A 60,616-nucleotide genomic window follows, 5' to 3' on the forward strand; every position below is an offset into this window, starting at 1 on the left:
CATTCTCCTTCACAGCATGGCAGCCATTCTGCTGGGAACAGAGGGTGAAGAGAGAGAGAGAGAGAGAGAGAGAGAGAGAGAGAGAGAGAGAGAGAGAGAGAGAGAGAGAGAGAGAGAGAGAGGAAAACATGCTGAGTATGTTCTTTTAGGAACAAGGATCTGTTAGTAGCCAATAAACAGACTGTTATCCTAACAATCCTTGACATAGATAGAATGGTAGGAAGATATAATGATAGATAAATAGATAGATGGATAGATAGATAGATTGTAATCCATTAGATCAGTACATTACATACATAGTAGGTGGCCCTATTTCTTCATACTCTTTTGTGTAATGTGATATCTTAAGCTTGTGTGTAATGTTGTATGAAAGTCAAGTATTCAAAGCATGCACAACACAAATACACACTGACTAGATCAATCCCTAATTAGTACAGTATGATCTGGCAGGCAAGAGAACTGCTATGGCATATTAAGTTACTAATGATAATTATGCACATGTAGCATTTCGTAGCTTGTGTAACGGTGATGTCATTGTTTTGTTTTGTGTTTTTCATTGATTGGTGAAGCATTTATTATAATTCAATCCTTTCGATTGTCTTCCAGACTGAGGGAGGCCCCCGGCAGAGTTGAGAACTGCCCCCCCCCCCCCCCCAGTAACAGGCAGGCTCCATAGCCCCACCCTGTCATTAAGGTGGAGCCTGTCCCGGGAGCTGTCAATCCTGACAAAGCACAGGAGCTGAGATACGACAATACTAACTGCCTGCAGGGCTGCCTCACAGCTGAACAAATACTAATGCAATTATTGTATATTTTTTGTTTCTTTTATATATCTGCGAGATTAATACATCCCCAGGTCAGCACTTATTTTGGGGATAAGGTTTCTGCTATTTAAAGTGACAGCAGGGTTTCGAGAGGGGGGTTACAGGAGCGTTAGAGTCAGACACACGACCCAGTAATGTAAACCCTTGTCAGCAGCCCTGCTCAATTACACGCGGCCACATGCTGCCTCTCTTCTATAAAACCATTCTCTATTCTTCTTCTGCTCTCTTTTTTACTTTTCTCATCCCATATTCTCCTGCCCGTGTTACTTGCCTCTGCTCATGTCAGCCGCAGTGCTGGGCAGTGGGAGCCGCCGTAGTCAGGGGGTGGGAGGAGCTTCAGAAACTCCCACTAGTGGCAGCTGCTCGGTCCCATGAGCTGCTGTGCAGGGCTGACTCAAACCGTCCTCCACTCTTTGTCTCCTTCAGCCTCCCTGGCAGAGACTGCGCTGGAGCCAGCCTGCCCTCCACACTGCAGCAGCTCGGAGAATGCACTGTGACCAGACCCCCCATCCTCTATTTCCAAATGCCACATGAAACTTCACTTTAAACAACTTTATTAAAACAAAAGCCCCCAATAGTGTCTTTGCAACACAAATCCTAAATTGCAGGCACTTGCTCCAGCTCACTGTTTCAGCATTACTCAGTGTCACACAATCATGACAACAGGACATAGATTGAGATATAAAGATAGATAAAGTAAAATAATAAAATAGACGTCCATTCCTAAAACTAGAACTTCAAATGTCTGGGTATAAAAGCAAATTAACTTGTTTCTAAATATTCAGTACCAAGAGACATAAAGAGGCAGGAAATGTTAAATTACATTTTCTTAATGTTAGCAAAAAGTACTTTAACAGGGTGATTTTGTAACATTTATTCGTGGAAATCTGTTGCCACCTTGTGTAGAACTTGGATTAAACATCCATGATTCTCTAGTAGATAAAAGGGGAGGGTTTTCATAAGGGCATCTAGTGGACAGATTCAGCAGTTATATATTTTAAAGAGCAGACTGCATCAAATGTGTCATGTGTGCACACTTCAATGCCTATTGATGATTAGATTTATAAGCAAACATTTACAGTAACCGTGACTCCTTTCCCCCACTGTTTCGTCCTAATGAAAATCCGCAGTTTCTATATGCAACTTCCTCTCAATGCTCTTTTCATCAGTGAGCATGAACAGACTGCGGAGGATCTGCCCAGAACAGCTCAACCTGGGGAAGGCACACCCTCTGCCTGCCGAGACAGGCAGCACAGGGCAGGAGAGGGTGTAAGCACTGCCAGGAACAGCTCAGGGGGACTTATTTGTACGCATATCCACGGAACCCCCCTTTCTCAGCACGGCCTGGAGGCAGGGGATCCAGTTGTGTGAATCAGAAAGAAGCAACAGGTGGAGGAAGGATGTGCAATTACGTGAAAGACATTTTCAAGAATGGTCTTCCTAAATAAGAGCTACAAGCGTGCTGCCTGTTCCTATAAGGCTTCAGCTCCAAAAGCCCAGAGAACCATCTGCCCCCTACAGAGAGAGGCTCCTCTGAGGGGCGGTGCAGTGACTGTGGGTGCAGAGCAGCCAGACTCCTGCACAGCAGTCAGTCACAGACAGGCCAGGCACCAGAGCAACCAGGGTCATACAGTCGGGCAATTAGATAGTTGATTGATCAAGATAACAGTTTGCAAATGAGAGAAACGGCAGACTTGATCTCCAGGAGTATTGCATAATTGTCTGCACAGTTTTAAAAAAATCCCCATGGAGATGACAGATCGAGATCAGTTCTATTTGTGTATTTATTAATTTTGTTGTGTTTAGCTACACAGGCTCAAGAGGCTCAATGAAGCCAAGAACACTTTTAAGCACTAGGGGGAGCGCTATGCTGAGGACTGCTCTCTCTCATCACCAGATGGCAGTATAAAGTAGCTCTGTGGACAAGAGTTCCGCAAAATTGCAACAGCTGTGAAGGTTTCTCTCCAAAAGATTGTGGCTTTGGCTGGAAGAGCAGCCATCAGCGCAAACCTCACCGTAATCAACACATACTCAATCACGGCTCACTGTCAGTTTGCAGCCATTGATTTTTCCAGCTGATGCTGTGATCCAAGAATCATGATCTCTTTCTGGTGAGAATTTCCATTTCTACTTCTTGATGTAAAGATGGGAATGCACATACAGTTGTTTCTTCACCAGTCATACTGTATTGGCTGCTGCAGACTCAAAAACTGGTTCTGTCTCCAATTTACTGGAAGATCAAACACCATTCATTTACCTTCAGGTGAAGGAAATTGTTCTGAGATTTAATTTGTATCATTTCCTTTTTTACAGGTATATCTGTTCTTCCACTTTCAATTCCTGAAAAATTGCTCAGTGTTTGTTGTCACACTTGTTTGCGAGAGCTTATCGGTTCTGTTAAACTCCTTGCACTCTTTCCATGAGGGCTTGCTGACTGGCCCTCAACAGCTGCACGGACACACCCAGGTCCTGACCTGAATACGCTGATCAGCAAGACAGGTAACCAGGTCACCTTCCACTGGGGAGACACAAAGCCTTGAGCAAACAGTATCACTGTGTCTGGAGCTGAGCATGGTGATCTGGACAAACCCTTCATAGACATCTGCGTCTCACTCATCTGGCTGAGTATCTAGTTCTGATCAGAGCTCTTGTTCAAGTATTTTCTTAGAAGAACGTAAATCAGGAATTCTGCCAACCCCACACTGTCCTCACATCTCCGCCAGGGGTTCTTATCTACCTCATTCACCTGTATATTGGTATAATCTGACCAGTTTAACAACCTAAACCACAACATATTGTACACTGCTGTCAGAGAATCACCGTTTTCAGTCTCAAACCTCAAACATCTGACCTTGATGAGATGAATGCTCTCAAAGCTGCAGCTTGACCACTGAAAATGCAAGGCAAAGGGACTAGCACACAGGAGCAGTGGAGCCTGGGAGGTGTCGTTTATCAGGGGACTTTATCTATGTTTCTTACTGAAATAAGGGTCCTAACATTACTCAAAAAAACAACATTGTACTTACATTAAAGAGTAATATGAATCAGTAATATCAGAAATATGATAAATATAAACCTAAATGATGTGGAAATGGTGTGAGAAATGTATCAGTTTCAGAATGAGTTCATCACTTACTGTATAGATGATTTATTTTTCCCCCAAAAAATAAAGCCTGTCTTGACTTGTTTCACCCTGTACATCTGCTCTGGCAAGTCAGGGCAGCTTCAACTGTGTTTTGAAATGAAAGGAGGCCTGTGAGATGTGTAGGAGGATGGGGGTTTGTTGTCACTTTGGATTAGAGACGGTGGGCCGCTGTGGAGGGCTGGCGACAGACCAGCAGAGATGTGCTGCTGGAGGCAGGGCACCCCGGCTAATGCAGGTTATTGTTCCATCGCATTCGTATTGATCTGCACAATTAACTCACTCTCTCATGTGGGACAAAACAACTGTTCGACATATAAGATTACAAAAGTCCCGTCCCCCAGCACAGGAACAGCGTGTTCAAGCAGAGGACTCACATCCTGGTGAGGGAAGGAGGGAGGGAGGGGGAAACGGGGCTTAGGAGGCACAGCACTCCGACTCACAGCCCGCAGCGCCTGAGCTCAGTACCTGCATTCTCCCTCACACTGGCCTGATCTGGAGAAAACACATGTGTTTAGCAACAGTGTGACCTCAGACCTCAGAAAGCATATAATCTGCTGGCTTGGCAATTTTGTAAACAGTCACAGATAAAATTGTCCAGGAGGCAAATCAACCCCGGCTTGAGGAGAGAGCTGCCTCAGCCAGGCCAAGGCAGGGAGGCACACAGATTCCGTGAGCTCAGAAGCTCACAGGACAAGGCTTGCCTCCGAGTGGAAATAAAATATCACATGGAATAGATGCTCATACACATACAGGGAAGATGGTCACACACTCACGCAGATACTCTCAGTGTTGTGAGGGTGCCTCAGTGATGCTGTGGAAAAAGAGGAAAGACTCCATACAATTGTTCCTACGCAGTTACTGACATCAGGGCTATAAGCTCTAGTTCTGCTTTCTGGGGACTTCCACAGTGTCAGCGGTATGTAACTCTGCTGCTCTTGGAACAGGCTTCACTGTGTGGCATAGGGCAGTGTTGTGCAATGTAGTGTAGTAGAGTGCATTGGGTCTGCAGTCTGTGGATGACTCAAGCTGACTAGGGCAGGGATTAAATCAAAACTTTAGAAATAGAAAACTACAGAACTCAGTTGTGGCCACATTTTTAGTAAGATACTACATTCTTCTAATCAGAAATGTAACCACTATGATGTACAGGTTTGCAGTTGTCTATTAGCTGGTGGGTCAAAGTTTTAATTTAATCTGGCCCTAGGCTTGTTGTTAACAAACAAATCATTTTGTTATATAAATTTATTTATTAATGTATTTATTTGTTTGTGCAATTAATTCAATGTTTGTGCCAACTGACCCTTTGTATTTGTGAAAATTGAAAGTATCTTTGTTTAATGATTTGATTTTTAAATCATATTGTTGCATGTATTTTCAAATGTTTGTGTTTATTTCACTTAAAATGTCAATATAATAGGCCTTTCAATTTCAATTGCTGTATGAGTGAATGTGAAATCACCTTGGGTTGGGTTGTAGTTTTGTCTCTTCCCCTCCAAAGCTGCCCTGGTGCCCCTGAAGTTTCTTCCCCACTGGAGGCAATATTGTCCTGCCCTTCATGAGCTGAAACACTGTCCGTGATCTGATTTTATTTGTTAATGTAACTACTCAGTTACAGATGTCAGTCAAACTAATAATAATAACTAGAGTTTAAATTATCAGAATATACTTTGTCTGCATGTGATGGTATTATTTGCTTAAATAAGGCAGAATTATTGTACAAAATGTAATCTGCCTAGCACACAAGCTGTGTGAGGAGTAAGTGATGGTCATAACATATTATTAGTAGTAGTAGTATAATAGAACAAGAGCCCGCTTCACTCTACACCTGAAGCAGTGTCTGTTTCCCTGTCCCTCTGGAGTTATTGCCGAGTTGCTGAACTTTTCCACCCAGATTAAGTGTTCTTATTGTACTTATTTGATTATCTGCTGGTTTTGTTTCAGGGTGGCTCTGCAGCACTTATTGTGCAAAGCCAACGAGGCAGAGATCAGGAGATAAGCAGTGTTAATTTCACTCATCACCTTGGTTAAAATAGAAATGGAAATGTGAATGAAAAAGGCAGGTGTCATTTCTAAAGCAAGGGGAAAACATTGCATGGTAGTGCATTTGTTTAACAGTAATATCTGTGAGGGCCACAGCTGATAAAAATAGGGTATTTTCCCCTGTGCTTAAAGGGGAATGCACCTCTCCTAACCTTGTTAATGCATATTGATTATTATAGTCATTGGTCATAGAAATAATAAATCATAAAACTTCCCGTTGAGTGAGTCGCTTCCCTTATCAAAGCTACATTTTAAAACTAACTTCAAGATATAAATCTGTCAGCCAGGCCAAGCTGGTTAAGCCCCTCCACAGACCTTTCACTGTGAGACAGAATCGACAGATGACTAATGAAAGATCCCTCTATTAAGAAGTGTGAAGTACAGTTTATGTGAAACATTCCCGAGTGTATATTGTGCTCTAACTGTGATTGTGTATGTTGTGTCTGTGCCCTAGGTGACCCTAAAAGGAGTTTTCAATGGACAGCACTATTGGTCACAGCTTTCATAACAAGATTACGGAGTAAAATCAGCTGTGTTGTTCTTTCATCATCGCCAGAGCACCGCAATTTACACTAGAACAATTAACCAACTGAATTCCTGTGAATCAATCAATATGTTTTTACTTAGTATGGCACCCATCGCAAGGTAACCACAGATAGCTTTACAAATTGAATATAAGCAAATAAACAAATACACCATTAGGATCGTCAGGAAATGGACTTGATTAAATGAATGATGAAAAGAAAAACAATCAAAAGTTATCATCTGTTGAAGAGCGCTCAGGAAGAGTCCTGAGTGGCTTAATAGATATCGAACTGAACTTTGGTGTGCAGACCGGTGTTGACACAGGGTCCTGCAGTGAGTGCTCAACAGAGCCTAGTGTGTCTGTGTCTCTGTGCCTGGAGCTCTGGGACGGTCCTCAGCGCCCCCCAACACCTTGCTCAGAGTCGTCACGCCTGGCAGCAGCAGCAACCAGCTGTGAGATGCTGAGCACTTTGATCTTCAGGCTGCAGTGCGATTAGAAAGGTGTTAATTAGCTCCTACTTGACAGACTCACATCAAGACGTGAAGTCAGAAATGGAGCTTTGAAATGAAGTTACAATGATAAGTTAGATTGGTAAGTGAGGGTGGGGGAGAGAGAGATAGGGAGAGGGAGAGGGGAGAGAGCAAGAGACAGGAAGAGAGGGGGAGGAAAATAGATAAAGAGAAGGAAATCTAAAAACCTGGAATTATTCTGATTTCTCCCCTTCCCAGTCTCATTCATTTCACAACTATCCCTCACTAAATGCTTGTTTACAGTAAAGTGATTGGTCACAGCTTTGCATATGTACATTCCCCTTTTATAACAGTGCTGGTAACCATGGTGAGGTGACGTTGTTAGTGTGTTCTGTCCTGAATGGCTGTGTGTTTCCAGCACCTGAGTTAGAAACCCCCGTCCGGTGCTCTACCTAACACCAACGCTGTATCTCTGACTGGCAGGTTACTTGATCAGGCAATTACATATTTCCAGCCTGTACTCTTACCTGGAGAAGGTGAGTGCACTGCTGCCCTGTGCAAGAAGGAGCTTGCCTCTCTCTGGGCATGTGCTTAATTAATTCAGCCTATTATTAAATTAGCTGCTTCCAGCTGGCGTGACATCCCTGTTTAGAGACTAACACGGCATCTCTGTCAGCCGATCACTGCTGCTCCACTGATACTGTTTTGGCGTGGAGCTCTCACAAGTCAGCCTGTCAGTGTGCATCTCGCTATCCGCAGACACACTGCCTGGCTGACGTTAATGCTTTCGTGTCTGAGTGTTCTGGGCGTTGCTCTGACTTGGCGTGCGTGACGGTCTGTCTGGGCCATTGGCGAGGTCTGCCTGTGGACGCAAAGCTCACGCTGGGCAACAGGAGGGTAAACAGTCAGAGACACCTGTAGTCCTGCTGTATTATTATAAATGGAACAGGTGTAACAACACATCAATCAATCAAATGGTTTATAATTTGCTATAGCTTCCTTCACAACTAACCGCCTGAGAGGGAGTTCACAGATGAAAGACAAACAAGGAAGCTTACAATACAGTCCCTAAAAATCAATATAACCCTCAGGCACAGAGGAGAGAAACACAACATCTCTTTTTCACAATGGAGCAGGATCAAGCCCCTGCTGCCCCTTCTTCCAGCAGTCCACACTCCTTCACATCAACAACAGCCACCTGCCACGATAACCCGTGGTTAAATAATAGATGACAGGCCCGCCGAAGGTGCAGCCCCCGTGTAGAGCCACAGCCGGGGGGATTTTCTCATCCTGACGCTCGCTCACCACATCAGAAAGACCACTGCCCACAGATCCCAGTGACTAACCGCTTGATTCAGCTGAAATCCCACAGAACATCACAGGCTCTTCCTGGAGAAGAGGTGGGGGACAGGCTTTCACTCTATACTATGTTGGTTGTATTTTTAACTGATGATATTACTACACTTCGTATAGATAGATAAATAGAAAGATAAAAGCAATGCCAATAAACCTGTAATCAATACAACTGCTGATCAGGACAGAAAATTATATCTCACAGGACAATATAATACAATACATCTAATAATTATAGTAATTCTACTACTGCTACTAATAATAGTAATAATCAACAGTATTGAACCCTGGAGAAGCCGGCTGGGAATGAGGAGCGAATGAGTCACATCAGAGGTGCCGCTCTCACAGGAAGCTGACGTCATACAAACTTTCCAGAAAGTGAGAAATGCCGCGGTTACAAAGCCAGCCTCGTCCTTCCCTCCAGACATCAAGAAACGAAAGGAAATTGAAAAAAACGGACTATTATACGTGCACTAATAGTAAGGTGTGTAGCTATTTATAGCTATTTCACTACCATTTCAAAACAGAAGTAAAACATCATCAAAGTGACACAAACTGGGAAAACACAGAGCTGTTTCGCTAGTCACTGCGGTTTCCTTCTACAAGCCACCAGGAAAACACAATCATAATATTATGAATAGTATGTGAATAAAATAACACAAAGACAGAACTTTGACTAACATAACCAGACGCAAATGATGATTGATTAGTCGTAATATGTATTGTTTAATAATCTACTAAACCACTTCATTCAATTGCTTTAGTAAAAACTTTGTGTGGCGGGTGGGGAGGCCAGTAGTAGTAACATGACTCCAGTTTTAACTTCTCTATCGACAGCCAGAGCAGCGGGGAGACATGCTGTTTAAAAGGAATGATGTTCTCGCTTCGGTTTCTAGAAAACATCCAGTCTGGGAAGTTCCTTCAAAAACCCGTCATTCATTAGCCAGGCACCTATGTAAACAGAAAATAACTTTAAAGGTACTGTATTGATGCGAATATAGGGGAACTAACATTTGACTTCTCGGCCTGAACGTGCGTTACATTAACCGTTTTGTGTAACTTTCCTTTAACTTTGATCAACTCAACACAGGGTGTGTGAAGACAGGGGTGGACGATGGGGGGTCCATTTGCACCCCCCGGTAAAGTCTCTACTGCGCCTGTAATAGAGGCTGCACGGTAAGATGGTAATTGGCTGTTGCGGGCTGGGCGGGGTGTAGACGCGCTTTAAGATGCGGGACGGGGCTGCAGTCGTCAAATTTCAATTCCGCGGTGGAGTACAAGTGTTAACGGTAACCGTTCATAACAATACTGTCGTGAAGTACTAGCAGACGGCGAAACCCATAACGGCGAACAGAAAGCGGCCTGTCGGGGATACCTGCCCATCTTTGAGTCTTTATTGTCTGCTGTGAAGAAGAGCGAGATGCAGACGCCGTGCCTGTTCGTGCTGTTGCTGGTGGTCTGCGCACACGCCGAGTCGGTGAGTACAGGGCAGTGCGGTCGTGTATGGGAGGGTCGTGGAGCAGGTCCGCGTAAAGTCCTCCACTGCAGGTCAATGATTAACTTCACTTCAGCCGAATTGGCGTTTTCGGTTTACACATCCGAAGCTCCGTGGTCGCGTTACTGTGGCGCAGATGCCCGCAGTTCTGCGCAGATCTGCACAATCCCGGCGATCCCATTGGCGGAGCAGCGCAGAACTGCGGACATCTGCGCTACAGGAACGTTGCCATTTACTGCTCACTATCCGCACTTAGGTCTGTGTGTCCAGAGCGGCTTCCCTGCTTATTCAAGTTGTGTAGTCAATGACTTGTCTTTTGAAGTGTTAACCTAAGAAGAAAACGATGGTTGTTTTAACGATCTGGCGAGTTCTGAAATTCCAATTCGTTATAAAATGTGGATATGAACCTGCCGGGGACAAGCAAAAGACCACAAAAACGCAAAACGTCCCATCTTGCTTGGGGAAATCGGTGGCTGTGTGTCTTTCTCTGAATTGATGTAATGTGTGGTTTTATCCCAGCCTGCTGTTTTTGAAGTACTGTACCAGATTTTCAATTGTAATCTCTATACTTCAAGCCTGTGGCCGGCCGTGGTCACTGAAGCGCAGCGCGTTGCTCCTGCTGGCCTGTGGCCGCTGTGCGAGTGACGCGGCATGACTTGTTATGAGCTTTGGGGTCACAACCGGGAAATCGGTCTTCACTTCCTGCGGGGGGAGTCCCTACTGTTTGCACTTCTCGGCCTCGGCCAGCAGCATTGCTCTGGGACGACAGTGACGTCTGTTCAAGGGAGTTCACCATATTTGGACATCCTGGATTCCGTGATGTGCGTTTGACGTACATTCGTTCCAATGCGTCGTTCGAATGAGTAGAACTTCCATAAGTGTTCTACTAGTTCTTAGACACGCGTATCTATACTGTACACCAAAACGGTTATGACATTTGTCATTTGGTTTATAAAATAATTGGAGAATTTGTTTCATGTTTATGGTATTGATTACAGCTAGGCTTGAGTCCCAGATTGAAACTCCTAGCATATCCATAGTCTCTAGCGCTGTATACAGTATGGAGTGTCTTTGTTTGGAATGTTGGTCCCACTCTTTAATCCTGGACCCTGGGCTAAAGCCTCTGAATTTAATTTCATACCAGCACTATCCCAGGCACAAACCTTCCGTGCCATTTTTCAGACATTTGAGACCTAAATGAGTTTAACACACCCACACACACACACACACACACACACACACCCACACACACACTGCTTTGGTGTGTGTGTGTGTTGCTCAAGGCAAATCTATTTAAATGATGGCTGTTTGTTGTAAAGCAACCTGCCAGGCTGGAGCTCTGTAGCACCTGAGTGGGGCTTCTCCAGACTGCTCTGGCAGGCTAAGTGGAAAGAATCTGCCGGGGGAGACGGCCGAGTTGCTGCTGCTGTGTGTAAAGGAATGTGGCGAGAGAAGAGGAGAAGGCTAAGCCAGGCAGTGCAACTAGGACAGCCTGCCCAAGGACGAGTGTGGGGGAATTGCACTGTGACATTTATATACCCACCCTTGGATAGGTGTAGTCTGCAGATGGGGTCCAGATCCTAATCTGCTACTGAATGTGAAGAGCTTATCTAGGGGGTGACCTTGCTTTCAGCACTGGATTTAGCTCTCTCCACTTCTGACTGCTAGCAAACCTATGGCTAAATGAAATCCCAGATGGAGCAGCGCACAGCTCCATGGTGCACTAGAGCGCTGTGCTCTCAGGCACTGAGGACAGCAAATGTCCTGCAGACACAATGTAATGTGTAATGGCTTAATTTTAGACGGCATGCCAGAGTTTGGTTTATATTTATGTATTTAATGGACACCCACGAGAGCCTACCGTTTTAAAAGACTGAGGCAGTGCGTATAAGCAGCCTCGTTGTCGCTCTACTGAAGGGGGTTGTTTTTGTGCACATCAAAAGCCCAGCTGAGGTTTGGATTCACTCAACTATCAAGCCGCACCAGAGCCAAGAATAGACTGTTACATTCCTCAGAGCCATGCAGAAGAAACTGCTCCTTCTCTTCCCTTCCCAATTCCCCCCCCCCCCCCCCCCCCCCCCCCCCCAAATTTCTTTTTACGTGTTCCTGTGGAATTTGACCCTTGCTGACCTTGACCGGACCTCTTTTGGGATTTCACACACTTGGGCGGATTTAAATGGTCAGAGCGCTTTCATTAGCCTCCGTCTCAGCCAGGGGCTAGAGCCTGGCACAGATGCAAGATTTTATTCTCTTGGTTTAAAAAATTTGAAACAATCAGACCTGCTTTATTTTTTCCTTCCCTGACAGTGTTTGCTGCCCTTGCATAAAGTTCCCTGATCTGGATTACTTGGTTATTTAGCATTCCCTCCCCTGCCTCTTGCTGTAACTGCTTTATTCCCAGCCCTCCCCTACCCCCCACGTTGCAAAGAGGATAAAAGGCAAAAGAGAGGGAGATCTGGACGTGTACTTTGGGGGCAAAATTTACAACTAGTGTTTATTTATTCCAGTTTGTACCCGTCTCCTCCTGTTTTGAGTGTCATGTGAACTCCTTTGAGAGTCCTGTTCCTGCACATTAATAGTTCCAATGGAGTTTTATTTGTTGCTGTTTGGGCTATCCAGTCGCTCCAGGATGCCTCCAGTCTCTCCTACGTCTTTGACTTTAAAGATGTGGCCTGTTGCTATCGGTGGGCTCCTGTCTATTCGCCAGGCTCTGTTGGAATGTGCTTCCTTTGGAATAAAGTGCAGATCATTTGCACTAGAATGAGGCTGTCTTTTTGCTTGCTGGGCTGAATTCAATGCCAGTGAAAGGCTGTGGAGAGAACATGATAAATACTTTCACCAGGATGTAATAATGGTTAGAGCATTGCTGTCCACTGGGCTATAAAATCCCTTTGGAAGCTGGAATGCTGGCAGTGGGAGAGAGGGTTTTGTTCAGAGGGTGGGCTAATAGAGTTAAGAATTTATGGATTTCTGCTTTGCTGGTTCAAAATTCAGGGGTGCCATTCTTGTGGCATGAAGGCAGCAGATTTTATCCCCCTCTTGTCTTGTGTGTAGTTGCTATTCACCCAAAGTTATTTCAGATCTGTGAGCTCTCCTACTTGCAGATAAAACTAGAACTTGGAGACTTGTGTGGGGTCTTGCACATTTCTTCCCACTATTTTACTCCATTATTTAATTGTAAGCCTAGTCACGGGGGATTTGAGCATTTTAGTTTTTCCTGTGGGTGCTTAACCAGTATAGCTACTGCACCTGATATCTTTGTTTCGCTGTAAGTGGAATGGTATGTCTCCTGTTTACGAACGTAAGCTTGTGGTTATCCAGATGTGTCCCAGTTCCTAACCTCAGTGTTGGGGGATTTTGGGGGATTTTTTTGCCCTGCCATTGATATCCTCTGGCTTATCAGTCCCGCAGGTGTGTAATGTACTCTGACTGAATGAAAGTCCAAAAGGGAAGTGTTCTAATATGAGTTGGTTGCGCTAAGCGATTTTTCTTTATAAGACGAAACCAGTGTGATCCTGCTCGACTAATTCCCAGGGTGAATCCTCCAGTGTCCCAGAGAGGAGTGTGAGGTCCCTCTATTTTACTGCCTGAATCTTCCATATGGACCTCCATCAGCCTGCTGCCACTGCTTCCACAGAGCTCTGAGCAGGAACAAAGCCTGGGGGGGGGGGATTAAGCAGGATTTTTAATTGAGTCAACAGATTTCAACAGGATGGGGGGGGGGGATGATGATGACGACGACTCTAATTGTCCCCAGAGGAAAAGTGCAATTTATCAATGGATTTGTAAAAGTGTGTGGTTTATTTAACTTTTTGAAGATGTAATCTTTCTAGTTTTGAATGTGGTTGCCTCCCCCAAGCTAACCATGTGTTTAGGGTTAGTGGGTTTTCTAAATCCGTTGTGTACTTGTACCATTAGAATCCAGAGGAAGCAACTTCTTACGTTGGCAAAAACAAAGCACTTTGGATAAAGCTGCTTCCCCCCCCCCCTCTTCTCTCAAGTCCAAGCAGGAGTGCGAATACTCCCAGACTGCCAACAGTGGTTTCTGTGGTGTTAATGTAACCAATCTCTGCAGTAGCTTTGTGAGAGCAGGGGCCTTGTAAACTTTACGGCGCAAGGTAGAATGCTAAGCCGGTTCTAAGTTTGAGATTTTCACATTTCTGCCTCGGTCCTGCTGTATAGAGCCCAGGCAGTGCAGTGTGGACAGATCAGGGAAGGCCAAGCTCTTTCATTCCTACTGATTTTTCTTTGCAAGGAGAGCTTCTTCCTTCTATTAAGATTTTATTAAGTGAGGAATGTGAATCGGGGAGTAAGACTTTAATGTTCAGAGAAGTAGTAGGGACCCACTGTTGTGAGTTGGGCATTTTCTGTCTTCACTTAACTTCCTGGCTGTTCAGACTGGAAGAATCAATTTCCTTTCTAATCTGCTTGCCTGAGCACACTAATTACTGACTCACTTTTACGGCAGGGGGGGGTCTCGGCTGTCTTCAGCTCTGGGAAGGACAATTTCCCCCTCCCCTCACTGCCTCATGTAATTCCTCTTGCTCATTTCAGTTTAGTTTAAAGTAGGAGAGAAACGGCTAAATATGTCAGGAAGTCATAATTTGATTCGATCTGTCCTGTGTGGACACCAAGACCCTTCTTAGCAGCAGTCTGTCCGATCGGTACATGGGCATGTCCATTGTGCTGTACAGGGGCTTCTGAGATGTTTTCTTTCCTCTCTTTTTCTACAAGAACCTGCTTTGTTTAGAGGACCGTGCATGGTACTTAAGCACTGTGTGTTGTGCCAGGAGGGCAATGATTTGTGTAGGTCTGCTTTGGTTTGCTTTCCAACAAGCACTGCTTCAAATTGGTGCTGCTATTGGACAAGACCTTCCACTTTTGAACTCCTGTGAACAGTGGCAGTAGAGAGACAAAAGGACCAATCACGTTGAGAGTGACTGAAACTAAAACTGGGCATTAGTTGTAGTTCAGTGCAGGGTGAGGTGAGGTGCGATGAGGAGGCGAGTGATGGAAGAGTACATGCTGACGGGACCCAATACGCATGATGAATCTGATTGGTTCTAGTGACGACAGGGGATAGTTGCTGCCATAACTCGGGGTGGAGTACATTCAAAATCTTCCCAATCCATCAATCAGTCACTCTGCAAATTGTTTGTATGTAATGCATGCATGTAAACATGGAGTAGAATTGCCCTGATATGTACAGTTCAGTGTCTGTTTTTGGTGATTTTGTGTTGGCGGGGCATGAATGTTGAATGGGTGGAGGGCTGACCCTGTGTCAGAGATGCACACTGAAAAGGGGCAGAGATGGGAGTAAAGGGTCATTATCCCAGGAGAACAGATGCTGAGGATTTTGCCAGCAGATGGGAAGGATTTTGTCCCTGTGGTGCTAAACCCTGGCAGGGCTGGACTCTCTGCTAATTCGTGCTATAAAGATGGCTGGTATTGCGGTGTAGTGCTTTCCCAGAGGGACCATACCAAGGTGCAGGGATCAAGCCTTCCCAGTTGATTATGGTGTTCCATTCACTTTAGACCCTAAGCAAATGTAAGCAGCTAGTTCCTATTTGGTCCTCGCCCCAGGGCAGCTTGGGTAAAGGTCCAAAATGGGATTCAAATTGTTCACTAAAGAAGAACAGTTAGCAAAGGCTTTTTTTTTGGTTGTAATCTACATGCATTTAACCAGATGCAGATTACATGTCCATGCTGTTCTGTTTCTGTTACTCAGTGTCTTGAGGACAGTCATTTGTTACGCCTCTGTTCTCCGTATGGTCTCTGCTGTGTGGTACTTTTTGTTTTCGAAACAATGCATTTCACATGACCGGCTACTGTATTTACATCACAAGCGGCCTTCAGCGGTGGCACAATGAGGCGGGGGGAGGGTCGCTGAGCAACAGCATCTGCTCTGCAGGAAAAGGGTGACTTCTTAGCCCTTGCTTCAAAAACTTGTGCTGACTTTTAGGCTCGGGGATTAATTGGCTCTGTGGAAAATTACATTTAAAGACCTTCATTTATTCTGAACAACCAAAGGTTAGCGCACCCTTAATAAAGTTTCATTTGCTTGGAAATGATACAACTTTGTCGTCCTCGCACTGGGGGAAATGGACACGTGATTTCTGTGTAATGTTTCTCTGCAATTCTGCACTAGATATTTGAAATTGTGCATGTGTTGCCATGCAGGGAAACTCCAGTAGCTTGCTGCCTTTCATCAACTTATTCTAAACCTATGTATTGTAAATGCTGTTGAGTGCAGATAAAGGCACCCGGGGGATTTGCTGCAGGGTTTCGCTGCAGTGATGACTTGTAGAAAGCCATCGCTTCAGGAAAGCGCAGGCGAGGGGAATCCCGCAGAGGTGGAGGCTGTGAAGTGCTGAGTGGCATTGTAGGACTTTCCCTGCTTGCAAAGAACTGTAGAGAAGGCCCACAGATAAACATGACCTGAAAGGTTTCAGTCTTGCAGTCAGACTGTTGCTGTGTCTAAAATCTAAAAGCTATGGTGTTTTATCATGAGCTTCCCCCCCACCAACTTGACTGTGACATCCTTATGGAGTTTCCAGTGTGCGGTGTTTCCCGTCCTTTGCACAGTCCTGAACTTGTAGTATTGTGTGTGTTCATGAGCAGCACCATCCGTTATACTTCTGAAAAGGAGAACAGTCACTGAGCAAGGAAGCAAGCGGCCTACTTCTGCTCATAAAATGGCTGATGTGGAATAATGCAGGCATGTGTGAGGGTGCGCGATTATGATTGTGCACAGCCATTCATGACAGGAATGCGGTCTTTCCAGATCCACCTACTAGCCGTGGGACGTACGTCGGGGAGCTGGCCCTGCTCTGCCAGGCTGCCGTCTTGGTAGCAATGCTTCGTTTGTTAGGCTGATTCAGAGTTGTTTTCGGAAGAGAAAATTCTGGAGAGTTATAAAGGGTCTCTTCATGCAGGCTGTTTGGGGAATCAACACACCAAGTGAGAATTGGTTCAAGGATGCATATTGAGAATTTGATTTTCAGTGAAGCATAAACCAGCCTTTTAAAATTTGTCCATTCCTGCTGCACTGCAGGAAAAATTTTACAGGAAAGAAAATGAAACTGTGGGTCTGTCAAATATAGGCCTTTTATCTCAAGATCTGTAGGGGTAGGTGAACTGGAGATCTGTGAGTTTGGTTCCAGTCTCCAGTGTGATCATGCTTTCTTGGCATTAATGGCAAGAGCAATGTGTGTACAGATCTGATTTTGTTTTCTGGTGGCACCTAACCATGCGATAAGGCTGTGTGGCCCAGTTTGAAGGGATCTCTCCAGGGAATCTCGCCCCAGACCACAGGCGAGGAATCCTGTTGTGACAAGCTGTGTACCTGTGCCATCGGTGCCTTTTGACATCCTATACATTTAGATGGAGTGCCTGCTGACGTGATATTAATGAGCCTCGGGTTGGCCCTGGCCTGCAAGCAAGATGAGCAAGATGTTTTTAAAGTGACGGCAGGAGAATGGGAGCAGGGAGAGGGCTGCAGAGGTGCACTCGGTCCCTCCTGCGCTGAGGAGCCGTAGTGTCACGAATGCTAAACCAGGACTACATGGGTGTGTGCATCAGCAGTAGATCAGCTACAAGCATCATCATCACGGACTGCCCAGGAAATGATGTTCATGGCTCTGTCCTGATCGAGAGAAGCCTGGATTTCACATTGTTTGTGCAGCACAGAAACCTGCTGGCTGGCTCCGGTTCCCCGCCAGCCCCTGAGCACCCATCCAGAACTGATAAAACTCGCGCCCTGCCGGAGCAGAACAATGAATAATGCATGCCTGCTTCTTTAATCAGAGATGGAGCACATATTTGCACAGCCAGCCCAGGTGCTGTTTAACCAGGGCCTGTTCCTTGCCTTGTACAGCAATTGCTGCTCAACAAATAGCTGATGATATCTGCCTGCTGTGTGTGCCGGGCAGCAGCCTAACCCAAACACGTTCTGGTTAACTGTACCTTTGGAATCCCCCCCCACACCCCCTCCTCTGTCGCTGGTGCTCCTTTGTGGGTTTAAACTGCTTTGAACAATGCAGCTTTGTTTTCTTTTTAAATCTCGTATACGGTGTTTTCAGATAATGCCGTCCTGCTAACTGCAAGCATGTAAAGCATTTTAATGTGATTAGTAAGGCTCTAATCACTGCTGATAACTGGGTTTAGGGTGGTTAAGTAGAGACTTTTTGGAAGGGATGTTGGTGGGGGTGAAAGGGGGGGGGGGGAGAAGAAAATGTGAAGGTTTCAAACAACTGTGTGTCTTCAGTCTAGGAGCTACACAATGAAATATTGCATAACAGCCCCAGATGTGACGGCTGGCATTTTAGTCTCGCCCCACCCCCACCCTGTCCCAAGTACAACCCAGTGTAGTTTTGGGGTCTGTCCACCTGTTCTGATCACAAAGCGACAAGTGAGGAAGTGAGCCCCCAAGTGCAAGCAGGAGACGCACCCTGGGCTCTTCAATCAGTTCTGCTTCAGCCTGCTGGCACCTCCAGCTCATTCATTATGCAAGAAAAATAATTGCCAATTAATCAAGCAAGGCTGGCTGGGCTGTTTTCATACAGTGCAATGGGCGGGATGGGTGTGTGTAGCCACAGTGCTGAATGTCCATCCTCCTTTGTGAAGCAGCCCAGGCCCTGTGGCCAGTCTGATCAAGGAAAGGATTTAGTAAATGCACTTTTCCCTGGCCAGGCTCTGTCGTTTAGTGATGCATGTTACCTACAGGAAGGACCTGAGCACCCCCCCCACGGCCTCCATGAGCCTGGCCACATTCCACTGCTCCCCATAGAGCTGCTTCCTGTCTCACTGGGACCAGATGTTCCAGTTTAAAAGGTCACCTTGATAACTTCCTGTTCCTGATTGACCCTACCTGACCTCAGGCTCCCCCCCCCCCCCCCCCCCATTGGATTAGAGGGCAAGACTCCAACAAGCCAGAGTGTTGGGGGGGCAGAGTGGAGTGCAACTTAGCTGCTGCTGGGAGATCCTGTCTCTAACCTGACACTGGCCCTGATGAGGCTACACAAATGCGTTATTGGCATGATTGTGACCTCTGTTGTTTTACTGGGTCTGCTTTCTACTGACCTTGTTTGCGCCTAACTGCCCCCTAACTCCCCCCCGTATCTGTGTTGTGCTCAGCAGGTGAGGGAAACGGAGACCTGGGTGCCCTCAGATCAGCAGGACGAGCAGCTGGAGGGCATGTCTTCCGGAGCCTCTCCCAACAGTTCTGACTTTGGCTTCCAGGGCGAGGAGGACATGGACACCTTTGATGCCGAAGACGACGATGATGATGATGACGATGACTACTATGAATACTCTGGCTCTGGAGGTAAAAACCCTTTTGTCCGTGAGTTTTATAGTTCAATGTAGTGCATTTTGTACAGGAATTGTTTTTACAGAACGGCCTCTCACTTCTTTTTTTCTCCAGATTCACCTGCCACCACAGAAGACATCCTCCTAACCACGGTAAGATTCTGGTTTCACACTTCCTGTTGCCCGTGTTCAGGCTGAACCCTGCGGTGTCAAACAATGGCTAAACTGTAAAGCCAGTAACTGTTGGATTTTTTTTTTTTTTTTTTCCCCTTTTAATGATCAACTCCTAAACAATGATCAGACTTGTATCTTATCTTGTGGCTGCTGTAGAAGTCTCTTACTCGGTGACTAATCCCTCCTTCCTGTCCTCCTCCCTGTACAGCAGGACATTGACAACCGTATCCCCGACCAGGACCCCACCCAGAGGTCCAAGAAGCCCCTGGACGAGAACGAGATTGTGCAGAAGAACGAGGTCGGGGTGCTGCGGAATGAACAGGAGGAGGTCGAGACCAATGTGCTGATGGCCCACGCGAGCGAGGAGAGCATCTTCAACAAGACCGAGGTCCTTGCAGGTGAGGAGCAGACGGTCTGTAGACCACCAGGCAATGCCAGGGTTGCTTGAGCTTTGAGTGCTGGAGCAACAGACCCAGTGATCTTCTGTTTTCAAGCTGAAATTAATGAACTTTAGTGTCATGTGGCTTGCTATGATCAGATGTATATTCTTAAACTTTCTCTCTCTCTCAGCTCTGATCGCCGGAGGAGCGGTGGGTCTGCTGTTTGCCATCCTGCTCATCCTGCTGCTCATCTATCGCATGAAGAAGAAGGACGAAGGCAGCTATGACCTGGGCAAGAAGCCCATCTACAAGAAGGCGCCTACCACAGAGATCTACGCATAGGGCCCCGCAGACTTTCAATGGTGCCTCTGAAACCAAAAACTCTGCTACTTCCATGCCTAAGCAACATTTGTCAGTCAGCCTGCATTTCACATCCAGGAAAAAGAGACTGGAACAAAACACTTTGGAGTTTTTATTTTTTATTTTTTTGTGAAACTAAAGTGACCTAAAAGTTTGTTCATGCGACGACCTCCACTGGACTGATTGAGTTGCCAAATCCAGGGTGGTTGTTCCCGCTGTGCATCGCCGGAGGGTGTGGAGCATTGCCACTGTGCCCCCCCCCTTGCTGTGTCCCCTACGCTAACTCGCTCTCGACACTACATGATGCAATCCAATCTTGCTGGAGGAGAAATACGGTACTGATTCGTAGACCAAACGCTGGCACTCACTCCCCCACGCAGTGCAGTACAAATGTGATTGCAGGCTTCAGTCTTGGTGCTACCGAAGGCCTAGCATTGCCACCCCTGTTCAATGGTACATGCCTTCAGGTGTAGGTGAACGCTCCCTTTAAATCAACCCCATTCCAGTTACTCTAAAGCGCTCCCCTCGCTCACTCTTACCAAATATTTAAATGCCAAAATTATGCTTTTAACATTGGTTTGTTTCAGTTTTCAAACTGAATTCCTCTAAAACTCTGTACATGAAGGGAGATCCCCTTCATTGTATTTTACTACAAATGCTAGTTGCCAGTAAAAAGTTTCTTATTGTTTTGTTTAACTGGGTTTGTAGAAATTTCCAGATTTTTGTTTTTAATTATTATTAATTTAACTCAAATATTTTATTGCCTTTTTTTCAGGTTGGGACTTTTTCCCTTTCTAAACTGTTGTATATGTGTTAAATTTTATATCCTGTAGTTTGAGATTTTTAATTTTCATAAAACAAATTAGTTTTATAACAGGTTTTATATTGTAAGAGTTTCTATATTTCTGTTAGACATTGTAAGCAGTATATATTTATATTTTGTAGAAGGAATAAAACTATTAAACTTCGGGGCTACTTCTGAAATCAGCCGTGTGACTCACACAGGCAACAGTCTGCTGCTCTTTGCCACGAGGAAAAGGTGTCTAATCACTTTCCTGCTATGGTGAAGTTAGAGAATCCTCAATTTCAATATTCAGGATTTGGTTACTTTGGGGAGAAAAAAAAAAAAAAAAACTATTTTTGTGTTTAAAAAAAAAAAAATAAAATCTGTTCAATCTGGTTAACCCTTTCCGTACAGAAGCTGCTGTTTTCGATTTTGTGAAGCTCTTGCAGCACAAGCTCAGCGTTGCGTTTTGATCTTGTGATTTATATTTATTCAGTTTTGTTTTCCCTTAATGAAATTGCAGTTGATAAGCTATAGAATTTAAGGTCTGTCTTCCTTACCAGCGGCGTTCTTCACGGCGGTGGCTGCGACCGCACTCTGATCAAATCCTGAACGGTACACTGCAGCCACTGTCGCGAGACGCAATGTCGGTGCCAAGCAAAACGGCTTACTGTTTATCCCAACTTTCCTATTTGGTGTGGGGAGGATAACATTTTCCAATTGCTTTGACCTAAAAAGGTTAAATTTACTGAACCTAATATACAAAAGAATCTTAACCATCCTCCTGTCCCCTCCCATCTTCCCTCGCCAAATTTGTTTTTAGGATGCATAAGATTCTATATCAAATTCACCTGTAACAATCCTTGCCATCAAACCAAACCTGGTGATTTAAAAACCTTTACTGATTTGGGAAGCAGAGTGTCCCTTGGGAACCTGCCCTACATTCCTCTACAGTGGTACTGAACACTTCCTCTGTATTCAACACCCACATCCTGTCACTACAGTGCTATGTTCAGGAAGCTGCTAACTATGCGTGGCCCTGAACTCTTAATGGCACTGGATATGGAGATTATGGCAAGAGGGGTTTAAGGATTGTGCTGCCCTTTTAACGAAGGGTGCATCTCGCACTGCCAGCTTCGCAAACTTGCTGCTGTCCGGGGTTCCCATTGGTGTAGCTGAAGACTGCAGGCAGGTGCTGAAAATATCAGCTTTTTTTGTGTGGAGCTACAAGCTGGGCCATATCTGCACAGCTGGCCCGTCCATTTCAACAGTCCTAATCCAGAGACGTTTTGGTGATATGGGGATTATCTTTCCTCTCGTACAACAGACAAGTCTTCACAGTCTTTAAATTATCTAAAGAGGGGCTCTATAAACCACACTAAGTCAGTGAGTGGCAAGGTTATTTTGTTTATTCTGTCCTTTTATGTTTAGTTTGAAAATGTCAATACAGCTGTGCGTTTTGCTCCAACAGAACGTGCGGTTTAACTCTTAAACCCCCTGTTGTTGTAAATACTTCTGTTCTGCAGTCCTGAGACATGAGGAGGATTATTATTTTTTTATGCTGATTTGCTGAGTGGTTTGGCTTTTCTGACCATTGACAGTTCTGTACATACTGAATTTATATTGTCCTGTTACTGAATTAATTAAAAAAGGTAAAAAAAACTATACTCGAAAGGTGTCTTAACTCTGAATTGATATTGCACACCCTTTCCTTTTGACATCAAAACAAAAAACAGAAGTGTGAGGCAATTCCCACCTCACCTGTGAGTCTCAGCCTCTGAAAGGCTCCTGTTGAAAAGGTTGCAAATTAGGGGAGTGTATGAACTGAAGAAATCAGCCTGGGGGGCACAGTTTAGCATTTCACCTTCTGCCTACACTAGAGTTAATGAAGTATTAAGCCAGCTGCAAGCAAAAGTTTCAGCCTTAAAGCTTCACTGATGTGTGTGTTTGTGTGAACTGCAGAGCCCACCAGTTCAGACCAGTTAGAGGGAATTTGGTATTGACATTATGCTATTGTTCCTATCTAAATAAGCATGCTGATTCAAGTCTTGGCTGCGTTGAAAGTGTCTTTAAAAGCAGAAAAGGTGATAAAAGCTGACGAGGAAATGAAAACAAAGATTTTTGCTGCAGGCATACATTTCAGTATTACCTGTAGAAAAAAAACGTCTGAAGTCTTGACATTTCATTTTGCTCTTCAATCAGACCATTATGCTTATTCCTTCCATCTCAGAGGCCTTGGCGTTGTGAAACCCACGGGATTTCCAGACCTAGGTGAGGAGGAACCTGCTGCTCTAGGCAGTTGGGCCTTAGTCTATAACAAAACTGCAACATCTGCCTGTACTACCACAGAGATGGGGAAAGAGAATGCTTAGCTCTGGATTGAGGAATCATGATCCATCCATGGAGCATGTCAGAACTTACATGTGATGTGCCATGAAGAAAGCTTCAACTGACACGTCTGTGTTACACACTGGCTCTGTGCCAGACCTGCAAGGAGCGGCAGTGACGTGTCTCCACAGGCCTCGTCGAGGGAGGCTCACCTGTAGCGAGAGGGGGGATGTGATCTGAAGACTCTGCCTGGAGGGCTGCAGGCTAATGTGGGAGCCAGCGTTTGCTGTAAATAAGGAGCTCATAAAGCTGGGGAATCTGCTCCAATTGCCTCCACACTGCTCTGAGCCCAGGTTGTGACACTGAGACATCACGTGTCCCCTGACCTGGCATTGCAGCACCGGCTGTCACTTACTCGTTCATTCACACACTTGCACATACACTCGCAATCACACACACACTCGCGCTCACACTCAACATAAATTTGCTCTCACTTGATGTGAAAATGATTCTAGGAGTGCTTACCTAATGGCAGGATATGTGGTGTCTGTGGGAACATTCTCAGACAGTTCAGATACTAAATGTCTTATTGTAAGAGCTCACTCACACTGGAACTCACTGTTACTCTGAGAATGTTTCACCCACTCCATCAGACCCACACTATTGACTATCCAGACCTGATAGCTCAGTCTATTTACTGTCAGGCTGCCTTTATTTAAGTGCTGCTGAATCATTTGTTTTAGATAATCCCAGCAGCGTGAGAGGAAGAGGAGATTAAACTGACAATTAAATGTCATTGTTTTGATACATACAAAAAAAGTCCCTTTTGAATGTCAGTGTAATATCAGAGTGCTGTGTCACAGGGGGTTAATTCCGGTCTTCCCCATTTTCTATTTTTTCTATTGAGATTTCATGGCAGCAGCGCCGTGGATTTTAAACAGAATAAAAAGACTTTGGGGGATTTCCACTAGGCAGGTGAAAGTGAAGTAAACAATCCTGCTCCACATTATTTCTCACTGAGGCACTCTGACAGGCAGCTGCAGAGCAGTCCTGACAGGAAATATCATCATGCGCCGCCATCCTGCCAGTCTGGCAGCAAAGACTGCTCCCCGGTCACCCCGGCACAGAACTTACTGTAAAATTGAACAGGTATGTTTTTTTAATGTACTTGTGTTTAAGATCTCTGTGAAACCCAGTTCACCACTTCCTTGATGTTTTTTCAGCTATGAAAGGAAGGGGAAACAGGACTTTTCTTTCTTTGTCTCTGAAAAGGGAATTTCTCCCCAGCTGAAGGTGAGCACATGCCTTTACAGTCACGATCTGTCCATGTGTGTCTTTATTGTGGAAAATCACAAGTGTCACACATCTAGCTGACCTTCAGACAAAAGCATCTCCACTGCCGGACGAGCCGCCGCTGGTGAGATTTTCCATTGCAGAGATCCAAGCAGCCTGTTTACTGGCTGGCATGCAGCAAAGTATGCTTTCCAACAGCGTTCGGCCGAGCAGAAAACTTCTCAAGGGATGAAAGAAAGAAAGAAAAAGAAAGAAAGAGAAAAGCTGTTTGACCTTTAATGCCACTCAGCCTCGTTCACCACAGGGAGAAAAACTTGTAAAGCTACAGAATCACAGAGATGTAAATAAACTGCCAACATGGACTCGGACAGCAGTGTGGGAGGCTGGGGGGCGGGGGAGTGCAGTGTGTGGCTCTGCACAGATTCACTGCCATTTTCTCATTAGGAACAGATTAGGTGCAAATGCTGAGAATATTTTCTGTACACGGCCCACTTTGCTTCGGCACCAATTAATAAGTCAGCTAATTGTCACCCTGACACAGAAATGATAGTCTGGGAGATTAGTCTAAAGGATAATAACATCCATGAGAGCTAGCAGCTGTCCTGCAGATAATGCCACCCCTAATCCGGATTAGACTCATTGTTTCTAGCAATAAACTGGGACATTTTTAAATACCAATGTGCTGCCAATTATAGGGAAGCTCCCTCCCTCTATTTCTACCCCCTTCTTCTCTTATCTCTCTCTCCCAGTAAAGACGGTCCTGCCGCCCCTATCCAAGCAAGCCGTGGTGACTCAGCGAATGCGCTCTGTGTTTTTTCCATGGTGACAAAGGAAGGTTGTGTTTCAGATTAGCTGTTGTGTAATAAAGCTTTGTGTGGCCTTGTGTTCTGATCTCAGGTACAAAGTTCAGGGATGTTTTTCAGCTGTAAAAAAAAAGGAACTGGGCAGAGACAGAAACTCATTACAGACCATTCAGGACTGTACAGCAGCCATATAGAAATTTGAATGACTCTTCTGGTCTTCCTCAGGTGTTTTCCATACGAATTGAAACATAATGGCGTCTATTACCTCACAACTGCGCATTTGGTCATGGGGCTGGATCCCTACGCTATTGTTCAGAATTGGGAATGGAAGCAGAATTCATTGTGGGCACAGTTAGTGTCAGGGTCAGATATTGATATACGCTCCAATGTACCCAGGTGCTTGGTAGTGGGCCTGTGTGGTCAAGGAGAACTCCAGCACAGGGGGGAAGTGGTCAATTTGATTAAATACAACTGGTGTGATGCCATTCAACAAACCAATCACCATGGTGGACCTCAAGCAGAGCCAAGTGAAGCACTGTGAAAGATGCAAGATCAGAGAGCGAGAGAGACAGAAAGAAATGGAAAGAGAGAGAAAGCTGGTGTTGGAAGCTGGAGCAGGACTATTTCACAGGCTGTGGACACTGGCAACAGGAACAGTCTGACATGGATAGTTTGTTGCTTCAGAACGGCCAGGCAGGCAGCCACCGATGAGCAAGATCAGGGAGAACCTGCCTTCACAGGAGGAAGAAAGCAGGGTCGTGTTACAGCAGACCATCAACAGCCTGCCATCAGAGCCACATGGATCAAATCAGCAGGGCTGGGCCCCCTCTAGTGTCAGGGCACCAGTCTGAGGTATAGCATGTTTGTCGCTCTGCTGGGGAGATTGTGTGGGTCAGACAGGCGCTGGGAGGTGTGTCTGAAGCAGCAGTCCAAATCTGAGCAGAGGGTCTGAGCACACGTGTTGCACAATCATCAGGACAGGTTGCTTTGTTACACACTGAATTCCACAGGACCCTCTGTACACCTCAGAAGCACATTCCTGAGCAACAATGCAGGCTTTGTTCTCCGCACTACGGGATCTTATTTTTGTCTTTGATTATTTTGAGAGGTAGTGGTTTAGCGTCTTTCCCTTTCATTCTTTTCTACCGTGGAAAGCCTAATTCTAAATGACACCTCTTCCCTTTCACACTCTTAAGGGGGGTGGACAGCTGATGGCCTGGCTGGCTGGTGAGATGAGTCTCTGCAGTGAATGGCTTTAGTATTAAGCAGAGTGGTGTCTTCTTCAACAGTACCCATACACTCAAGGAACACTGAAGGGAGACACTAAGTGCAAACTCAACTGAACTGTTGTTTTCACCCCTAGGCTGGTGTCCCTGTCCCCACAGCTTTGAGAGGGTCTCCCCGGGAGCAGCAGCAGCTCCAGACAGTTATCTCTTGGTCACAAGGCCACCCTGCCCGCCCTCACAGTGGGACGCTCTCTCCTTTCGCACTCTTGTTTTGACAGATAAATTAGTTTCAAATAAACCTACGCAAACAATCACAGGGGTGGAGCTGCACCAAAGTCACATCTGACACTCAGCCCAGCATGCCAGAGCTGCCCTCTCTGTGGCCAGATATCAAACTGGCTTGAGCAGGAACCCGCCCTGCTGCTCCTTTAACACTGCAGATAGACAGCCACGGGGGATCGGGAGACAAACACAACAAGAAATGAAGGAGGAATGAAGTCCACAGTGACGCAACCCGATTCCTGAAAGGCCAGAGCCAAGAGGATGGTGAACATGTGGGGAGCAGATGTCCTGCCAGGCCCAGCACACACACACAGATGAAGCTTTCTTCACTCACATCCCTATACCCCCACACACACACTCACAGAGCAAACACTGACACAGGGCTGCTAGATCAGTACCCGGGCCACGCTGGGCACCTCACCTCACCACCTCACTCTCTGTGGGTTTGTGTGTGGCACATCGGGGGGGCGGAGTGTGGTCTGGTGGGATAGGGGGGCAACAATCGGGAGGAGGAGAGAAATCAACCAAAAATGTAAAAAATAAACAAAACGTACAAATCAGGAGAAAATAACACAACAATGACTTAGAAATATTCAATGTGGTGACACAAATAGGACTTTCTATTTCTAGGGAAAGCTCTCATATTCCCACAGAAGGGCAGTGCGGGTTCTACTGCTACCAAACAAAACGCTTATGCCAAAACAACAATAATGTGGCCAACCACAGGAGCTACAGCCCACAACACACAAGGTTGTTGAATCAGGAGGTGAGAGAACTGTCGAATCATTGGTTTGGGGTGGAGTGGTGGCCTTCAGACTGATCAGTGATAATGAGTCCAGGTTTATTAATGAATGACATGGGCAGCAATTACTTATTATCCACTGCATTTCAGACCTGCCTTAATTATTCGCAAGTAAGACATCTCGTGACACACGCATCACATGTGCATTTTTTTATGTAACAAATAACACCCGTCAGAAGCGTCAAACATTGAAATGCTGCTGACTGTTTTCCCCCCTGGCAATCAGAAATAAAAAGCACTTAATTTTTGTATGCAAAAAAAATGAATATATAAATAATAAAAAAGCAGACTGAGAATGCATTGAACACATTACAATTCAACAGCAGACCTTTGCATGAGTGTCAGTGTACATATTAACTTCATTGAATTTTACGGTCAATTTGTGTGGGGGACTCGGAGGCCTGCAGCTGCGAGGTGGAGCCAGACCCCCCACTAATGAAGTGTTGATCAGCGGCCCAGGCAGGACAATGCTAATCTGAGACTTCAACTGCATTTGCATTACACAGCATTGGAGCTTCATTCCAGCCCACAACTGATCCCCCCACAGCACAGGTTAAACAAGCCGCAATAAACTGAATTTTCTTCCCCCACCTTATTTTCCTTAATCAGGTCTGGAAGCACAATAAAAAGCTGTGCGTCTGGGGTGCTGGCACTGGGGCACAGATTCTGCAGAATCAGGAGAAATCCTTCACACACAGATTGTTATCAGACGGAAACACAGTTCATGTTTGATTCCAGGTTTAAAGGAAGGAGACTTGAGAAGCCGGGCGAGAGAGTACAAAGGGCCAGCACTGCTCGCCAAGCTGTTTCAGTTTAAGGAAACTTGATTTGCTCAGCACATCGGCTATTATAAATATTTGTCATGGAAATAAAAAAATGCTTGCACTGTGTAACAGTCAGGTCAGTCTTTATTGAGGAGGGAATGTTTTAAAGAACAGGAGGAGTTATGTCCAAATAACTTGACAGATTCGACCTACAGCCAGACTCCAGCTGGGATTTGAAATCCTGCTCAGCATACTGCCCTGCTCCACCAGCCCTGACCTACATAGCCATCATTTTGACTTCCTTGAATTAAGCTTGCGAATTGGGGTGGGGGGCTGGTGGGGGGTCTGGACAGCGATTACCCCACTTGAGCAGCCTGTGTAGATGAGGGGATTATGCACAGGACCTGGCCGTAATTACTACAGCAAATAGGACATCTCCGGCACCCCTGTACCACATGGAAACCCCCGACCCAGAGTCTGGCAGGAGCAGCTCTTCTCTGTTGTGAACCATGTCACCCTTATATAGTATATGTGGTCAGAACTCCCATATGGATTCGACCCCCGATCTCAGACACACCTCCCAGCACCTGTTTGTTCAGCACAGCTTCACCACCAGACCGGTGCCCAGACACGGGGGTTTGAAGGCTGTGCCAGCCTCGGAGAGGGATGATGTCAGCGTAAAGAACTCGCACATTCTGAAGGAGAAGCAGTGGCCGAGGAGCAGGACTCAAAGAGAGCTTGTTTGTTTTTGCATCCATTGGAGATGTGAGCATCAGCTAGGTGCTTGGAGGGAGACGTGCCCGGACCTGCGTCAGGTAAACAGCACACAGGTGAAGTTTGCCTTGCAGGGTCAGAGCAGACAGATTGTCAACTGTCTGATGTGCTAATGATCTTATATACTTAATAGCCAGAGAGCCAACAATGTGTATTTGTGCGTGCGTCTGATGGAGGATACTAATGCAATCAGGTGGGAAAGACAGAGCCTGTAACAAGCAATTCTTTGGCGTTCTCTGGAGTTCATTGCAGGTAACAGTGTAGTAAACACAGAGGAGACGCTGCCCTGGATGGGAACTGTTTGAAACAGCTAGTTGTTCTGCAGGCAGGCTTTTCAATACTTTATCAATCCCCCCCTCCTCATATCTGTCACTTATTTGTGGAAACTTTCATCAACTTGAAAACAAGGCTATTTTTATCAGTTTTCCCGTAGCTGCATTCAGTTTATAATTACTGAAAATTATAGCTTGAAATAATGTTATTTTTGTTATTGCAACCATTAAAAAATACTTGCTAAGAACTCTAGCTTGTGGAATGTCTGAGTGCTGGTTAGCATGTTTACAACCTCCCAGCCACAGAAACAACCGCGTGGCAGTGATGTAACTTGCTGTCGGCTGTCCTGAGCTCACCTGTTTACCAGCCACCACTGTGTGTACTGGAGGTCTCGTGGTCTTTGTACAGCGTGGTCACACAGCACAGCACCCGTCTCGTCTCCAACAGCACGTAACAGAAAACACGAGCACTGTTTACCAATAACTAAGTGAAAGTACTTCATGCTGTTAACTAATTTAGTGTCCACATTGCTTCAGTGAACACCCGATTAAGGAAAGCTGGGATCAGTTTGCATCTAGTGAGGTCTGTCCCCTACGCCTGCATTGGGCAGATCGCTCTCTCTCCCTCTCGCTCTTTCTCGTTAGCTCTCCTCTCGTCAAATATTTGTATCAACGCACAGGCACACACAGACACAGTTTGCAGTTTGCAGTTTGCTGCTGGGATGCTGTGTGTGTTCACTGTGGTCGTCCCTCCTGCAGCTGAAGTCAACAAACAGAGCTGTATTCCCAGAGTCCGGAGCAGCACTGGGTCAAAGGTCTTCAGGTCCAATACACTGACTCACATTGTGTCACATTTCTTCTCTTCTTTCATAAGGGGTATTATTATTATTATATTATTATCATTTATCTTGGAAAAGGAAACCAGTGAGGACCAACACTGTAAGACAGCATGATCCACTCTCAATCATGTACAGTTAGAATTGTTTACAGCCCTTTATATTCATCGTTTCCAGGGACCTTTGTACAGAATACACGGCTATGAACTAACCAACACGGGATGACCATCTCCCTGACCCTGACCTCAGGGCACACCGTCCTGCAAACATCATGCTGACACAGTGAGTCACTGATACGGCTGTGTACTCAGCGTCCCTGTGAGACACAATACATTCCAAACACATCCTGAGAAACATCACGCATACCGCGGCACAGCTGTAAATTGAAAACATTAGAATGGCGCTTGGCAAGTCAGTCTGCCCTCTGATGAAACTCAATTCCACCCCAAGACGCTTTCCACAGAAACAGTGACCCCAGTGAAGCAGCAAAGCTGCAATCAGTCAACAGCACACCTCCCCTGCAGGAGAGCGCTTTACTCACTATCTGCAAGAGCTTGGAAATATGTTTCATGTATCATGCCTGCACTGCTCAGTTATTCCCAGGCAATATAAGTCTAACATTCATCACCACACGCATTCATCTTGCATGATCTCCTCCATGGTGCTGTAATGCTCAATACAGGGTCGGTACATGGTTTCCGCTTGGAGGAGACAGAAGGGCAGCACCTTCAGCAGTCAGGACAGGACAGGGCAGTTGAGGATAGCAACGTGTGTGTCCTGGCTCTGAGGTGAGGTGCAGAGAGGGTCGTGACCCCTGGCATGTGTCTCCTGTGCTGGTCCAGCCTCCGCCTCTCAGCTCCTCGAAGCCGCTTACAGAGGATTACGGAGGGCTTGTTCTCATTCGACGAGCAGCTTGTCTCAGTGCAACGCACCGAGCGCAGTGGGGACACAAGACTTCGGAAACGTGCGAATGAAGAATACATTAATTACTTCATTCCTGCAGCTTCCCACGTTGTGGCGGTTTATTAAATCAGCCGTGGGGTTCGCAGCTTCTTCAGCAGTGATGCGAATGAATAAATAAACATTGCTTGGGTGTGAGTTTCAATGACACAGACCCCTGAGTGTTCAGGTCAAGACTGAGCATCAGTAGCAGAGACCAGCCCCCCTCTCAGTCCTGCTTAGGGCTGTTATTGCCGCCTGGAGCTCCCTGGTACCTGCTGTGTGACAAGACTAGGCTGCTCCTACACAGACAGCAATTACAGCAAGAGGAGATCTGGGAACCACAGCATTCCCCGTCGACCTGAACACAGCTGGATGCTGAGAGTGGTACTGCTGTCACCCCCCCGAGGAGACACAGGTGTACACTCTCAGACTGATCCCCGGTCGGGGGGGTTAAGAACACATTAGATCATCATGGCTCATGACACACAAACTCCTAATTCATCATGCCCCAACGCCCCATTAGCAAATACAGAGACTCCCGAGACCCAGGAAGCTAAATCACCTGGCCAGGTAACTACAAATACAAGATAAGAATGAGGCAGACTGACACACGGGGCTGAACAGTCTTTCCCCTTGCACCAAAACAAATACACTTTTTGTTTGTTTTATAGCAATTTATGAATAAAATCAAGCAGAGAGATAGACAGCACTGAAAGAAAGGACAAAAGGGAAAACAAGACTGAGTAAATGTGCACTTATCCCCGGTTAGCCGAGTAATGCCAAGAGAGACAGAAAGGGAGAGAGTCGGAGGGAGATGTGTCGACCCAGAGACAGACTGAGCAAGAGCGATGGAGGGAGGCACTGTCCCTGGGGGGTTCTGGGAGAGCCAAGAGGGCAGAGAGGCACAGGCAACTCTGAGCAGCTGCTGGAGAGGGGAGGGATGAGCAGGAATTACTCAGGAATGGGGGGTATTTCCTGAGCCCTGGGTGGGAAAAAACATTCTGACTTCAGGAGGAAATTGAGAGAGAAAGAGAGAGAGACAGACCAAGGCCGAGAGAGAGAGGGATGAGACCAGGGAAACCAGAGCACACTGCTGACAGCGGCCCGTCACGGCCTGTCCCCACACACAGCCCAACCCTCAGGCTGGGGAGAGCTGCACGTCTAGGGACACAACAACAAGACCTGAGACACAGGGCAGTCTGTGCAGCAGGAATTCTTCCAGCTGTGACAACCCACTCTGTCAGTTATTAACTTCAACTTTTTGTCTTCCCAGGTGATAACTCAATTCTTCAGAAATGTATCGATGCACAGAATTTTACCAGACTGTACACGGATCACAAGCATTTACACAACTAACACAGACGTCATCACATCGCTTTTCTGAGGACTAAAAAATCAGAAGAACACAGAGGAACAGAGGGGTTGTGTCAGATTTCTAACAAAGCTCTGCAGGGTAATGCTTTTGTTGGAAGAGGAAGTCATTATAGATCAGTTTACCAGCTCTGGAATCTCACTATCAGGTCATCGTCAGAGATAATTCACCACCGAAGCTTCAGAGACAAAGCAGCCACATTGTGCCTCCCACCGCTCAGAGACCTGGGCCTGCCTGCAGGGGTGTACCGTTTCAGTGAGGTGTGACATTTCAAAGCACTAAGATTTTCTCTTCTGCTACATAAAAAAAATCTAAACAACAAGCTAATGATTGTTGTTCCTCGAATAGCGAGTTCAGTTCCTGTTTAAATCAACTCGCAGGGGAAAAGAAAAACTCTTTTGTTCGGCACTGCTCTTTTTTTGATAATGTTTCATTTCAATCTTTTTATTTATGTATCAAACTGCAATGTGTTGTTTTTAATCGCGGCGGTGAGTGAAGTTCAGGCATGGGTGCGGGGGGACGTGACAACCAGCAGAACAGAGCAACAGGGCGATAATACTGACTGCCAAAAACAAGTGAGGAGCAGCACTTGACGATGCTCTTGCGGTTTCACGGTTTTGTCATGACGATGGCAGGTAAGTTGTTAGAGGGGTTTGGTTGGCTGTGTTTTGGTGTGTTATGCAGTCCAGGGCTCTTCAAACAGTGACCAAATTAAAAGCTCTGGCCTTCACTGTCTCAACTCAATTACAAACTAGCCACCGTATCCTGAACTTAAAATACTGTTCGGGGATGGATATAGATTCTTGGGAAATAGGTGAGAAGTTACTGCCAACGGGAGTTTCTGACTGAGTACTTGCGTGTTTTTATCACCAGTGCTGGATTGTGCAACACCAACAGGCATGGAGAGCCAGAGCCGAGACTGTTCTGCCCTCACGACCTTGTCTCACAGGAGGAGAAGTGTAAACAGCAACGCACACAGCACAAGAAAGAGCTTTTTTCATGACACAGAGAGGAAGTGAGAGCGGTCAGGAGACGGGGCTGGTGACCAGAGCATTTGTGTGAAACACTGTCAAACCACTACGCTTTCATTTCCTCACTGGCTTCTCAGGAAGGAGGTCAGGTAGATTTATGATTCCTCTATTTGATTCAAGCGAAGGCGCACAGCCACAATGACAGAGAAATAATTAACTGCTGGGATGTTTTTGTATATGCAAATCTGCACGGTTGCCTGTGTGCCACTTTGTCTCATTTCAGTAGAGTCAGCGGTGCACTGGAGGAAGCCTAGGGCCACTGAAAACATTACTTTTACATAGTTTAATCCTTATTTACTCAACCCCCTCAAAATATATATCTAAAAGAAAGCAATGCCTCATCATCTCTTATCTCTCCTCACTGAGATCCCAACAGAGCCACTGAGAAGAGTGTCCTAACCCCCACATCACAAGATCTGTTATTGAAGGTATCAGAGCAGTGCAGTGTAGTATAGCACAGTAAAGGCAGTGCCCCAGCGGGTAGAGTCTGTGTGGGGGGTGAGAATGTGATACAGGCCACAGAAAGGGCCCAGGCAGCCTCTGTGTAGCAGGAATGCCTAAGGATATCATCAATCCACCAACTACACAACTTCTACATCCTATATCATTTTTGTCTTACAACAGGGGACTTGATTAGAGCTGGGAGTGGGGGGGGGGGGGATTTTCAAAGCAACACCCTGGGGGCAGAAGGAGGCTAAAGGGGGAGAGATGGGGGTTTTGAGGGGCTGGAGGGGAGTGCAGAGCTCAGAGGATTATTCTCCACGGCATGCAAACTCCCGAAACTGCATCCTAGTCCAGAATAAGTTTTCCACACAGCTGAGGAATTCCTTAGATTTATGAGAAGTGGTTCAAGATGCAAATAAGATATTACAAAAACATGTACAGATCCCCTCTTTAATGTTGCGTGCATTGTGTACTCTTCTTTATTCTGTCTAGCCATGTTCCGTGCCTGATTCTTTGTGTAGGTTACTTCCTGTCAGTTAAAGTAGTTTGGTTAACATGAACACAGACAGAACAATATACATCACTGGTCAGTAACCTCTTACACAATCCTTCCAATGGTTTATATATACTGTACAGAGAAATCTGATTAATTCCTCTTTTGCTCAATTCAGCAGTGACTCAGTGCTGTTCTGTGGCTGTTGTGGCTTTCAGTGTAACAGAAATCTGCCCCCACCACTCCCAGCGCTCCTGGAATGTCTTTCCCACTAGACTTCCTGCCTCACACATTCCTGATACAGCTCCTGATTACAATCTCACAAGGAGAACCAGCTGAGCAAATGGAAAAAATATTCTGGATATATATATATATATATATATATTCTCTTTCTCTCTCTTTCACTCTCTCTCTGTCTCCCTCTCCTCCCCCCATTTCCCAAGGTAAATGTTTGTTTTGCACACTTAGCATAATGATCCTAGCATTTGAACTTGAGATGAAAAAGCAAATACACAACCTGGAGCTGACGCTATATGATCATTCTCATAAATACACAGTCAGACCCAGGGCCCTGCTGCTCCCCCTCAGTGTACACTGTTGCTGCCACGTTACGTTTCAGACCCAGGCAGCGAGGTGAGCAATGTTTCATTGTGAGAAAGAGAGTGAGCAGGCGCCACTCCCAGCCCCGCCATGGCACCACTGCATGATTACAGCTAGTCCAACAGCCTCCTCGAGCAACCTGATAGGAAATAATCTAGCGGGGCTATTTTTAAAACTGGGAGATTTGTCGTTTCTTTGCTTGATACAATGGATACATAGAGCAGTTTAACCTTTACTAGCGTAGTGCACCGTCCTACCTGTGTCTTGCCCCTGTCACTTTCTTACTGTGATAAGGAAGCTGTGAGGGTGTCAGGCTGAAATCTGGACACCTGCAACGTCACAACAGGAAACGGAAACAGCAGTCGGAGAGAAGAGGACGAGGCTCCTGCCACATCTGCCCTTCGCCTGCTCTTTCCACATGGCACTGTATTGCACGGGTCTGTGTTTCTGGCACATGTAGGCTTTGTGTTTAATTGAGATGTGAACCAGGCAGTAGTGCAGGGGTTTGATGCACTGGACTGGACTGCCGCTCACAGTTCTGAATCTCAGCAGACCCTCTGACTGCAGACAGGAGCCCCCCTCAGCTGGGCACCTGTGGAAAGGACTCCCCCTTAGATAGACCCCAACTACCATCTGGCCAGGGTTCATCTGCTCAGTGCTACACTGGGCAAGTACAACAACACACAGCTCAGCTCAACAGTTTCTGCTCTCTCTCCATGCAGGAAGGAGTGTTTACCCTGGAAGCCTGTCTCCTTGGGCTTATCATCAAAACAACTCTTATCTCAAGCCCAGTCATTATCATCACAACAGCTCAGCTGGTGACTAACTCCTGCAGACTGTTTCCAGCCGGGGTGCGCCCTGCTCTTCTAAGTGACCGTTACCCAGAGTAATACAGGCAGATCGCAGGTGCCCTCAGGTTTGATTTGGACTCTTATAGTGGGTGGGATTGCAGGCGTGTGAGTCAGGCGTTGGTGCACGTACACATTGGCTCTTGATTAAGGCATTCAAAGGAAGATAAATAAAATAATATACATGATTAATGATAACTCCAACATCAAGGAAAGGCTTTATCAGCCATGTTTATGATGCACTGCATTATCATCCGCTGCACAGGACAAATAACATTTCGAAATGGAATTAGCTGTATCTACAGAAACCAGCTGAGCGGCGGCATGGTCCTGAGCATTTGGCTCAAGCTCACTCTCCCAGGACTGTGTGAAGCTAACCAAAGCACCGTGCGCCACACTGAAACCCTCAACATACAAAAATGCACCTCTAATAATGACTGCATCAGGACTGAACAATGGGGATCCTTCACTGCACTAGGGGCTTTCTATACGCACAGTGAGAACTCGGAGAGGCAACATTCCTACAGACAAAAGAGACTAACAAATCAGGGGCTGGTGAGACAGCATGTCTGGACACGACCCATGTGATCAAGTTACAAATTACAAGTCTGAGCGGATTCTGAGCGGGAAAGCGGACATTTTGTATTGGTGTGTTGCTCTCATGTTCTCATGCAAACAGAAACATGTTCCTGTCCTGTAACACGCGAAGACGGACGCTGATGTGTTTAAGAGGGGCTCATGAGCTGTGAGGTGGGACGACAGGGATCCAACAAATGGGCAGTGCTGCCACCTGTCTACCAGAACGGGCACTGCAGCCATTGTGGGAGATGACAAGAGTTGTTATGGTGACTGCCAATATTTCAAGACCCTCAGCAGTTTGTTGGGCTCGCTGGGTGTGTATGTGAGTGTGCGTGTTTGTGTCAATGTGTGTGTGAGCTTGTGACTATGGGGGATTGGGGGGGGGTCCTGCCAACAAGTCTAATGAAGCCGCTTTATTCTGAAGATTGCGTGAATATTCAAAGGGGCCCTGTGCCCATCTGCTGCTGATTGAAGGGCGTGCTGAGCTGCGCTGGGGCCACAGCAGGCCTGTGATTCTCGGGCAGGGAGGGTAACAATGCCTGCTCTCTCGGCCACAGTCCATGGGAGGCTCCAGCGATGGAAACCACTCCCAGCTGCAGCCTCTTGTATGTAAGTCTGCACCTGCTGCTGGATTTTACTGCCTGTTGACTTATTTTGACTAAAAAAAGGCATGAGAGCAACGTGTGTGTCTGTGTTTGTTTCCAGAGTTCCAGTCCCTGAGGCGCATGGTTACTCTGCCACCACAGACACAGAGAGGCAGAAACACAGTGTGAGTCATGGTATGTACAGAGTGAGTGTTTATCTCTGCCCGTGAACCTGTACACTCATGGTCTCTGGCTCACACCTGGGAACAGACTGGCCATGGCTCTAACAGGCAGGAGGCAGAGCTATTGTCAGTTTAAAGAACCACATATCAGTTGAATGTCATTATAGGCGTGACAAAAACATACTCTCCCAATTTACCAGGCCTCTGATTGATGTCACGTAGCATTCCTCAGGGCTGATGAATTAATCTATAAAAGTTAAATACTGATGCGTCACTTCTCCCCAAACACCTGATCACCATCTTTACTGATCTAACCCCTACAACCAAAAGCCTATTGTGACATATACAACTACAGATAGTTAAACAGTTTGCTGTATTTTCCATTTAAATTATATTGGCTAAACACTTGTGTGTTCCAGTTTCTATGGCAGTGACAATAAAGGGTAATTGTTTTTTGTTAGACAGATATACCAAAATATAGATGGACTGCAATAGTATATGCACTAATGACCAGACAAGACCAAGTGCTACAAAATTAATGTGTTTTTCCCCTTAAAATCCTTGATCCTCTGTTCAGGAGAGAAATCACGAGCTTCACGGCTCAGAACAGAAACACTTAGCACAATGAGAACAGAAAAGTGGTTAATGAGAAAGTCTCAGGGGGCCATGAAGGACCGCCAGCTCTAGACTCTAGACACGTTGGGAATGGAAACTGGGAAAGTCACGGCTTGATAAGAAACTTACTTTATAAATAGCCTTTAATTCCATCCGGTCTACAAAACCCCATTAACCCCTGCCTGCATTTCACCATTACCAACAGCTAAACTCACACAGACCATTTACGGGAACAAGAACATGCAGAATTCACACAGAAAGAAGTCAGGTACACTATCCCCGTCCTCCCTTCTCTCCCCGCTGGGCGAGTTACAGGTTGGCACAGCGCACATAAAGCAGCCCAGCCCCTACAGCATACACTCGACATGCCTGCTGGGTTACAGATGCGTCTGTCGAGTTCAGCGTCATATGTTTTGCACCACACCTGGCCGACACTTCTTGGCTTTTACTTGTTGCTGTAGGATGTTCTCGAACATTTAAAGCAGCTTTAAAACTCTGCCTGAAGAATGTGCACAGACGGGTAAGCTGGAGATAGAGTCTTCAAAACACGGCGATAACAGTGATGTCACGGAAAACTACAGCCCCCCCCCAGGTCTCAGTGCAGGCAGGGCAATTTGGATCTTTCAGGGCCTCAAAAACAAGCCATATGCAGCCACAGCATTACAGCTTTGAGCACTTGCAGTGAAAGAGAAAAAAACAAATTCTTTATACTTAAAAAAAATAAAATAAAGCTCAGTCACTGATCTGAAAATAAAATGATTTTTATTCTCAAGTCTCTGTCTCTCCATTCTCTGGCCAGTTAATTCAGTTTACAGCCTTTCATTGGTTTGTGTGAAATCCACGTCAACACATGACTCCAACAAAGAGGCTTTCAATGTTCCTGATATTGCTTCTCATATAAACAATACATGAATACTGTGAAGGGGTAAAATGCAACACTGTAGAAGGCATAAGGGACAGAAGGGTTCTCTGGGACTGGGGTATTTTATTCTGCTGCGTCATTAGTTAGAGCATTGCGATCACAAATTCCAGAGAACCCGAGGAATGTGCTCTGAGCAGTCCGTCCGAGAGAACAGGTACAGCAGCATTCAGGACATTTTTTTTACACGTGAATTTAAAATTAGAACAAGAAAACAAAAACAGAAAAAGTGGCACCTTGGCATTTTATGTTAAACCCTGTTCGAGATGGCTACTCCTGATTAATAGCTTGAGAGAGAGGGAGGGAAGAGAGAACAGAAGAAAAACAAGACCCAGCCAAGATTGTTCCAAAGCTGCAGTGTTTAGCACACACGGACATGCCGGCGACCTGGCTGTCAGGAGACAGGGGTGAACCAGCAGCAAAGGTGAACTCTCCCAGCTCAGGAGGCACAGAGCCCAGAGTCTGAATAGAGGAGCCGCGGGGCTGTGCTGAAAGAAGTGCATAAGAAAAGAGCTGGGAGCGAAGCCCAGTCCTCTAAGAGCAGAATTATCAGTGCACAAAGAACTAGAGTTCATCAGCAATTGCTGCCAGTATCCCTCTTATCAGCTAAAAGTTAAGTACAGATCTTTTCAAAAACACAAACACACACACACACACACACACAGCCTGGCAATTCCTGTAAGCCCTAGGCCGGCCGAACGGCTCCAACCTGTGGAAACATGATTCTTGTGCTTTCAGGACCTTTGTTTTGATTCTTCTCTCCCTGAAGTAAAGAATGATGCGGGAGACAATGCAGTAAGACTTTCTTTACAAACTTTTTAAACAAACACAATCCCTCAGATAAAGCTGTAGAGAATATCAGTGGGACATAAAAAGGCATTTCCAAGCAGAGGCTGGTCTCTGAGAGAGCAGAGGGAGAGGCTGCCCTGTCAGGCGAGACACAGCTAATCACTTTATCTGAACTGTAAGGCACCTGTAATATTATTTTATGATCTGTAACAAGCTAGTGAGACTAGCTGAGGTTAATGATACAAAGTTAATATTTTATTGGCACACTGATAACTGAAGGGTTCTGGGACTTCAATTTTAATCTTCTTGGGGATTGGACCAGTAAAAGGATAAATCTGTCAATTTTTCTTTTTTTTAAATACATATTTGGTGAGGAGATGGAGGGAATACAGGAGGGCAAAAGCTGGTGCTTCTAACCCTCTTGTAACAGACTCTGCTCAGCCACCTGAGCATAATGAACTGTATTTCAAACTCTGCCTAAAACCAAAGCAGAAAATAACATGACAGCCCCCCCAACAATGTGACACAAAACACAGCTAAACACTGTTTGATGGCTCAAGTTCTCAGTGCAACACTGTACCTCAGTCCTTTCACTACAGGAGCAGCAACCTTCTCTCTCTCCTTTCACAGTAAACAGGGCACTCCCACTTTCAGAGGAATGGAAAGCACAAAGTTCACAAGAAAAAAAAAAAGCATACACAAGTGTAATATCTGAGGAATTGCAGAGGCCTACTGCGCCCCCTTGTGGCATTTAACGGGAACTGAAACCCCAAAGCTGTGACTGCAGGGCGATAAGATAAGGACACTGCTGCCAACAGGGGAAAGTTCCTGGGGGTAAATAAAAGGAGCAGCACTCGCTGCATAGCAAACAAAACAATACGTTACACATTAACTACATTTGAATACGCTCACAGAGGTTGTTTAATGCATACATCTCCAAGAAACTGTTAACCAAATTGTAAAACTTAGGCTGACCTCACATGCTCTCTGGTCTCACAGTTGGTGCTTTTCCATTAATCCACAGTCCCCCCCCCCCCCCCCATGTGTCTGTCTTTCAGCGGCTTTTACATCCTGCTGTGCAGCAGCTTTTAGACTCCGTGCCCCCCTCCCCTGCCTGTGATCTCCCCTGCACTGTGAGTAACAGACTGCATGGCATAGTGAAGCGCCAGGGCTGGGGTCTGGCTTGCAAGCCTCTCTCAATACTGGCCAGACATACCAGCATAGATCTTCTAATTTCTAAATGCAACCATTCAAAAAATAAACTTGAATTAAAAAGGAAATGTGTTTGCAAGTGTGTAGAGAACATTCTGAAAATGCACGTCTGCATCTGAGCGTCTAATATCGAATATCTGCATCTAATATCTAGATATTTACCCAGGCGCACAAGAGAAATTATTAGTGCTTTCAGCAGGAAAAAGGGCGGCAAACGCTGCCATCAGTGAAGGGGGCAACGTCCTGGCCATAGCACAACATCAACACCAGGACACTCTGGAGTCACTCTATTGCAGATCATGCCTAAAACACCAGAGGCAGGGTGGCCTGTCAGCCTCCATCCTCAACAACACTGAAGAGGTGAGGCCTCCACATCAGCACACAACACTGGCTTATATGCCATCAACGTAGTCCATTAAAAACAGAGAAAAAAATCTTGCTGCGACTTATTATTGTAATCTTTCTCACTCTCACAGTCAATAAGATGTGACTCAAATGAGTAACTGTTTTATGATTATTTGCATCTTGTGTTTGCTGGTGGTTTGCAAATTGGACCTTAGAGACCGGAGTACAAATGTTAAAGAAAGACTGTTTTTATTCAGATTCCGTTCACAAAGGAACCCCCAGTTTGTCACAAAATAGCTGACATTCACACAATAATTAAGACAGCAGAAAGCATTTTGTCATAACGGTTATTATTTTCATTGGCAATCTGAATTAAAAAACAAACAAAAAATCTGAGGGGGAAAAAAAACACTAAATTCAGTAATGAATCCACCTCAGAAACTCATTCGTTAAGGACACAATCTAAGGACACAAAAGAAGGATGTGAGCAAGTGGAAACCGCAGCTCGTACATGTCAAGCAATTTATTCACCAAAATATCCAGTTCCCCAATTCCTATTTTCAGGCTTGGAACTCTGTCATTTATTAAAATCAGACCAATAGAATGCCAGAGAAAGACGAGTTATACTGTAATGCATAAACAATTTCAACAAGTTTAATTAACACAGTGAAATGAAGACTCCCAAGACACATGACATGCTTGGCATTGGAAAAACTATTTTAACTTGGCTTTACAAGTTTGCACATCCAGTAAATCAAACCTGCACATATTGAGAGCGCGCTTTGGCAACTTATCATGTAAACCAGTATTAAACAGAATGAGCTCATAAAATAAAAACAAACAAGGAACAAAAAAAGGAGACTGAGAAAAGCTGCTGAAAACTGGAAACCGCTCAACCTGCGCAGGGTTCCTCGTTTGCCATGACATCATGCCTAACCATTCGAGAGCGTGAGCATCCCCTGCGGCCCAGTTAAGTGTACATCATCTCAGCCATGTGTGACATCTTCTTGGGGATGTACAGGTAGTACTCCATGTATCCCGACAGGTCCTCAATAGTGATGTCATCTACGTACGCACGGGCCTGTTCGGAGCAGGAGCGCGGGGAGCCCGAGGAGCTGCTCTGCGTGCGGCGGTGGGGCGAGGCGTGGCCATCCTCCGCACCTGCCATGTTCCTCTCGCACTCGGAGATGACGTCCCGCAGGCCAGTGAAGGAGTAAACCTCCACGCCCTGCCAGCCGCGACACTGGCACTGCCCCCCAGGGCACGGGCATGACCCCTCCCCGTCCTGGTGCAGCCTGGACAGTGACTGGAAGTCAGAGGAGGAGGCACCAGCAATGCCCCCTACAGCCCCATCGCTGCTGCTGGCTGCTTGCTCTGGCTTAGCCGCAGCGCCAGGATTCCTCTCTGCAACAGGGGTGTCGGACTCGCTGTCCTCATCGGACACAGGCTTGAGTTTGGGCTCCGGAGCCACGCCCCCCCCGCGACACTCGTGGCCGTAGGGTTCGTAACTGGCCACCCCGAACACGGGAGAGGAGGGGGAATGCACTGATGACAGCAGCTCCTTCTTGGCAGGGACCCCCAGCGCCACCCCGTCCTCCTGCGGCTCGAGCTGGCTCTTGTGTTTCAGATGGCCGGGCGGCGGGGACAGCTTGGAGCTGCAGTAGGTGAATTTGGGGGGGTGCAGGATAGGGGACTTCGATCTCCTGCGTCTCTGGCTCCTCACTGCTCCCCTAGAGGTCTTCCGCATACACCTGTCAGCAAGGAAACAAGCATCACTCAACAGCTCCAGCTGTGCAGAGTGCCTGCCAGGTTCACACAGGACTAGACCTCACTGGGCAGCACAGCGTGAGCTCCTGGGCCACTTTCAACAATACTACACTTTACACTGAGGACAGGAAATGAATGGGCTGATAAAAACATATCCAGTATTCTGTTCAGTAACTAGAGACTGTGTAGAGATTGTCGCATAATCAACCCTGATAATTAAAGAGGCTATGTGTAAATATTTCTGGAAAGAAGATTTAGTTAAACCTGCAGACAAGGTAATTAACGATATACCCAGAGCTAAATTAAGGTATGCCTAGGCTGTGGATGCATTTAAAAATCTCAGATAAAAATCAAGTGACTGACATTAATAAATGGCTGGGAATACTTGATGTCTAAACAGCTTCAAAAAACCTGGACCAGGACCAGGCAGTGTTTTGGTCTGGCCTACAGATTGACTAGCAGAATGGCTTCTGGCCCTCAGGGTAGCAGCAGCATGGGGCCCTTACCCGTGCCAGTTCTCTTTGGGACAGCCCGTTTTGGGCTTTGCTCCGTCTGCGCTGGCTCTTGCTGCCGGCCTCGGTGCTGCAGAGTCACAGACCCGCACTGCTGCTGTGGAGCTGGAACAGCACAGAGTATGACGTCAGCCACACGGACTCTGACCACCTCAGTGAAAAACAATCTTTTGCTTTTGAAATGGAATTTAGTTTTTGTTTTCCTTTGAGGTTTTATGTTAAAAATGAACTTTTCTATCATTTAACATTAATGGGAAAAAACGAACTGCCAGCTGTAACATAAGTACAAGTAGATACATTTAGAAACTGCTTCTTGGGAAGACCACTGCCTCACAGGACCATCTGCTACTCTTTGACTAACTAAGTATAGTTTTACTTTTGCTTTCATTTTACTTTAGTTACAAATGCAAACAAAGAGTCTCAATGGGAAACGCAGGCCTTGAGCATTGCCCCCTGTCTGAAACACACAAGCCTCTGCACTTAGGACCTGGAAATGCAGGTGTATTTACCAAACAATAAATTGCTGGGTCCCTGTCAGAGAGGGCTTCTTCCAATACAGGCCTGGAGAAAATAATGCATCTCACTACAGAACAGGCAGGGCAGAGGCACTGACCAGTATTTGCCTGGATTTACATTATCATCATTTGCACTTATGCTGTAAGTCACCCTGGATAAGGGCGTCTGCCAAGAAATAAAATTAATAATAATAATCATCATCATCATCATCATTACTACTACAGTTTACTGATGAAGAGTAGATCACACTGATCTCATCATCAGGCCTGCAGTGTGCTATAATCAAGTATAATCTTAACAGGAATCACAGACTTGCCAGTAAGCAACTAGGTGACCTGTGGACCCTGGCAAGACAAACCAGAGCCTGCACTGATAAGGCACTGCCAATTCCCGATAGCCCAAATACCCAATTATGACTTCTGTGTGTTACAATCACTGCCGCTACAAAACATTGCCAAGTTCAGTCTCCTGCGAGGACTGCCTACAGCTGCGACACCACTGTGCACAACAAACCCCCAGAAGTCCAGTGTGCTCAACCCACCCTTCTGCGTCCACTCGGAGCTTCTTGAAGGCCGTTTGCAGGGTCTCTTCCTCCCGATCCTTCACTCCAGGCTCCATAGTGCAAAGCCTGGCGCTGTCACCAGCCACTGTGCTGAAAGAGAGAGCAGCTGTCAACTCAGAGCCCCCAGGACCACCACCACACATAGCAACAGCACAGCAGTCCAGTCCACTTCGTGCCTGTCAGACAGAAACTGCCACACCCATTAGCCGTGTGGAAAGACAGTGAAACTGCATGCGCTCTCAGTATGATGCGTCTGCGTTTTATGGATGTGTACAGGGCCAGGGGCTGCTCCTTTAACGGTCTATCCCCGTGTAAAGCACACAGTACTCCGCCCCCCGTAGCTTACTTACTACACAGAGGAGTGAGCACTAAACTGCACACGAATTGGGATGTACTGTAGACAAATGGTCACCAAATAACGCACTTCATTTAAGAATACCGTTATCACCCGTTTTGACACGACTTTTACTCTCGCTTTCTGTTAAATTACGAGGTCAGCCTAACGAAATGACGGTACGGTTTTTAGGAATCATCCTCATTGTTAAGTTGAACTGTAGTTGAGCAGTAGCTCTAGCTCAGTGGCGTGGCGGCGGGATCTTCTAGCGATTTCCATCCCCTCCGAGAGTGACCGTCACTACACACACATGAGAAGCCCATCCGGTCCAGATGCAGCCCTCCTGCGCCTCTGCTGCAGTGACCACACACACATTGTACCCACACCGCGGCTGCACTCACTCGGTCCTCACAGGCTCCAGCCCGCCGTCCCTTTCGACTCGGGCCTGGACATCCAGGGACTTTCCAGGCGCTCGCCGCGACAGCCAAGCAGAGACGAGCCCGCAGCTCAGCGCCGAGTCTGTCGTGTGTTCTTCCCGAATGGTCTCTCAACACTGAAGGCCACAGCACCGCAACCGGGCACTATCACACCATGCTGGGCAGAGAGCGGCCGTGCTGCCGGATTATAATGTGTAACAGACGACAATAAGAAAACTGAAAGCTGCGACACTTCTAGACTTTTCGCTCAGTCGTCCTCCTCTTGTTTACACTCCAGCCTGCGCTCGCAGTGACTCTGCAACAACGCACGTTACTCTGACGTGGAGCGCAATGTGCTCCGCCGCTGAAGACGTCATCTGGAGGGCTAGCTCCGGTCATGTGATGGGGGAGCTCAGTTTAGCTCCGCAAATGGCGCGGCCATGTTGAGTAATAATAAGATCGCTGCACTGCAAATACAAACTATAACATGAAATACGAGATGTAGCCTATACAACTGCACACGATATATATAAAGTGGTGAAACGATCAATCATGATTAATTATTCGTTTTTCGAATATATTTAAAATGAATACCTCTAATCCTAGAATACTTACTGTAGCAGCTTCACATTAATTCAAGCATTGCTGAAGTGTGATTGCAATGTATAATGAATCAATGGTTCCAAAACACAGTAAGGGGCCCCTCTTTCTGTATTACAACATCTAACACAGGTGAAAAACTGCAGAGGATAAAATTGATATTGCCAATCTTCAGAAACATACAATTTTAGATGTCATTATAGTTATTTCGACTTTTAAATTTAATTTTATACTGCATTCTTTGGTGTTTTTCTTGTGTTCTCCAAATAATCCCGTTTCTTGTACAATGTCATAGGATGTTCAGATCTGGCATTATTTTGCCATAATTGAATTGTACCTTGAAAGAGATTGGCCATTTCTTTAATTTGCCTATATAGCATAAATAAAGTTAATGAACATAATTATTTGATGTGTTTCTTTGTTGTATTTGTGTTGCTCCACCAGAGGGTGCCCATGCACAGTGGTTCATCCTCGACCAATAAAGAGCTGCTGCTCAGTCACGTCATTAGAGCACAGCCCTTCAGAACTGGAGACTTTCACCAGGCAATGAGCAGAAGCTCCATGGTCTTGTCCTTATTTAAAACCAGCCAGTACAGGGTAACGTAAAAATACAAGATTGGGGTGTTTCATGTAAGACCTTTAACCAGGGCTTCCACCAAGTAAGTCCCCCCTCTGGTTATAACAGGTAGGGTCACCTGTAAGTAATTTCAGGACCAAAAAACAAACACCCAACTCCATCACTTAGGATTTTTATTTCCCCATGTTTGGGAGAGGGAGTGTGGATCAGGAAGGCAGCTGCTGTGCACCCCTTCTCTCAAAGCTGATTTCCACAGTGGGGTGAGGTCTCCTGACACAAGAGAATTGCTTTAATGAGGCTCTCCTCCCATTGCATTAGATTCCCTCTCTCTCTCTCTCCGGGTCTCTCTCACAGATGGCCTTTGTCACTGGGAAAGCTACCTGAATTCGTGTTGCTCTAAGACAGCTCAATAGCTGCTGTTCTCACGCAGAGACTGAGAGGCCAGACTGGAGCAGGATATAATTACTTATATGGTGTGTGTGTGTGTGTATGTGTGTGTATGGATAAAGCAGCAGAAGAGACCAGTGGGGTCTCTGGTGCCTGGGGGCCAATACTCATAATTGTGTCCCCACTCCAACAGTTCCTTTTATAGCAAAACTTAAACATCACACTTATGGAGGTAACAGACCTCTTTATGAGTTTACTAAAGCTCTGACACTGGACTCCTGCCTAAACACTCCCTGAGGAGACTGCAGGTTTCTTGTAGAGCCGGTCAGAAAAGGTTCCCTTCATATTTTCTCCTTGGTCAGGCTGGGTGTCTGTCTGCAGCACACCCTGACCACGCAGTGCCTCCTCTGGATGCTTTCCCAACATGGTCAGAGCTCCCATTCAGTTGCCCAGTTCCCACAGCTCTGACCCCAGTCTGGGACACAGAGCAGGGCAGTGTGGCATCAGCAGGGTGAGGGTGGAAGTCAGCGCAGCTTTATTCCTTTTCACACACCAGAGAAGCAAACTTCCCAGACTTCACACACACCTGAGATACCAGGACAGACAGGCCCACTGCTCAGGGCTCTGAGGGTGGGGCGGGGGGACACGTTCGCACTTCTACTCTAGTTCCACTAGCAGCCAGCACTGTTCTGCAATCCAGGTTGGGTGGACAGCACACAGCACTGATTATAAGACCAATAGGTGGTGATGAGGTGATGATAAACTTCTCTGTATTTGCTGTTAATATTGTGATTCATCAGGCAGGAAGGAAGTTTGGCTAGAGTGACCTCTACAGGATGGAAGTAGTAGTGCACCCTGCTGTCATAACCTTCCCCGACTACAAACATATCAGCCTGGAATGGAAGCCTCTAATTTACATAGTGGTACATTAATTAGTGTGTTCATATTTATCATTGCATTTTGGCTAAATGCATAAATAGTGATGAACGTCTTGCGTTTACGGTAGATACTGTCCTGTGACTGGAATTGCCCAGACCAGGCCTCCTGTGTGCAGACAGACCAGCCGCGAGGGGAGTGTCTGGGCGAGTGTGAAAGGAGTGGGATATTTACACAGCACTCTCCCAAGAGGTCCTGGGGTGGGCAGCTGGGTTTGATCTGCCCTCTCCACCAACACAGCACTTATTTGATGGTTATGTCTCTCCGCGACCCCACAGCATGGAGGGTCTGGCCACAGAGGAGGAGAGCAATGTGCTGCTGGGTAATGACTCTGAGGAACTGTTGCATTTTAGCTCAATAAATGACAATCGGGTCAGTGAATTGCCTGCATTCGAGAGTCTAAATTCCATAAGCATTGAATTGCAAGACCAGGCTCTTATTAACTAAATGGTAAACTGCCTACTGTATGAAAAATGGCAAGAATTCTAAAGTTTGTAAAGTAATTGTATTTCAAAATGTCTTCTCATTGACACTGAGAAATAGCAGTTTTGACACAAGATGGCGCTGCTGAGTCAGCCCGAGTCCCTCACAGCCTCAGAAACCCCTTTTTCCCTGGCATATCCGACCTGACCCGGAACCAGGCCGGTGCGGTGCGGTAAATTACCCACTGGCAATTTAGTCAAGCCGATCCTGAACCAGGCTGTGAATTTTCAGCTCTGCTCCTTCCCCAGTACTGAGCAGGGCCAGGGGGAGGAGGTAACTGAACTAGTCATCACTAGCCTCCGTCTCAGCCCACAATGAGAAGGCCTTGGTCTGTCCATGAAGTACCAGCACTTGTTTCAATTTGGCAGATTCGAGTGTCCAAGAAGAGCTGGAATTGTTGATAAGAAATGAGAGCGTGTACACAAATTAGTTTACAGTTGTCAGCAATGGGGATGGACCAAAACCCAAAATAGTGTTGAGAACAAATAAGAAAAATATAGCAAGAATATGAAAAAGTAAAAGATCAGAAAAAGCCGCCTAACTTTCAGCATCATTCACGCCACACTGCTTGTCCACAGCATGTGACGTCATTCACCTTGGGTCGTGCAGTGGAAAAACATCGGACCCACACCAGACCAGCTCGGCTAGCTTCCGGATTATGCCCCATTTCCACTGGCTGGGCGTCCGGACGCGACCGTGTTTTGTGGCCGGTTAACTATCTGGTGCTGGACGTGTCCGTAAGCGTCCGTCCCCACTGAGGACATGATTCACTATCAGAAGAGAGGTGTGTGATTGACTGTAGACAGACAGGAAGAGATCAGATATCATCTCAAGTGCCTGTGCGATCACGAAGAAATTAGTTTTATTAGCAGCATGGAGTGAAATCCACGTACAGAAACACTGACTGCTTACAGTTCATATCCGAGTGCATTAAACACTGTGATTCACAGACTAGTTACAATAAACTGAAGGATAATAATGGTATTAATATTGTATGACAGCTGGCTGGTGTTCAGGCTGTGTGTTGAATGTGTGCAGGACAATCCAGAGACAGTCAGTGTGAAGGAACACGATTCATTAACGTTGAAAAGGGGCAACAGCGAAGGCCATCCAGAGCTCAGTCTGGACTGGAAAGAGTTGGACCAGTGGATGCTGTAATGAAAGATAGCCAGGTGCCTCCATCTGCATCAAATCAACACTTATTCTAAATTATTATTACCATTATTGTTATATTGACTGATTAATTATCTTCAATTCATGAGCATATAAGATTACTTCAAAAATAAAAAAGTTTGTCCTTGTAATGATGAGCTGTGGCCAGCTGAGGGGGCAGTGTAAGTCGATCTCTCTCTGGTTGACAAAGCTCCCAGGCCGGGGAACCGTGTCTGCAGTTCTGATCTGTATTGTAATGGTTAGAGCGGGCCAGGAACTGAAAACGGCAATCGCAGCATTGTGAGGCTTAACCAGCGGTGAACAGCAAGACAATAGGTGTGTCCAGCAGCCTGGACAGCAGAGGAGAAAGTAGCAGAGATGGATACCAGAGCCCTTTGTACCAAATACCTTAAAATAGCACAATTACCTCAACTCTCTCTCTTTAGGAGGCAATAATGCCCTGAACCTGACCTCTGTTTGCTTTACAGTGTATTATTTGTTTCACAGTATTGCAGGTTTATTTATTATTAATTATTTATGACTGTTCCAACTCAGTACTCAAGCCCAAAGTCCAGCTGGCTGTTGTGGTCTCTCTTAAGGAATTAAGAGGTGCAGATGGATTGAGAGTTGGAAGTGCTCAGAGGCCCTTGAGTAGAGGGTGTGAGGAACACTGCAGGAACGTCCATAGTAATCAGTGTCCAGTATGGCCTACCCTCCTTGTCCAGAGAGGCCAACAGCATAGGTATAGGAAAGGAGCTGGGTTCATCTGTGGGAGTGCTGGGAAGGGTCTCTCACACTCGGGCCATTGTCCCACTCCAGGGGGACCTTCTGTCACCATGCAGGGCCGTGAACTGGAAACTCCTACGAAAACAAACTCCTGTTTCACAGGGAGCCGTCACTCACTTGATGGAAACGCAGCAGTGCTTTTAATACTGCTGCATTCACCCAGACAATCGCTGCATTCTGCTCCCGACAGGGGCTTGTTTCAGATCCTATGTATTTATATACTTAACCGGGACGGGAGGCAGAAATTAAAGAGTTTTGTGGGGCCTGTATGGGAAGGAGTACAGTTTCACTTTGGCATACACTATTGATTTTGTTCAGCCTGCTGGACTGATAGCAGACAGTGGTGCACTGTGCTCCCGCTTTAATGGGATACATATTTCCCATGATGTTTTCTGGTCTGTAGACACAAATGATTCACGGCATCAGCGCCTTTCTCCCCCAAAGAACGCCATTCAGCTCTCCAGCATGTCCAGAGGGAAGTGTCTCACCAAGCTCGCTGGGTTTCACAAACGGTGCACTTAATGCGTCCCTGTTCTTATGAGTCACTATGAATTAATAGAAGCCTCACTCTTGGCCTGACTGCGCTCCCGTCTCAGTTTCAGAAGCCACAGCAGTTTCTCTTGCCCACTGATATATGAAACTGTTAATTCCTAAAATTATACATTAAAAAAACACATATAATACAACATGGGCCAAATAACTTTTGTTCACAAACTAATACAGCATTCTGTCAAGAAAAGGAAATCAAAAAATGTAGAGAAATTGTATATGCCTGTAGAGACTCTACCCGCAATGTGCTTTTCTGTTCACTCTGAGATAATAGCTATGGTAGGGAGGGAACTCAATAAATGAGCATGACTGAATATTTTCTGGAAATCCAAAAGTGTTTGTATAAAGACTTCATTAAAACCATTTTCAGATGGTTGAGGAAAACACCAGGAAGTCTGTTTCATATAGATGAGGCCGTCATGCCACTGCTCCAAACAATCGCAGGTCGCTGCACTCTGATTGGCACTGAGCCAGAGTGACGTGCTGATGGAGCTGCTTGGCCCCTGGCTTGGACATGGGCCGGTTTGGAAGGAAAGCTCCTGACCACAGTGTCCACTCTGCCCACCTCTCCCTGGTCTGTTGAAAGGGAGAGGGCTGCAGCTTTCCAGATAGGTAGTGGTCAATGGTCAGTCTCTACATCTTTGCCATGGCGGTCTGGCTGGAAGTGCTGTGCTCCGCCCCACCCACCCACCTGGCAAACAGTGGTGATGCTGGAGGGGAAGCTTACACACAATCCCAGGGGTCAGTGCACATACAGAGCCTCTTTCATTGCAAACATTCACATATAGTTTTAGTTTTAAGGCAAAGACGACAAGATCAATTATTAACCAGCTACAGCACCTGGGGTCACAGGGGAGACGCCTTTATTATAGCATCTGCCTGAGAATCACACAGGGAATGATCCTGCTACACTGGCCAAGTACAAGAAACAGACCCGTCATAAAATACTGTAAGGCCCTTTGTGTTGTTATTCAATGCTGTATTTTTATAGCTAGGAACTGTGTAGGAGTCAGGAGCTCCTCCAGAGATGATCTGTGCCCTGTGCCCTGTGCCAGAGGGGGTCTGTGCCGTTTACCTGGGGAATGGTCTGAGCTCAGAACACACTGCAGGAGGGCTGCATTATAGAGACTTTCACACTTTGTTTTTTCTATTCTTGCACACTGAGTTGGGAAATCCCATTGCTAGCTGTCCTGTGTGCCCTCTCTTAAGTAACACACTGGTTCTATTGCTTCCCCCGCTGCCCTCCAGCTGTGTGACTGAGTGGTGGCGAGTGGGGCTGAGACACTGCTCTGCTGTTCATTCTCGGGGGTTGTGAAGCTCACAGCCAACCTCAGGCAACAAATTAATCCAAACAAACAGCCCGGTCAGCATCTTCCATGTGCTGCTGCCAAGAACTCCCCTCTACGGTGCCCGTCAGAGTGGGGCTAGGAGGATCCCTACAGAACATCATTTATAAGATGAAGGCCAAATAAACTAGGATGAACGTGTTTCTCAAACTGGACATTAACAGTTCCTTCACTGTGTGCTACTGCGATTTGTTAGTAATATATTTAGATTAGATGCAGAGCGTGCTGCTGAGCTGCTATTTAATACACTCAACAGCACCGGAGGCCCTTCAGGGTGGTCGGCTACACCTGGGTCAGGCATGGCCATCCTCCCTAGCCCTGAAACAGTCCAGTTCTCCAGAGTCTGCAGCCATTTTTGGAACAGTAAATAAATATTATTCATGGGTTTATAATGATAATATTAATTTATGAGGGGGACAGGGGTATGACAGAAATTAAACTTTGAAGTTAGGGAACATCGCTGTTCTTTTCAATGCTGGGCCACAGCCAGCTCATATGTACAGGGAGATCAGACTGTCATTTGTCTTGAACAGCAGTGTGTTTGTCACTTTGGCCCAGGAATATAACATCTCAGAGTAAACCCACCCCCCTACCCCTGATCCTAGTAATATTTCACCCGCAAAATCAGCCTGTCAGGAATATGTAACACCAGCCTGCTGTGTTGATGAACAAACATTTCAGTAGCGTGGGGTATGGAGATGGGATTTCTGTGTCATATCAAGTACCCATCCTGTCTCATCCTCCAGAGCATTCCCAGAGAGACGAGAGGGAGACAGAGACGGAGAGAGAGAGGGCAGATCAAGCCTCTCAAACTCATCTAAATCTCACAGTCTGACAGGAAGGCCCATGGACAAGACACCTTCAGGTGAACTCTGAGAAATGCATCCAAAAGGAAGCCAAACTGGAGAGAGGGGCCCCACTTCCAAAACTTCCAAAAGACAATGGATCTCACTGAGCGGCACATTGAGCCTCTAGGAACACACGGGGAGAGAGTAAGCCAGTCGAGGAGGCTGTGCTTCATACTGAGAGAAGGGGAGGTTTATGCTGTTAAACAGATGTGTGCCCTTGAGAGAGATATGTTCATCTCCCGTTCTCCCCTTCTGATCTACTGTGTTATTGTGAAGAAGTCAATGGCAGGGACTTTGCATGGCCTGCATGGATTCCTTTGTAAAGCACCATCTGGAGGGAAATCCTGTACAACACATTAAATATGCAGAGGTTCATTTCTGTGTGTGTCCTTGTGGAGAACCACTCCGCTAAAGGCCCCTGGAGGCCCCTGGGCTGCTCAGTAGAGGGCAGCGGGGGAGCCACAGCTTCTGTGATGTAACCAGGGCTGAAGGTGCGAAGTCTTCCTCACAGACCCCCGTCCCCCCACTGGGTTTCTCTGTGTTTTGGTGTCAGTGCATTTAGTCTAGTGCATCATTAAAGTGAAGAATACAGAGTTTTGTCTGAAGAAAAAACAAAAACAAAAGAAACTTCTCATTATTTCCTCTTTCTTCAGCAGAGGAGTCAACTTCAAAGCCAGAGGATGAATGGATTAAGTTCCAGGTGACTGGGCAGGGGAGAAGCAGACTGTGTCATGCAATTAGCAACTGGACACTGAGTTTAGTGGCTATTCACGTCCACTTCACTGCCCTGCCCCGCCTGGTGTTGAGCAGAGGGTTTCTCCCTCCTCTCACACTGCTTCACTGGGGATAAAGCTACCCAGTGACCCTTGAAACGAAAGATAGCTTTATAAGGAAGCTGACAGACAGCCGCCCCCCCACCTGCCCGACAGGGTTCTGTAACAGACATGAATCTGCTTCCTTCAGGGGATGATACTCTTATGACTTGTGGGGGATTTGGAAGAGGAATCCTAACTAGACACACCTCATTAACCAAATCGTCCAAATATTTTCCACTGCAGATTTTTTGCACTTTTCAGTTTGACAAAGAATATTGAAATACAGAGGTTCCACACTTAAACTTACTTAAAAATAAATATTGATGTTGACTGGGCACACTTTGCATTGAGAAGATATTTTGTTTGAACTGGCTTTGTATAATGCATGCAGAGATAAGATAAGTGTGTGCCAGCCTTTGTTCTCATTTCCTCCTGATACCAAATCATGGTTACCAAAGCCTCTAAACACAAATGTGCTCATACATCCTTAACCATTATAAAGTGCAGCTGATGTCATTTTGATCTCTCTCATTCTCTGCTTTTAACTTTTGCCAAAGCAGCAGTAAAGACATGATACACTCTTTATCAATTAATTTATTTACTTAACGCACCAATATCTCAGGCTTGGCTGCTGGCTGTAGCTCACACTCTTCACATATCAAACTCTAGCCGAGTGCTCGGCTGCAGGGCCTGCTTTTATACCCTCCCACATGTCACATGACTTGTTATTGTTTTCTCCCTTTTTTCTTTCTTTCATATTTTTTAATTAATTTACAATTTACAAAGTACAACAAATTATGAATTACATCCATGCTGCTAATTTCCTGCACTTCACAATATTATTAAGTAAATCCCTTGGTGATATATTTAAAACAAGACATTATTTAAACTGCAGACATCGTACTTTCTATAAAACAAAGCTGCTATATTTAACTTCACAAAAGGCATCCAGCCTCTATCCCAATGGCATCTAAATTATGCCATAGCATACCTTCAGGGAGTCAAAGAAATTTGGCACATTTCTGTTTTCTTCCCTCAAATTTTACACATATAATTTATCCCTTTGTTCTCCAGATATTCCTCCCACAAGCAGATGTCATGGTCCCATCCTGCAGAGAAAACCACAACGAAAAACAACAACATTTCCCACACACTTTGAAGGTTCCTATTAAAGGTTAATATTGGATGGTGAAATAATAAATAATTACAAACAAAATAAAGGTGGCTTTGTTTTGCCAGAGAAGTGTGCAATATACACACATTTAATTTAGCATTTAAGGTAATTTATTATTTTTTGTATGTATATATTTATTGGTTTGCTCGTTTATTTATTTTTTATGATGTTTTAATCCTCTTTTTATTGTTTTTTTTTTTACAGATGAACAAAAGTAACACATAAGAATGAGATCGCTTAACCGATTATAAATATACAGAAGAAGAGACAGAGAAGGGAAAGGAAAACAGAGAGAAAAAATATAAGAGAGTCATATTCATATCACTAGACTTGGTTCTATAGTCTTTATTTATTAATTAATTTACTGAATCTATCAGGATGCATTGTGTAGTGTGTGTAAAAACATTGCTTTTTGATTCTGAAAATGTTTAATCGATATTTTTTGTGTTTAAACCTTTTCTTAAATTCTAGGCTGGGTGTTGCTCTGTATTGTGTGGTGCCGAGTTGCCGTGGCAGGAAACGGCTGGCTCTCTCCCAGCTCCCTGTGTTATGAGGGGATTGAGCACCACGGCTGGATACACCGCAGATCAGCTCTGTTATTCCGATGCCCGCTGGTAAATATCCACTTAACCTCAGAGATGTCTTTTATCCCCTATTTCATGCAGTCAGGCTATCAAACAAAACCACTTTAAAGCGCCCTATTAACCAGTTGTGCCAGCAAATAAAGAAAATATTTGTCCCAGAAACCGCAGGAGGTTAAAACGACTGGAAAAGAAACACATTGGAAGTGAAAAAAGAGGAACGTTAACATTTTCAATGCTCCTGCTTTTTTTTGAGGCACAAGCAATTCAAAAGCATGTGCCAGGGTCAGCCAGCCCACAGAATAGTAATATTTTCTTTTCATTATAAATAACTTTCAAGAAAAGGCTGATTGAGAATGGAGCAGCCCTGGAGCCGGGGGGACGATCTGGACGTTTCTCTGAGATTCTCAGAGGTCTATCCTTTCATTCAGTCTGCACACATTTGAAAAGCACCTTCAGTAAACATAATTTTCATAGTATTGTGTTGTATTGCTGTTTTCTTCTAGAATTTACACTGGGCAGATTGCAGCTGCAAAATTCCCTGATGATGGTGATCAAATTCAGTATTCAGAATTCAGAGTTCAGGTCTGATGTCAGTTATACGCATCGTTACTTCATAATTAAAACTCAGCTGAACTGGTTAACCAGGTTAAGGCAGTAATGAGCTGAATTGGGTCGTTAAGAATTCAGGGTGAAGCAACAGCCTGGACACACTGTGACCCTGCAGGACCAGAAGTGGGGACCCCTGGTGGTCTGTACACTGGGCACTGTAATTATTCATTTATCAATCATTTAATGTTAATTTATAATACATATTTTACACCGTTATTATTATTGCCAGCGGTTCCTCAAAGCCACTACGACAGGTGCTTGTCAAGGCCAGGAGTAAGAAGAAACAAAGAGAGGAGAACCTGAGTGCAGTCTGTGTGTGTGGGTGTGTGTGCGTGCGTATGCATGTGTGTGTGTGTGTGTGTGTGTGAATGAGCTTGTGTGTACCTTAGTCAGGTTATTGAAACACTAAATAGTTACTTTAAAATCCCTGATGAGGTGCAATGAACTCAGGAGTTCAGATGAACAGAGAGAAGAGACGCCCCCAATACCCTCTCTCTCACACTCTGAGTCAAAAGGCCTCACTCTGCTATTCTTGGCTGTTCTCAGAGAACCCAGCAGTGCAGATTATTTTCTGCCAAAAGTTCCTGTGCATAAGTCCTCCTTGTCTTGCCCTCATGATCAATACCAGGGGCTGGCACGGGTCACAGCACGTAGCTTCAGTACTGCCTGGTTATCGGGGCCCTGTAGCAGCTGTCACGTGTGCCTCTGCAGCAGCAGAAGTCCAACATAAGCAGGTTATTAATTATACACTGTTAATGGAGGTAAATGTTTGCCATCCATTTGCACCACTTGGCTCTCTCCAGGGAATTCCCCATCGGAATGAGAGGATGAAAAGCGAAGGTTTGTTTCCTGGTTGCCAGTAATTAAAGGGATCTATTTTGGCACAAAGGGATGGTGTGAGAGGGTGTGCTTGCAGATCAATGGTTAAGAAAGACCAGTAGGTAAAAAGAGACACAAACGCTCACAGTCTTGTCAACAATCATCAAATTAAATTTACAAAGATTTGCAAAGACATGCAAAGGGAACTTCACATTTAAGGTTATCAAACTGCAAGGCTGTGATAATAAAATCCACAATTAAGAGGGATTCATCATGAACACATTTCCCTTGCCTGAAAAACGGTCAATCATTTTTAAGTTTCATTGTTCAGTCGTTGTTATTGCACCCATACATCTAAGCCTGTCAAAATACTTCCACAGACTCTGTATCACTTTAGACAGATTCTTGGTTAATCAGAAGCCAGGAGTGACATGGAATGGAAATGTTTTAAAACAAACAAATGTTTGTGGGAGAATCAGCATCCTGCATCTGAATCTTTAATGATCTTAAAGCATGCTCTGTATCGATACACTCACATCAACAGAGCTGGAGGGACAGAGAGAAAGTGTGGGTCAGTGCAGTACAGTACAACCCTGTAAGGTACAGCTCAGCCTCCCCACACTACTCTATACATTCTCTCTGTAATAATATCCTTCTCCCTCCCTCTCTCTTTCTGTTCCACTACTTAGGCCCACCCACAGCAGAGCCAGAAATGAAAAGGACAATTCAGCCCCTCAGTAGGAAGCAGAAGATGTGGTCAAGAGAGTGAGGAAAAATGCAAAGAATCAGCAAAGAAATATATATATCTGGGGGAGAATGAAGGGGAACAGGGCCTGTGTGTGAGCACTAGTGGAGGGCCAGCTTGGCCATAACGGTCAGTTTCCAGGTGTCTCTGCAAATACGCTGAGCACATACATTTGCATTCAGCTCTTCTGGAAGCTGGGCATGAATATCCAACAAACAGCAGGCCCGTATAACACTGATACCTTATATTATTTGGCTTAAAGCTCTGTATTTGACTGAGCCTTGCTCCATTACATTAACTGCCAGTTGACTGAGCCCTGGGCCCTGTGGCCGCGGGGTTCAGTACGGTGCTTCTATGGGACCAGCCCGTTGCCGAGGGCTGTCCCATTTAGTATGACAGGTCCAAGCCGCTATTGCGCAGGAGTCTGGATCCAGGTATAGCTGTGGGCAGTGGCTCTCCGTTTCCCTCGCCATCTCTCCCGTTGGTTCCCAGTCACCCATAATGGCACAGTGTGCAGCACATGGCACCCCACCAGTCCTGTGACCGGCTGCATTCCCACCCACCACACAGGGCTGCTTGTACTAAAGCCCTGAATGGCCTCTTCTCTTGGCGAGACAAGCCGAGTGTCATCGCCCCCGTCTCCACTGCCCAAGGATGCCTCTCAGCGTTATTAACATATTAATCCTGCTGAAAACACATCTCATCGCTCTGTCTCTCTCTCGCCCCATGACAACACGGCACACACAGACTCCCTTCTGGGGCTCTCGATGGGCTCTGGGCTGTTTGATCTCAAAGGCTTAGTGGAGTCCTGTCTGATCGTTGTGAAACAGTACAGTGCCTGTGACTGTTTCCAAACTGCACATCTGGAAGGGCCATACAAATAAAAATATATTTATTTTGTAATATTGTCAGTCTTAATTAGCATATATATTTATTCATCTTTGAAGATTTATACAATTAAAAGTATGATTATTTTTGTATTGAAAGATCCCCTGTCATCTTCTGTTAAGAGCTTGCAAACATAAATACATTTCCAAAGACATCTACAGTTCATTCGCCAGGCAAACTGTGTGGTTTAAAACAAAAGAAAAAGGAAAACCAAAACGAAAAACTAAAACAGAAAAAGCAAAGCCCACAGCGCAAAGAAATGAGATGAAAAGCTTTGCAAACAAAACTTTCTGTGTATCCGACAGACCCAAACAGTCCCCAGTGCTGTCCCACAGTATTTCCTGTGGCTTGAAATGAAAAGTGGAAGAAGCAATTACTCAGAAAATAAAAAAAATAAAATAAATAAACAGGGCTTGCATTTCACAAATGAAAAGCTACTCATTAGACTTAAACACTGACACGTGTGTGCCGCCCCGGGTCTCCGAGGAAGTGCTGAGGCTGTGCAGCTGAACATGAGCTCACGTTCAGCTTGTTTCTCTACCCTTCACACAGGTGCCTCCCGGCAGTCCCTGCATTCACAGCCCCAGATCTGAGCAGTGTATGTGTGGGAGTGGGAGTGTGTGTGTGTGTGTGTGTGTGTGTGCATGAGTGAGAGGGTACGTATGTGGGGAGGTGGTGTTTCTGCGCTGGGGGGACTGTAAGGAAAGAGGCTCTCAGCTCAGCCAATGGGGCACACAGCTGGAATGGCAGAGAGGAGCTATGGGAGGAGAGTTTCACAGGCTCAGTAATCTTCAACTTCACCATAGACAGATAGACAGCGTGATCTAGTGTGTCAGAGACAACTGCCACAGCTCTACCCACCTCCGCCACTGCTGCTTCAAACACGAGGTCCTCTTCGGGGCGTACTCCTGCTATTGCTAATGCTCATTATGCTGATTGAAACTGTCTTCTTAAAATATGATTATATTTTATTATAGTAATTCAAAGTCCCAAGCAATCCGGACCTCTGTGTGTGTGTGTGTGATTAAGGCTGCATGAGAGTGAGTGACTGTGTGTGTGTGATTAAGTGGGGGAGGGGAGTGATTTCTCTCAGGCCTGGCAGGAGGATGTGAAGGTCACTGTCTCCATTCCTTTCCCATGCAGGTCAGAAGCTATCTTTAATAATGTATTTTCTTCAGAGAACTCAATGGTTTGAAACAGCCAGTACAACTCAATGGTTTGAATTTCCCAGAATAGGTTATCATGTAAGCACTGACTGACATTTCATGCTCAACAACAGGAAGTGGCACTGGCCATCCTCCACTCCACTTTGTACCCGGTTGCGGTAGGACTGCGCAAACATCTCAGACACTCCGCTGTGAGACCACACTGATAAAATGTTCCTTCCTGTGTCTTTCATGTCCAGAGAAAATAATCTAAAGCCTAATCACATAATGAAGATACGGAAATGCTGGGCATTCTCCTGCAAACTGAATATCCTTCACACAAACTGCACGCCTACTCGTCTGCTTTTTAACTAGCTGCATTCTTTGTTAGCAGGACAGAGTTTTTTAATTTAAACTGCTGCGGCCACAGTTCAGTAGTCCAAGTACATGTGAAAGACCTATTACTAAAGACTGCCATTTGTTGTATAAATAACTGAAGCGTGACACTGCAATCAGATACTACCCTGATCTGAGATGAACCCTGAGCCACAGAATTAAGAAAACCATTGCAAACTTTCCATTCAGATTGTTAAGGTCCACAAATTAATATGAAATTCACAGGTGGGCACAGCATCCTGCAGGTCTGGCAGCAGACCCACATAAGGGCTCTGTTTCAATAAATACACTGGGGAAAGCATCGGGTTCACTTGCAAGCAGCTTATTGTTACCAAAACCTTGTCAAGCCATATCTGGCCAGTCATCAGTGAGTCAGCTCCTATCACCCAGCTCAATGCTCAAATAGCCTCATCTAGAGTGTCCCCTTCGTTCTTCATGATGGACATCTATTAGAGCAATAACTCATAATTGGAAT

The 60,616-nt window shown here is 45.8% G+C and overlaps 2 protein-coding genes across 6 annotated transcripts; one reads left to right on the forward strand and one right to left on the reverse strand.

The window, feature by feature from the left end:
* The first annotated feature begins 9,603 nt into the window (after positions 1–9,603).
* sdc4 (syndecan 4) lies at positions 9,604–22,527 on the forward strand. 3 transcript variants are annotated; one of them, XM_066702049.1, is made up of 5 exons: positions 9,604–9,835; positions 18,989–19,178; positions 19,278–19,315; positions 19,548–19,734; positions 19,907–22,527. In XM_066702049.1, the coding sequence occupies exons 1-5, from the start codon at positions 9,779–9,781 to the stop codon at positions 20,056–20,058; spliced, it is 624 nt and encodes a 207-aa protein (XP_066558146.1). In that variant the 5' UTR covers positions 9,604–9,778; the 3' UTR covers positions 20,059–22,527. The 3 variants fall into 3 exon arrangements, with proteins under 3 accessions (XP_066558146.1, XP_066558144.1, XP_066558145.1); XM_066702047.1 differs by having other exon boundaries at positions 9,605–9,835; positions 19,545–19,734; XM_066702048.1 differs by having other exon boundaries at positions 9,605–9,835; positions 18,992–19,178; positions 19,545–19,734.
* An 18,900-nt stretch (positions 22,528–41,427) lies between these two features.
* oser1 (oxidative stress responsive serine-rich 1) lies at positions 41,428–45,654 on the reverse strand. 3 transcript variants are annotated; one of them, XM_066702050.1, is made up of 4 exons: positions 45,288–45,652; positions 44,532–44,637; positions 43,469–43,579; positions 41,428–42,946 (listed from the first exon to the last, which is right to left on the reverse strand). In XM_066702050.1, coding segments are annotated over exons 1-4 (999 nt in total). In that variant the 5' UTR covers positions 45,289–45,652; the 3' UTR covers positions 41,428–42,165. The 3 variants fall into 3 exon arrangements, with proteins under 3 accessions (XP_066558147.1, XP_066558148.1, XP_066558149.1); XM_066702051.1 differs by having other exon boundaries at positions 44,532–44,642; positions 45,288–45,651; XM_066702052.1 differs by lacking the exon at positions 43,469–43,579 and having other exon boundaries at positions 45,288–45,654.
* Between the last annotated feature and the right edge of the window lie 14,962 nt (positions 45,655–60,616).

Source organism: Amia ocellicauda, chromosome 4 (assembly GCF_036373705.1).
Source record: "Amia ocellicauda isolate fAmiCal2 chromosome 4, fAmiCal2.hap1, whole genome shotgun sequence".
In the NCBI taxonomy this organism is placed as follows: domain Eukaryota; kingdom Metazoa; phylum Chordata; class Actinopteri; order Amiiformes; family Amiidae; genus Amia; species Amia ocellicauda.

Excerpts from the sequence above, each read along its gene's own strand:
- sdc4 (XM_066702047.1), top strand. The coding sequence starts at position 9,779 with ATGCAGACGCCGTGCCTGTTCGTGCTGTTGCTGGTGGTCTGCGCACAC. Across the intron at positions 9,836-18,988 it reads TCTGCGCACACGCCGAGTCG|CAGGTGAGGGAAACGGAGAC; the intron begins GTGAGTACAGGG and ends TGTTGTGCTCAG. Across the intron at positions 19,316-19,544 it reads AAGACATCCTCCTAACCACG|CAGGACATTGACAACCGTAT; the intron begins GTAAGATTCTGG and ends CTCCCTGTACAG.
- oser1 (XM_066702050.1), bottom strand. Across the intron at positions 43,580-44,531 it reads CTCCGAGTGGACGCAGAAGG|CTCCACAGCAGCAGTGCGGG; the intron begins GTGGGTTGAGCA and ends GTGCTGTTCCAG. Across the intron at positions 42,947-43,468 it reads CCCAAAGAGAACTGGCACGG|GTGTATGCGGAAGACCTCTA; the intron begins GTAAGGGCCCCA and ends CCTTGCTGACAG.